The sequence below is a fragment of the Watersipora subatra genome, chromosome 2, assembly GCF_963576615.1.
Source record: "Watersipora subatra chromosome 2, tzWatSuba1.1, whole genome shotgun sequence".
Classification (NCBI taxonomy): Eukaryota; Metazoa; Bryozoa; class Gymnolaemata; order Cheilostomatida; family Watersiporidae; genus Watersipora; species Watersipora subatra.
In genome coordinates, this window is record NC_088709.1 from 29,641,346 (window position 1) to 29,713,434 (window position 72,089).

The 72,089-nt window shown below is 34.6% G+C and overlaps 1 protein-coding gene across 1 annotated transcript; it reads left to right on the forward strand.

Moving 5' to 3' along the window:
* The first annotated feature begins 16,381 nt into the window (after positions 1–16,381).
* Positions 16,382–43,917, forward strand: LOC137388113 (disintegrin and metalloproteinase domain-containing protein adm-2-like). The gene is made up of 6 exons (XM_068074625.1): positions 16,382–17,390; positions 25,540–25,635; positions 26,531–26,635; positions 27,021–27,245; positions 31,132–31,323; positions 43,595–43,917. Exons 1-6 carry the CDS (start codon positions 16,382–16,384, stop codon positions 43,915–43,917), a joined length of 1,950 nt encoding a protein of 649 aa, XP_067930726.1.
* Positions 43,918–72,089: the final 28,172 nt, after the last annotated feature.

The window sequence follows — 72,089 nt, forward strand, 5'->3', positions numbered from 1 at the left end:
CATTTAAAGTTAAGTTTTAGTATGTATTTACCACTATTTTACTGAATTTCAAGTTTTTATCACTAAGATTTTATCACTTCTCAGTTTCTGTCTTCGCTTTCACTCTAACTTTTAGTGGACCTGGTTAAAACATTTTTCAATTAAATTCAGCAAGAAAGCCGAAAGATGCTGTTTTCGTAATGAAGTGGATTTTCATTAGCAGGTTAAGAGAAGTTGTCTGACTACTGACTTGCTTGAAGGGATTGGAACTCCAATTTTGCTACTGGGTCTAAAAGAAAAATTACCATTTTACACATGAGAAGCGCTGAACTGAAAGAAATCTGTCATCGTGTCTCTTTCAGCTGTTGTAAAAATACTTTCGACAAACAACATTTTGGTGTCTTTGTTATTTGGTTGTACATAATAAGCACACTGACTGCCAAAATAAAACTCCAGCAAAAATTTTGGTGAATTTGTATGATAAAATGAGATTCGTATTTTGAGGTAAAAAATCATCTTATTAAACTTCGTAAAGTGGCAAAACGTACAGTATATCAGGTAATCGAATCTTGAGGCCGCACTGTATTATGGTTTGGTCAAGTGTTCAGCAAAACAATTAACAGTTCCCAGTGAAAGACAGAATGAATCTTAGCGATACATCGAACCAATGTTGTAACAGAAACACTGTCTTTCAACATAGTTGAAACAAACAAGATGACTCCAAGTGAACATGATACTATAGGTATGTTAGGATTACTTTTCAATACCACAACTATTGTTACAGTGTCCAAAAGGAAGAATTTTGAAAATAATTTGAGAAGTCGGCTAATAAACTTGGCTGTAGCGGATCTCCTTTCCGCTATCGTTGTGCCATTAGGAAACTCTGTCAAAGAATTCGTTACAATGCCTTTTTCAGATAATGTCCCACTGTGTAAGATAATAAAATATTTAGGTGGAACAGTGTTTTACGCGAGTCTGCTCTGTCACATGGTAATAGCCTTAGAGAGACTTGTTGCGGTATATTTTCCATTTTGAATGGCCAACTATACAAGGAGAAAGGTATTAACAGTACATATGACAATATGGATCGTCACTCTCATTTTCCAAATCACATACCTTTCCATGTACATCACTGAAGTCTAACCAAATTCTCGCAAGCCCAGAAGGATCTTTTGCTTTGCTGACTTTTACATTTCATGAGCAAACACTTTTGCTCCTGAAGTTTACTGTATCAATATTTTTCGGAACAGCCGTATTTATTTCATCAATCGTAATTCATGTGGTATACATGTTTATAGCAATAAAAATGAGGTCACGTAAGAGATTAGGTGATAAACACTTGTCAATCTACCGACCGATGAACAATTGCGTAAGTAAATTTATGCCTCTTTATGCTGTAATTCTAAATCAACTTCTAAGAAGTTACAAAAACTCTGGAATTGTCTAGAAACGTATTAATTAGTTGCGCAAAGTAAACTATTAATAATATTCAGGGTAAAGGCGCTAGGTAATAGCTTGATTAACTCAAAAACCGATTCTAAAACATTTTCTAGCTTTGCTGCCAAGAAGCTGCCACAAAAATTTAGTGTTATAGGGGCTATGAAGTTGTGATAAAATACTGTCAAGTATTAAAGTATAAAATTAACCTAGTTTGATAACAATTGCTGAGGCTGAAATCACTGTTTGTTGTAGCAACTATTTTGACAATAATTTATTCTTATTTTGTCTAATTTGTTTAAAAGGTAAAACGCAGCAACAAATAATCAAGTAATTACATACAATATTAAAACAAATACATTAAATAAAATTATTGTAAAAAATAAACGTAAAAGTCTAAATTCAGTGTCCAAAATAGATTCATAACATAATAATCAGTACAAAAGTGTCTAAAACTAATTTTTTTTTCGAAATCTCTGAACTGATGTGTGGGCTTGCCAATGTGTAAATTCAGTGGTGGAGTGAGTGATAGAGGTATGTGATGCAACATACTCTGACTTTTGCTGCATACATTTTAAACCAACTCAATTTAAATAGCTTCAATTATTTTAACTAATTTCTAATATATTATTGAAAGCTTTTTGATGTTCACTTAAAAGTTTCAATATTCAAGAGGTTTTGAATGCTATATGTAAAACCTTGCTTTGCATGACATAAAGGTTTAAACTACAAGCTTCATGACAATAAGATTTTAGTTAAAATAATGGCATGTTATAAAGAATTTTAATTTGCAAGCTTTAGTTGAATACTTTAATTAAATTTTAGACTAAAAAAATTATAGATATAGATTTCCACTGAAACCTTTAACTGTGTATTTAAAAACATATCATATCAATCATGTCGATCTTAGGTTCGGGTTTGACTGTTCAATATGTCACATGAAGTAACAATGACATTTAAAAAACCGATCCACTAGGTTTCAGTTTGTTGGTACAAGTTCTTTTGGAAATTTACCTCATAGGAGGTATAAGTATAGGGTATGATTAGGATGTAGGGCATGGTAAGAAAATTTTTGTTAGTTTTTGAAGCAATGGAAGTACATGCTGATACATGATACACAAGTCTTATAGACGCTCTCAGCAACGAATGCAAATATTCTTGTCAGTGCAATATTAAACTTTTAAATTGACATTTTCAAGCTTTGTTAACAAATTAGGTTCAGTATAAAAGAAGTACTTGTATTTGGTGAGAGACTGTATTTGTGAGTGATATTTTGTGAACGAATAGGCCTAAACAAGTGTTCACCAATATATCAACAATAAATAATTTTTAATGTGCGCCCAAAAATGGCAGACGCAAAAAATCTGAAAGTATTTCAAACGTTATCAAGCTCATATGGTAACGTTATGAAGCTCATCTACTATATAAACGGCAATCGTTGTCTGTCTGTCTATCTATCTATCTATCTATCTATCTATCTATCTATCTATCTATCTATCTATCTATCTATCTGTGTGTGTATCTGTCTGTCCGCTTTATAGAGTACCGTACTTTTCGGACTATTAGCCGCTACTTTTATATAAGGGCGTGTCTATTCTGTGGTTTTTTTCACCGCTAGGGCGCATTAACGGGAATCTCCGGTTAGTACACGCCTCTATTATAATACGTAACCTGCTATTCATCGTAGGGATGGACGATAAATACTGATATGCTAATAGTATGAGTTGTCTTCTCGATATATTGAGTCACCGATAACTCCCAAATATGAGCAGTATAAATAAATTATATGGCGGTCTTTTTTTTCGATTCGATCGTACGAATCAAACTTAATTAATATGAGTAAGTAGTAAAATTAAATTAGTATTAAATATTAGTAGGGAATTAAATAAAATTTACTACTCTTTAAATAAATTAATGAGTAGTAAATTACATCTAATTAATATTTACTGCCAACGTGTATCGGGAAGGTCATGTGAACATTTGTTTCTTGCAACCACTAGAAAAACGCTGTTCTCTATCTACTATATAAATGGCAATCGTTGTCTGTCTGTTTGATTGAGTGTCCGCCTTATAGAGCGGTCTTTCCTTTTATCGTCGTACGAATTTCGGTCGTACGAAGCGAACTGAATTAATATGTGTAGTAACAGTAAATAAATTATAGAGCGGTCTTTCTTTTTCCATTCGGTCGAACGAAGCCAACCGAACTAATATGAATACTAAATATCGTAATTTCGTAATATGGACTATTAGCCGCTACTTTTCTCTGACGATTTGAGCCAAGCGGCTTATATAAAGGTGTGGTGATTCTGTTGTTTTTCTTTCACCGCTCGGGCGCATTAACCGAAATCCCCGGTTAGCACGCTTTTTAAACAGCAAATTTTCTGCTGTGTTAAAAAGCGCCTTCCTGAGTTCTGCGGCCTATACAAAGGTGTCTATACAGCTATACAAATGTACTATTTATTAAATAAAATAAATTAACGAGTAGTTATTTACATGCAATTAATATTTACTGCCAACGTGTACCAAGAAGGTCACGTAAACGTTTGTTTCTTGGAGCCACTGGAAAAACGCATTTCTCACCTACTAAATTTCCACATCAAAAAGGTAAGTGTTTCTTATACGATGTTGTATTGTATATGAATTGCCACATCTCCACTACTTAATAACGTTGGATTTGCCGCTGTTCGTGATAGTGGGTCATGTTCATTTCCTTCAGCAGCCGAGTTACTAATTTTTTTCCAGCTACGAGTAGGCCTACTGTAACTTACTATTACAGAACTTTCACGAGTACTCCGAGGGTTGCGATACGCTATTGTGAAAAGAAAGAGAGTAGCTGCTATCGACTTACTGTCACCCTGCATCAGCCATGACCAGCTATACGTCGCCTGCTCAAAAGTAGGCACACGCCGAAAACTGTTTCTTCATACGCCCGCCAGAAAAACCAAAAATGTTGTCTATCCGCAAGTGTTGCGTTGAACTAAGGGAGAGAGAGAGGGAGAGAGAGGGAGAGAAAGGGAGAGAGAGAGAGGGGGAGAAAGGGAGAGAGAGGGAGAGGGGGGAGAGGGGGAGAGGGGGGAGAGGGAGAGAAGGGGTGAGAGAGGGAGAGAGCGAGGAGGAGAGGGGGAGAGAGAGAGGGAGAGAAAGGGAGAGAGAGGGAGAGGCGGGAGAGAGGGAGAGAGAGAGGGAGAGAGAGAGAGGGAGGGAGAGAAGGGGAGAGAGAGGGAGAGCGAGGAGGAAAGGGGGGGGGGAGAGAGAGAGGGAGAGAAAGAGGGAGAGAGAGGGGGAGAGAGAGGGGGAGAGGGAGAGAGAGAGAGGGGGAAGAGGGAGGGAGAGAGAGAGAGGGGAGAGAGGGAGAGAGAGAGGGGAGAGACGGAGAGAGGGGAAAGAGGGAGAGAGGGAGAGAAGGAGAGATGGAGAGAGGGAGATGTAACTGCATATTTGGAGTTGTTTTACAGTATGAAAGCCAACTCTCAATAAACCTTATGCTGCCCGTGAATATGTTACTGTAGGCGGGTAATGCAGCTAGTCTACTATATAAACGGCAATCGTTGTCTATCTGTCTGTCTATCTATCTGTCTGTCCGCTTTATAGAGTACCGTACTTTTCGGACTATTACCCGCTACTAGGTATCTAGAGCGCGTTAACGGAAATCGACGGTTAATACACGCCTCTATACATAACCTATTCATCGGTTATACTCAAAACACGTCACCTCCAGTTAGCGCGTGCCTCTTTACGGCGCCCAACGACATTGGTGCGTTTGAAACAGCGAAATTACTGCCGTGTTAGAAAGCGCCGTCTTGAGTTCGGCGGCCTATACAGCTATACAAATGTACTAATCATTAAATAAAATAAATTAATGAATAGTAATTTACATGCAATTAATATTTACTGCCAACGTGTACCGAGAAGGTCACCCGAACGTTGGTTTCTTGCGGCCACTGGAAAACGCAGTTCTCACCTATTACATTTCTACATAAAAAAGGTAAGTATTCCTTAATCAATGTTGTATTGTCTATGAATTGCCATACTTCCACTCATAGACCTATTAACTATACTAGACTGGGCAATGCGAAGCCACGGTGTCCTACATAAATAGCCACATTCTTCGCGACGTAACGTCAACGCTTTGTTCACTTGCAGCTGGTCAGGCAAGCGAGTCATCATTGTTTACATTGAAAGAATGAGAGAGACAGCTTTGTAGCTACATGTAATTTGACATAACTACTAAAGTACACAAGATATTGGTTTAAAATTTTAGATACAAAGCTTATACACTATGCATTTCCTACCCTGCAAATTTGTAAACATGAAGTGGAATATTTCATATGTAAAGTGCCAGTAAAAATGTATATTGATATATTCAAAAAATATTGCCAAATTATTAATGTTGCCCTATGCTATGGGCTAACATGTCAGATAGCTAGGTGTACAAACTGATTTCAAATGCATACACACTGATAAATGGTACACTGACCGCAGTTGCCATGAACATAAATGTTGGTCTTAGGTGTTATGCAAACAGCATCAGAAAAATCGTAGAAAACAAACAACAAATGGTACACTTTTCTAGACATATTGTGACAGGCTACACATGACTAAAGACGACCAGTCGGCTGAGCTTTGATCTAAGATTACTCTTGTTAGCTGCTACCTTTGTAGCCTCATGGTGAATTCTAATTCTGACATATCTGGATGTGATAGTTTTAACTAACGTAACGCTGCGCTGTGACTTGAGCATGGAAATTCCTGATGCAAATTGCTTTGTAAAACCAATGAAAGAGTCTTCGTGACTACCAGCTTGTGTATGTCTGCAGTGATTCCTTGTAAGTTGACACACTGCCATATGATCTGTTCTGAGCCTAGACATATCTTTGTGATGACAGGATGAGGTGTAAACAGACCACCTCTATCTTTTACACTGATTAGTATCACATCATCCCTGGTGCGTAAACCTGGACAGAAGGCTATAAAGCTGGAGCAATCATTGCAGTTGAGTTTTAAGCTCCGTACCACATAACCTGCTAAATAAATATCATATGTTAATATTATTATAAAAAGTATATGTATCAACCGTAAAATAAATTTACCTACATCTCACTAATTTGCTGCAGTATTATTTCAAGCCACTCTGCTACCTGTATATCTGTTCTATACACTAACAATAAGTGAAAGTAGCTAATACCAAAATACATGTACATACCTAAATCATGTACCACAATATGGGCAGTCATGCAGTTTAGCACATGCAGCAAGGCTGCAATGTGTGCCAGATCTCTTTTTTTGTAGAAAATTTGGAGGAATTGGTTGTATTTACCTACCAATGTACTCCACTATGTCCGAGACAGATTTTGATAGATCGATTTCCAGCCATTCGCTTGATTCCAAATAATCATGGAAGTTATCGTCACATTTTACATGAATTTTTCTTCGTTTAGATGAGAGAAGTAGGGAGAAGGAGCCATCTGAGCTATCACAATCAAGACAGTTAGCACTCGTGCTAGGTGTGATGTCTGTTTTCACTAGTCGAGCTTTCAGTGCAGATTTGAAGCTACAGACATCTGGATTATTGTTGAAACCTCCCTTGGCCCGAATCTTTGAGGGCAGTGTTTCTTTATGCTCCTGTCCAAGCTTGTACAGAAGTAGATACTTGGCCTCGCGAAATGTTTGAAAAATTTAATTCCATATTCCAAGGTACGAGGTACGCTTATGTAGAGGGTCGGGAATGATCTCTTCAGATTGCTTGGCGGCTGTTGGCTCTTCATAGCAAAGTGAAAGTTCCAGGACTGGCTCATCTCGGTCTGGTGGAGATGATTTAGATAGTGTTGGTCGGCATAACAGTCGGCTATGCTTTAGTTGAGTTGGTTGTAAATATTTTGGCAGAGAATCAAATACCCTTGGTACAGCAGTAGGCTTTAGTATGGCAGCCATCGTCAGACCAGGAGGTCTGCAGGATATCACTGCCGAGCGCAGAGTATTTGGAAGGCATCCAGTCCTTACGTTCCACGGCGTCTATCCACTTGTTACATATGTCTAGGTGTTTTTCTCCCGATGGAAAGGTGTGGAAACTGAGTTAACTGACTTTTGCTGAAGTATTAGAACAACCAAATGCAGAGCAAAAATTTTTACTCTTGTCCTGCAAAATAATCAGTAAATAATTGCATTCTTATGAGACCATCATAAAGTAAAAATCTTTTCGTTGGGTTTAACTACACTTCTAAATATAGCACAGCCATCACCATACTCATTTACTAGCCTATGTCTACCTGCCATGGTGATGAAAAACTTCATGAAATGGGCAACACCTTGTCTACTTCGCGGTTGGCACCTCTTTGTGCGAAGCAACTTTTAAAATATTAGTGCCAGCAATGAACTTTAAGAAAACATTTTGGAAAAAACTATTATTTGTATGCATATCTCGGAAAAATCCGCAGGATTTCTTGCTCTTCATATCTAGGTACCTCTCACAACCACACTTGAAAACAATTGGAGTAAAATTTACCTTCGAATCATTTCCAGTGCTGGTAGTTGCTCCACTCTCCATGGCTTCCTACTTAAAACTATGGCCTGGACTAGGCAAAGTGAACAAAGCAACAAAGTGAACATAAACCTATTTTCTGATGCTGTTTGCATAACACCTAAGACCCAACATTTATATTCATGGCAGACTGCAATCAGTGTACCATTTATCAGTGTGTATGCATTTGAAATCAGTTTGTACACCTAGCTATCTGACATGTTAGCCCATAGCATAGGGCAACATCGATAACTGCGATATTTTTTGAATAGATCAATATACATTTTTACTGGCACTTTACATATGAAATATTCTACTTTATGTTCACATATTTGCAGGGTAGGAAATGCATAGTGTATAAACTTTGCATCTAAAATTTTAAACCAATATCTTGTGTACTTTAGTAGTTATGTCAAATTACATGTAGCAACAAAGCTGTCTCCGCCCATTCTTTCAATGTAAACAATGATGACTCGCTTGCCTGACCAGCTGCAAGTGAACAAAGCGTTGACGTTACGTCGCGAAGAATGTGGCGATTTAAGTAGGACACAATGCTGAGCCGTGATGCATTGGATTGCCCAGTCTAGTATAGTTAATAGGTCTATGCTTCCACTACATAAACCTTTCACTTGCGTTCGTTCGTGTACAAATTTAGCTATCGGCCTACTTCCAGCCATTTTGCCGATATTGCTTAATATGTATACGATATTTTTTCAATTTCAAACTCCATCTATAACGTTTGTTTTGGTTATATATTTCAATTTGCCAACATGTTAACAAGCACTGCTATACAAAAAGTTCGTTGTGTCTATAGCCTACTTTGTGCATTTTAATTATCTGTGTAATCACAAAAATCTGAAATGGCTATAGTGTCATCAACATAAGTAGTTATTTGTTTTTTTAACTCGGACGCATTTAATGAACTCGCACAAAAAATCTTCGCTTTCAAGTTGGAAATTCTCAAACAAAGATTTAAAATTAAATTTTAGGCTAATTTTATAGAGAAATCTTAGGACAACACTATCACTACCATAAAATTCCTAAGGATCGTTGGTTATGTGATCAACGAATAATAAAATTCAGTTACTAGCAATTGCTGGGAAAGTCGCAAATATGCGTCTATGGCGGTCGACCATAGAAAACGCATGAGTCTACTTCAGTGAAAAGGTTAAAAACGTTGGATTTGCCACTGTTTGTGATAGTAAACATGTTCATTTCCTTCCGCAGCTAAGTTACTTTTACTTATTTTCCAGCTACGAGTACCACAGCTACAACAGAACTTGCACGGGTACTGCTACTGCGTTTTACCTACTAAATTTCTACATCGAAAAGGTTAGTAGGCCTACGTCTTATTCAATGTTGTATTGCCTATGAATTGCCACAGTTCCACTGCATAACCTTTTCACTTGCGTCCACGTAAAAATTTAGCTATTGGCCTACTGCCAGCCATTTTGCCGATATTGCTTCATGATATTTTTTCAATTTGAAACTCCATCTATAACGTTTGTTTTGGTTATATAGTAGATTTTGCCAACATGTTAACAAGCACTGATATGCAAAAAATTCATTGTATCTATACTTTGTGCATTTTAATTATCTGTGTAATCACAAAAATCTGAAATGGCTATAGTATCATCAACATAAGTAGTTATTTGTTTTTTAACTCGGACGCATTTAATGAACTCGCACAAAAAATCTTCGTTTTTAAGTTGGAAATTCTCAAACGAAGATTTAAAATTAAATTTTAGGCTAATTTTATAGAGAAATCTTTGGACAACACTGTCACTACTATAAAAGTCTTAAAGATCGTTGGTTATGTTATCGATGAATAATAAAATTCAGTTGCTAGCAATTGCTGGGAAAGTGGCAAAAATGTGTTTACGGCGGTCGACCATGGAAAGCGCATGAATGAGTCTACTTCAGTGAAAGGGTTGAAAACCTTGGATTTGCCACTGTTTGTGATAGTAAACATGTTCGTTTCCATCCGCAGCTGAGTTACTTTTACTTTTTTTCCAGCTACAAGTACTACAGATCTACAGCTACTACAGAACTTGCATGGGCACTCCGAGCGTTGCGATAGGCGACGGTGAGAAGAAAGCGAGCAGTGTATATTACAAAAAAAGCACACCATCTCATTCAATTTTAGAAATGCTTGAAGCAGTGCAATGCCTTCCAAAAAGCCTACTGCCCAAACGCAAGAACAGATTGATTCCCGTAGAGAAAGAGACCGAATTCGCAAAGCAGCAGCTAGACGAGCAGAAACTGCAGAGCAAACACAGCTACACCCACAACAAAGCGGAACTGCTACTGCATCTGCTAGAAGTGCAGAAACTGCAGAACAAACACAGCTACGCCTACAACGAAACAGAATAGCAGCTGCTAGAAGAGCAGAAACCGCTGAACAAACACAGGTACATCGAGAGCAGGCCAGAATAGATGCTGCAGCAGCTAGAAGTGCAGAGACTACTGAACTGACCCAGCAGCGACTCAAACGGCTCAGAGCAGCCGCTACATTGGCCAGACGTGCAGAAACCTCCAAGCAGATGCAGCGGCGACAAGAACATAATACACTAGCTACAACAGCTGCTCGGTGAGCTGAATTTTCTGAGCAGATGAAACGGCGACAACAGCGAGATGCACTAACTACAGCAGCTGCTACCAGGCGCCGTGTATGGACAGAAAACTTTGCACTTGACTACAGTCCTGCAACATAGTATAGGGCCGAATTTTTCTATGGGACGAATGTCCAAAAATGCTCCAGATGTAATGCCTTACGTTGAAAAGGCGAGAGGCCATATATGTAGTTTATATAGTAGATTTTATTGATAATAAATTTTATCAACACTACCACATTACTGCTGCAAAGTTTGTATGTACAATGTCAAAACACAGGCTATAGACGAAGAACTGTTGAGTCATGATTAGTGTTTCAAGCATGTAGAAGTCTCAATTCAATAAATGCTGGTGATAGCTAAGCAGTTCAATAGGAAAAATATTTTCTAGAATTTCTTAAAATATCTAAAACTCTTTAATACTGCCAGTTTGAAGAATGTCAGTTTGCCTAGCAATGTCAATTTCGTTATCAGTTCTGTGTACAAAATTAGGACAATTCTGATTTGAGTGGTTCGAGACTGATGCATTGTAGACTAGCTGTAAAACACATTGCATATTTCCATCGGTCTCTTTAACATTATTGACATGTAGGACTGCATATGTGTATGCAGTCAGATCAGCACAAAAATTTCAGTAGATTGCATATTTGGAGTTGTTTTACAGTATGAAAGACAACTCTCAATAGAACTATTGCTTTGCGTAAATCTGTTCCCGAACACAGGTAATGCAGCTAGTATGACATATGGGCCAGTTTCTCTACTTTTCATGAAGTTCATTATAGTAGGAGACAATTTAATGGCAAATTATGCTTATGCTGGCCACAAGTGGAATGTTTCCAGTGGTTATTTGGGTACCTCACTTTATATTTTTGCTTCTCCATTACAGCAGAATACGTCTTAAGACAAAAGTGTTGTATTAAATTGTCTTGACTAACTGTTTCTCTACATTAAATATATACTAAATCTTCTGCAAAGACTTTAGGGTAAGTATTGGTTGTCGTTGCATATTGTTTTCGACATAGAATTATAAACATTTGCACGACGGAAGTCGTGCATATGTTTTTTCTGCATATGAAATGGAAAGTTTTGCAAATTCTATTTTTGTAATAATTAGGCATGGTCAATAAAAAAACTACAATTTTACTATTATTAAACTTTTTTGCCTGTTTGAGCTATTACCATGATGATACGCTCGTGTTTGTATTAATAGATAGAGCAAGCAGTAAAAATTCCTTGGCGATGTGTGGCCGAATAACTAGGTAAAATAACAACATACCATATTATATCCTTGCATGGTAAGATTAGTTTCCATGGTGAATGATGAGCTATCATAACCAGAGTTCTTCAAAAGCCACGGTTATCAAACAAAAGGTATTATTGTTGTTTTTCTTCTGTTGGCCGCAGCCTTTGAGTGAGGTCCTTTTATAAGTTAAGCTTTCATAGAAACCAAAAATCTACCAGAGACTATCTTCAGCGCATTGATGCAACTTTTTGCTTTACTTTTCCAGTGGATTTCAAGTTCCTGCTAATAAAGAATGATGTGATATTTTGTTAACAGCGATACTAACAGCGATACAAACAGCGATAATAACAGCAATGCTAACGGCAATGCTAAGAGCGACGCTAATGGCGATGCTAACGGCGATGCTAACGTCGATGCTATCAGCGATGCTAACGTCGATACTAATGGCAATGGTAACGGCGGTGCTAACGGCGATGCTAACGGTAATTCTAACAGCGATGCTAACAGCGATGCTAACAAAGATGCTAATGGCGGACGCTAACGGTGACGCTAACAGCGACGCTAACAGCGACGCTAATGACAATGCTAATGGCGGTGCTAACGACGACGCTAACGACGATGCTAACGGCGATGCTAACGGAGATGCTAACGGTGACGCTAACGGCTATGCTAACGTCAATGCTAACAGCAATGTTAACGGCGATGCTAGCAGCTAGCTATTGTTGAAAAATTAGTATTAAAGATGGTGTCTTCTCCAATACAGCTCACACACACGCTAACAGTATTTGCATTGGCTTAATATACATGCACCTGTTTAGTACACAGTATATTTTTTGCAATTCAATATAAAACCAATAAATGTGGCACATAGAAATTAGATTCTTAGCTGATCTTAATTTTATTTAATTTTTACAATAGCCAAACCGTTATAGATGCATAGTAGAGCATGTCTTATTTTAGCAGTTTTTGTATGTTCGGTATAGCTTAAATAGAAAGTTTTTCAAATTCTGTTTTTGTAATAATTAGACAAGCAAGCTTGATGAAAACAAAACTACATTTTTATTACTATTAAACTTTCCAGACTTATGAGTTACTGCTGAAGTGATATAATAGGGCTGGTATCAACAAACAGCTCATGCAGTATAAATTCTTTAGCGGTGTGTTGCCGAACAATTAGGTAGAATAACAATGTACCCATAATATATTACTGGTAAAGTTGGTTTTTGTGATAAATCCTAAGCTATCTTATGTAATTTTTTTGAAAGCTACGAGCAGCAGACAAAAGGTAATATTATTTAATTTTCTGTTGCTTGCAGCTTTTGAATAGCACTGATTAGTCTTTAGTTTTTATCCATTGATAGAGCAGATAACTGGCTAAATAAATGTACACATAGATGTAACAAAAGGAAACAACTCCTAGCTAAATAAAAGTTGTCTGCCTTGCAGTGATTCGCAAATAATGTGTCAATGTTGTGATCCTTCCTGTGAATTTGCAAGTAAACCAACATGTGCATTTCATGATGCAAATAACTTATGGGTGCTTCTAGATTTGCTATGCTTACTGTAAAGGCATGCACATTACTTGACATCAAAAACAAATTATTGTCGAATTTGGCGTGCAGGAATCAGAATGAACCATTTTGTCCTACAAACATCCATGCAGGCTGGACTACAAGAACTGCTGAAATATTTTCCGACGCATTATGTAAACATTTTTTATGACGTTATTTTGTTCTCGAATAGAAAAACTATATACTTTAGAAATGAACACAGCCTAGAACAAATTACTTCAAGTTTCTGACATGTCTACCAACTATTTCAGGCAACTTAAATTAAGTTGGTTTTGACATAGTCTAACGCATTGGTAACTGAAACAATGCATCGGCAATGCATTGTTTACACATTGACAGTACATTGACAGTACATTGGCTACACAAGCTATGCATTTCGCTAGAATTTGGAGGCAGGCCTTTAGGTTAAGATTATTATCCACACATACCTTTGAATGGTATGGGGTCGGCATGAAAATAACTTATCTATAAAGCCCGGTACACATTGTATCACAGTTTGTCTGAGTTGTCCTTTTGGCAATTATCGGAAGAACATGTGAACATGTAGGGATGACATTATTGAGGCAAAGTCGATGTCCGGAAATCTTGCAGCTGTCAAACCTTTCTGATATTTTGCAGTGCGTTTATGCCAGTCTGCACAGTGTGCACCACTTACTATGATAGTTTATACAAGTCTTCAGACAATGACCTGTGGACAATTTATATCAAACATTTTGCGCATTTGCTGAACACATTTGTCATATGACAGGCATTTATTATTTATAGAAATCTCTGACTGCAACTTTTAATGTTGCATCAAAAGACATCAACTGAGTTATTGAGTATCACCATGTGCCCTGATGATTACTAAAGCTGCCATAGCTCATCCAAACAACACTAAAGATGTTTGAGAACCTAGCGGTACAAGTGCACCCGTATGCCTAGTTTGTAAGCACGGGGAACTGAAAAACACCAGAAGTACATACATGAGAATAATATTATTCAGAGAATGACTACCCTGAACAAAAAAACTCTGGGTGGCCATATATGTAAGCGTGTAGGTTACAGAAATTAAAGCACAGCTAAAATTAGACACCCGCAGGCTGTCACAGTTCCCACTAGTCAAGTTAGACAACAAACAATTTTAGCCGAGACAAATATTTTTATATATAGTATGTTTTCACACCTAAGCTCACATGTACTCTTGTATAGGAACTGTGTTCATTTTAAACCAAGTATAAGCTCATTGAATGGCTCGGTTACTACATGAGCTACTAGGCAGTGAATACATTTTGTTATAACCATATGGCGGAATGGCTTGAGACAACTAAGATGACCGGTGAGAAAGGACACTGTCTCTAAGATAGCAATGATTTCTAGGTCCAACATGAAATCATCTTAACCAATTAGCAGCGTTCAAATGGAAGAACTTGGTCAGAAAAGTTTGAAAAAGTAGTGTAAACATTTTATTTATTTTTAAAAGAATTTTCAAAGCTCGCGCTACTAAAGCCAAGGCTTGCGATACTTTTTTTCAAAACAGGTTTCTGCTTTATTTCATTCGCAATAATGCATGTTGATTATTTGCTCATAATTTCTTTTACATATATGATGGTTATCACATGCGTCTTTTGTACTCTTAACAGATCATTAGCTTTTCAGGCTGAAAGAGTTTGACAATTCAATTTGTGATCTAAATTATGAACAGGAAATACAAGCCAAAATTGTAAAGATGCCAGAAGTGTGTGGTAACAAAATTTTCCTATCTATGGAAAATATTTACTGGAATTCTCTTCTATTAGCTGCGGTTGCAACTTTTATTCAAAGCTTTGCTCGTCAATTTGGTGATATTATTTGTATACCTAGTTTTTCAGTACCATGTTTGATGTTTCCTATGGGATCTTGTGGTTTTTGCGGCTTCGTAACATTTTAATCAGTTGCTACTACTCTCTCTCTACTTGCTGTATATCATAAGTTTATGCTTTGCCACAAAAAGACCTAGTTATGCCACAGCTTGGAGATTGCATCCTGAGTGTTTTGTCTCCAAAACTTTGTGTAGGAGGCAATTTCGTAGATATTTTTTCCAAGTTTAGCGTTCAACATATAGCTAAAAATTGAAGTGTTCGATTATATTTGTATAAATAAAACATAATCTTAAAATTGTGTCAGTTATCCTTTAAAGTAATGCATGAATCTCTATACCTGCATGTAAAGTGATATTTTTGCTCTATTTTGTTCTAAATCTGATGCTTTCAATCCACCTAGGAGCAAGTTGAAGCTGTAATAAATATACATTATGAATGTTTGTAATTATTTCAGTTAATAGTTTTTTAAATATTAATGATGAATGTTCATTTTTGTGCAAAATATTTTAATGACCTTTTAGTTCAAACTTTCTTTATACTCAGCTCAAAAAAATATTAAAAAATTTTTTTTAGCAAAGATAAAATAAGGTTTTATGTATTTATTGTTTTTTCATGGTAAGTTTTGAGCTGTTACAAAATCTTATTATTTCAGTTCACCACAAAATTTGTAACCCCAAATAGAAACATCAAATCAAGTAAGAAGCAGGCAATATAAGCTGATAATTGTCCCTGATCAGTCAGAGATTTGCTACATGAAGTTATCATCTGCTATAGAGAAGCTACTTATAGGGCTAAAAAGATAATTAATATTTATTTTCATACTCTTCTGCTACGAAGCTACAAACTTTAAAAACTTTTAAATGTAATAATGAGATGTTGTTAGCAAAGTTATTCATTGATATCATAAATATATCACCCTTCAATAAATTGACCCTTGAAATTTTATATCCATTTTTAACTTTTATAGGTCATGATTTAAAGTGTTAATTAATTCCAATTCGAAGCTTGGCATATGAGTGCTATTAGAATATGTTACTAAAGGCAAATGTTAGCAAATTTTAATAAAACTTAAAATATGTAACAGAAAAGTTCCTGAAATTCCACAAAAAAGTAATAGTTCTTGATAAAATATTAAAATGATTGTGGAGTTGGTAATAGTTTTACTACCACTTTTGAGAGTCATGGAAGGAGCGAGTTTAAATAAGGTGGTTGCTGTCGGCAGCAACTTCTATTTGCCATTAACCAAACGAGCAGACCTTGAACACCTTAGACATACACTAGCCACTTATAAACATATATTTACACTTCGCGTTGATGGAACTGACGGCTGGTCTATGACTCTTAGCTTTCAAAGTAACCAGAATGCTCAGAAAATCTTTAAAGTGAAAAATATAATGGGAATTGGTGAGCTATTGCAAAGGAAATCAAGTAGGAGAGCTGATTCATGTCGTTTTGCAGGACTCATAGACAAATCACTTAAAGGAAGAGGTTATTTAAAATTATGTGACATTCTTGTTGTCATTGTACGCTATAGTAATTATGATGTCATAATAAGATCTACCAAAAACTCTACTGATTTTGGTTATTCTATCAAATTTACCAATTCATTCTTTAAAACTTGGCGGCCTGCCAGATCCAGAAGAAGAGAAACGAGGGCCTCAGCTCAGCAACTTCAAAACAATTTAGATTTGAATACTTACATAGAGCTCCATATAACTATAGAAAGGAAAGCATACAACGTTATGGAGTTATATGAGGGAGGCTGGAAAAAGCATCTAATATCTGCTATAGCCGTAGCTAACAGCTACTTCAATACTTTTAGAATAACTGCTCTGATTGCACATGTTGACATATGGAATGCAACCCCTCCTATAAATCTCTCCTATAACCATGCTAATGCTACAAAATCTGATTTAGAACAATTTCTCAGCGACTATTGCATATATCGAAGAGAGAACATTTTACCCGTTATTCCGCATGACGCTGGTGCAATTATTGCTGACTATCGTTCACTCAACTCAAGTAATTTAGGAAAAGCATTCATTTCTCGAATGTGTTCCAAGTCATTAAGTTGCTTGATAATCAGATCATCTGATCCTAGGGCTATGGGTCAAGTTTTAGTTCATGAACTGGGACATCTCTTGGGTCTGAACCATGAAGAACAACAAATCTCTTTAATGTATAAATATCGTAAGTTCATTCGCTCTATTTTTAGAAAGTCTTGCATGACTAGATTCGATCCAAAACCACTTTTTGTTCCCTCATGCTTTTTTAAATAGTCGAAATAGTGAATTTTTTTGTAAATGAGTTTGGTAGGTCGACAAGTCAGCGTGTTATATATACTCTTACTTATGATAACATATGCCTACACATACATTTAATTATAAACATAAACATAAAACGCAATGGCATGGTTTGTATAATTTTTATTTTGTAGTGGTTTCAATAATCATGAAACTTCTATTTGAATGCCATCATGCTTCGGAATAAAGATTTTACAGTCTACTTTTCAACTTTTTTTTATAGTGGTGGTCAAATAGAGGTTAGCGTTTTAATTTATTTCTAAAAAACTCGTCTGAAATTTTGGAAAATATATTTAACATTTTTATGGGTGAAGCGAATGTTGCCTTTGTACTTTTTTGGGCGCAGCGACATTATTAATTATGGCTGAATCAAATCTGCTAATTTACTATATTTCAACAAAAATGAATTTGGAAGCCAAGTATTTTTACCAGTTCATATCCATTGCTTGCAATTAACCTGGGATGTTATTTTAGCCTGTGCCTTCCTTTGCATAAGCTTTCAATTTTTTAAATTTCATTTTACATTTGAAGGCATTTTTTCTTTAATAACAGTGTATAAAATAATGTTGCATACAAGCTCATTGCACTCATTGATATGTTTGCTACAGTTGCAGCCAAAACTGGCTGTTCATGTGCAATAGACAAGGGAATATGAGTGCCAAGCCATAGCAAGCTAAGTTAAGACAACCACAAGGATACTATCAAATAATTTGCTACAAATCTGCAAATTCATAAGTTATATAAGAATATTCTATCAAACGATAAAAATATATATTCAAGAACAAATGACATAAATGAACCATACTTATAATACATCCGAAAACAAAAGCCAAAAATCTTGATACAAAAATATATGCATCATTTGTTTGGTCAGTTGCATTTTGATGGTTGCTTTAGGAAAGTTTAAAGTTGAAAAAATTTGTAGTTTGTAAATTGAAGGTTGAAAGTTACAAGAATAAATGTCTCATATGTTGATTAAAAATAAATTTTCTGTTAAAATTTTTTTACTGAGTGTACAGCGTCAGCATTCATCTAGTTTAGTTATTTATCCAAGTTTTCATCTTTATATGTATTTCTCAAAGTTTGTGTGTATGTGTGTAGTTCCAGCTATAGCTATTAAAATCTTGGAACAAAGAATCCGTATTGCTAAAGATTTGTTCTCAAATTTGTTCTCGGACCCTTCGGTTCACCAGTCCGACGCCTTACCAACCAGCCACTTGAGCTTGATGAATCCATTAGGCAATATATATAGGCTATATAAGAGCAACTACAAGAAGCCATGGCTCATATTAGTAAGCTTACTCAAATCATCCATTGGCAATATGCTAGGCTAATAGCAAGTTACAGGCAACTCTCATTAATTTTCATTTTTATAAGCTGATTTTTAATAACCGATCAAAGCCGGGTAGCACAGCTAACCTTCTTTATGCATATATATATTTTTTTTCAAAGTTTGTGGTATGTGTGTAATTCCAACTATAGCTATTAAAATTTTAGAATAAAGATTCCGTATGTCATGTTCTCGGACCTTTCGGTTCACCAGTTTGAGGCCTTAACAATTCAGTCACACGGGCTTGATGGATTCATTAGGCGATATATGTCGCTAGATGGAAGCAAGTACAAAAATCGATAGCTCTTATTAGTAAGCTTACTCAAATTGGGCATTGGCAAATTGCCAGGCTAATAGCAAGTGACAGGCAACTCTCATTACCTCTCATTGCTTATAAGCTGATTTTTATTACCCGGGCAATGCTGAGTTTCACAACTAGTCTTCTATATATATATATTTCTCAAAAGTTTGTGTTTGGGGGTGTGTGTAGTCTCAGCTATAGCTATTAGAATCTTGAAATTAAAATTTGTTGTGCTGTTGGATTTGAACTAACAATAAATGCATCTGCAGGTTTTTAGTCCGAACGCTCTACCACTGAGCTACATAAGGCAATTTGATTAATGACGTTATCATATTTTGTATACTGTGTTAATTATTTTAGCATTGTGCCCTGGCGTTACCATGCCCATGTTAAGAACTATTTTTTGTAAGGTTCAAATACTATATCTAGAGTTACAGCAAGTCTTTTCACGCAGACAATTATACTATTTCCGTGGGATGAGCCTCAACATTCACTCTCCGTTCAGTCAGACAAAGGCAGTACAATATCTCATTTTTACATTTGTGCCAGTATGGAGAGGTACCAGTATTGTCATATTCAACCTTTTGATAGATAGCTTATGATGGAACAGTAACCTTTTTTCATACACAGACACTTTTGTGCTAGAATTATTATTTCAGCATTCAGTTAGCCTCTAGTTGGGAATTATATCTTTTTTTTGTTTCTTGTTGACCACACAGACCCAGTCCTCATGGGTGTAGAGGGGTGGCTTTTTTGTCCTTTTGCCTCATCTCCGTCTGCACCTGATAGAGTGTGCTGTGGCCTCCAGCCTTTCAAGTAAATCCACTATGTATTTTATGTTGGGGAGAACACAGTAGGAGGGTACTGGTACTCCCACTAGCCCAAAAGGTGCAACTCTCGTTCGAGCATCATCAGATTTGCCGTTTTTCTATGGTTGAGTGCGGTGTCCACGGTACGCTCTCATCAGTGCGGAGAGCAACATGTCCCATTTTCCCTGGTCTAGGTTTAATAGTATCTCCCTGAGCAAGTCGGCCAGTTATTCATCATTGCGCTTCACCATTCCATTTACTTAAGGTGGAGTCGTAGGAAACTTTTTCACGTGCTCTGGTCCACAGTCTTGCTATCGGTTAAATTTTGAACATCGCTCCATAGTCTGTGCGAATCCATTCTGATAGGTCCTTGTAACACAATGTTCGCCCATTCATTGTACTAGCTACAACTGGTGTCATGGCTCCTGGAAGTTGCTGGTTCATACCAATATACATTTGTTATCGTTTGGTGTCATTGGCAGAAGCACCCCTCTGTCTAATGCCACTTTTGTCATAAGCAGCCAGTGCCAGGTCCAGCCTCACCAGTACCAGGTTAGATGAAAGTGACTGGTTTTCTTGCTTTTCCGCAGTAGATCAAAGTGTACGATTGTCATGCAGTTGTTTTTTGAACAGACAGCGCGTAGATAGCACATCACACGGTCTGGTTGTAAAGGGAAATCAAATCTTTTAACATACTCTGTCTGAGTGTATCCTTAGAGATAGCTAGATTTCGTGTAGTTTCCGGAGCTCCTTACAACCCAACTCTTATTGAGCTGTAGTCAGCTCATCTTTCTTTAATAATAAAACTGGCACAGAGGCAAGCCACTGGTAGAGGGCCAATGGCTACCATGTACCAAGCTCTTTAAGGAATGGTCCTCCATGGTTTGCACTTTCTAAGTTGGTCTGCCATCTCCCAGCTTAATAAACTTGCACTGCCAGCATTCGTCATACATCTGCAGGCTTGACTCATCAAAATTTCCATGACATAGTCCAGTCTAGTTTTAAGGTGTTGTGGAACTCTGCCAGGATCCACAATTATCATAGTATCTGGTTCAATGACTCTTTCTTCTTGGATAGCCAAGGGGTGTAGCATGGTCAGGCAAAGCCATAACTGCCAACTATATGGGTACTGTCAAAAGGGTTTTACAGCCTTGACTTTGATCAGCAATTCTCTAAGTGTGACACACTAGCACTTTTTTGCAAGTGTCTGAGTTTAGCTGAAGTAAGCAATCACCCTTTCTGTTTTGTTCCGTACCTGGGAAAATACTGCTTTTATCTCGCATACACTGGCTTTTTATCTAACATATACATCAGGCTCAGATCAGAATATCCAAGGGTGAGTGCCGCGAAAGTGCGCTACTTCATGTCACCAAAAACAGCCTGTCCTTCTTCCATGCCCATTTTTATTTTTTCAATCTGCTTGTGTAAAGGTTGTGCAATGGTGGCAACAAAATGTACTGACGGTTGTACTCTAGTATGGTTGAAAAACCCCGCAGCTTTTAGAGCTTTCAAGGTTGGCCATACCTGAGCCGTATGTGTTTTTTTGGAGTCAGTAGCCACTGCTCTTTTTTCATGACATGGCTCACATATTGCACTTGTGACTGGCAAAGTTTGCGCTTGGCTGGCTTGTCTTGTTTGGTCACTGTGCTAAGCCCGTGGCAGTCGGCACAAAACTAACACTTACTAAATTTCCATTCACGCCAACATCGCAGGAGTCTTTGATGAGTCTTTTATTAAGGAGATTCTGCACCTGGTGCTCTTCCTCAGCCACATTCACTAATCCGAGCCAGTTGAGTTGACTTTTAGTTTGAATTCTTCTTTTTGACGGAATCATGTGTTTCACTTTTGAAGTCCGTTAAATGGCTCTTTCTTTTTTAATAACTTGTTTTGGAAGAGGGCCTGGCCAGTCCTCTGTGGGCGACTCAGTTCTGCTTTAGCCCACCTGAGAAAATCTCAATACTAAAACCTAAACACGTCAAAAGTGGCTTCAACTTTGTTTGTTCGACTGTAGTATTTTGCTTTTTCTGTTAGTGATGCACTGAGTTATAGCAACAGGTAGATCTCTGTCTATATGAAACAGTCCACAGTGTCGGTACCTGCATAGTGAGGTGCTTGAAACTGACAAAACGAAACTGGGGTTTGAGGAACTATCATCAGATTTTCCAGCACATTGGCAAGGTGGTCTGAATCTCTTTCTGACTTTTAAGCACTCGGAGTGACTACGTCAGTATCTTCATGTTAGAAGAGCATATTTTTTAGAAGCTTAAAGGCAGGTTTTCATTTTTAAGGGCAGCTCAACCTCCATCAATCTGCAAGTTGTCTTACCTCAAGTTAATCAGTTTTCTAAGTCTGCCAAAATCACTTTTCTTCTTTTTCTTTGAGTCCTCAATGCTAAGTATCTCAATGAGGTTAATGTTCAACATAACACAAAGTCAGATGCCTGTGCTTTTTCTGAGTTTCCGAAGTGCTAGTCGAATGAATTGGTTGAGTTGGTGGGACAACCAGAATCTGTTATTCCACTGCTGCTATCAGTGTAAAGAAACTGATTTTCTTATTCAGATCAATTGGAAGTTTAGGCATTTTACTTGTTGCCACCCACTCTAAGAGCTTTGGCAAAAATAAGCGGTTGTAGCAATTATATGATATATATATTTGTAAACCAGTATATTATAACTAAGTACAACTGTAGGCCACAAACATTGCTAAATTGAGTTCAAGGATCGATGTATGTTCTTTTCATATCTTTAGCTCTGTGGTAAGCTGTGCCCCCTTCAAACTCGGCTGACCCTGCAGGGGTGAATTTACTGTGGTGTATATGGGGCAAATGAACTACCCTAAATATGGCAACAAAATAAATTTTTTTTTTAAATCCATTAAAAACTGAGTGAATTACATTTCATTTCACTGAGAACTTGCTTTGAGAGGAAATGAACAAACATGGCCTAGCAGAGCTCGTTACAGGAATCACATTTTAATAACCTCAACCTGAATTTGTTTAGCTTATAAACAAGTAAGGGTGGTTCCAATAGACATCCCCAATTGAGGCACAACATTTTTGAAAGAAGTACTACAAGCAAATAGATGTTTGCGTTGCTTACTGTAGGCCACAGTAAGGAAACTTGGAAACGTTTGGAAACTTGATTTTATTTTATTGCGCAATTGCCTGTTAACTTTTTGTTTACATGTAATCTTGATATACATAGTATAATGAACCTTAAAAAACACCAATTTAATTAGTCATATCTTATCTCAACTTTTACCTTAAAACTTGTTTGCTGCAAACAAATGATTACACTTTTTTTGGCTCAAACACACCTCAGCTTTATTCCAAGATGCCTAAATTTCAAAAGGTTCCACTAGCGTGGGCCAGACATAATAAACAAATATATATATATATATAGATACAAATGAGCATAAACATGCAGATATATGTATGTATGATATATATACTTGATCATAAACACCCTCTTTATGGCTTGCAATGCTTTCAAGTTGGTTTCATTGATCTTTTTCTGTGCCTTATTATGTCATCCTTTTCTCTAGCTTTATGTTTTTAAAGGTTGACTTGCAACAAAATTCACATTACAGCTATTTGATATCAAAAGATTCAGAGTGTCTTACTCTGCTGTATTGTATGTGCAAAATATGTGGAAATGTGATTACAAGCTTTTAAAGCTCAAAAACTAACAGTTAATCGCCGCCATCACGAAACCGCCATAGATTGGAATCAGTTTATTTCTCTGACATATGCAATCCATTTGGTTATTGTTTTGACACGTGATGTTTTAATGTGAATTAAAAGGCCAATAAAAAGCTCAATATAAAACTTTTCGTAGCACTAGTTTATGATAAACACTTCTGGTTTTACCGAAGAGCCTGTATCAAATATAGATGCTCGCTACTTTACAGTTTTGTTTCGGCTTGGTCTAATAGTCTAGTCGTAATCTGATCATGTGACCCATACTTCCTGCCAAGCTGTGTGAATAAGTTCTGCAGCATTTTTTGATTATCACAGGTGACTAACAGGCTCTTCATGTTTATCAGAGAATGATATGTACTCCTTCGAGCTAAGGTTAAAAAATTAAACGAATTTTCACCGTAGAGTATAAGATATCAGTGCTGAAAGTGACAGCATTATATAATGACGATGAAATAGACGCATAAGGACAATAGACATGATTTTTTGACTGAGTGAGGTATGTTTGTGAAAATATCTTGACAAATGAGGTTGCATCAAACTGTAAACAGAAGCACATCGCGTTCAACTGCGTCACGTTTGAGTAATTTTGAGAAGGATTCCAACCTACAGCCGTTTTCGTGATGGCTGCGATTAGCTGTTAGTTTTTGAGTTTTTAGGAGCTTGTAATCCCATTCCCACATATTTTGCACCTACAACACAACAGAGTAAGAAATGGTGAATCTTTTGATACCAAATAACTGTAAGTGAATTTTGTTGCAAGTCAACCTTCAACTGGAATATAGCATTGCCGTGAAGGATGGATTGCAGTTAAATATATCAAACTGAAATCCTGATTTTTCACATTGATATACAATCTTTTTATCTGCCAATGTTTTTCATATGCTCAATTTCTGTAGCCCCATTTGTCACTGCATTTTTTACATTTAGACATTACTGCTGCTCAAAGATGGAGCAGGCCATCTAAAAAATTTATTGAGTGGGTTCTTCCAAACAAATACATATATTCTCGTACCCCTAACTGTCTACAAAACTTACCAAGTCCTAATCTAACGTATGCAGAGTGTGGAAACTTTGTACTAGAAGGTGGTGAGTCTAAGAATAATGTGAGACTAAAAAATATATATTTGATGGCTGCCTTTAATATGTTTTTTTTTTAAATATTCACTTTGTTTGGATAATTTGATGGGTTATTAAATTTTGTGTTACTTCTTTGATAATGATATCTACTCTGATAGATAAACTTTTGCTTAGAGGTGAACCAGATGATAATGTGAGATCAAAAAAGGTTTCCTGTTGCCTGCATTGAATTTAGTTATCTAAGAGGAGTGTTTGTATTATTTTCAATCTAACTATCATATAGAGTTTAGGAAATTTTAGATGAAAAATACATAGCGGAAATGCAATTTATCTCAATATTGCTTTTGCCATTATTATCTAATCCTTAATAGCAAAACAATTAAATGTGAAATATTGACAAGATACACAATAAGTAATAAATTAATTTTTCCAAATTTTGTACGATTGTTAACATTTAGTAAATGTAATTTGAAATTTGTTCTTCTTAAATGCTTGCCATAGTTTTGTTTGAATCATGTTGGTTTTTCTTGCACATGTTTTGAGTATATATGTGTTCAGTGATTTCTGGCATATTTTGTAACATGTTATTAAAATCTTTTACAAAACTACATGTATGTAGTTCAGATTTTTTTCTTTCATTGGTAATAGAATAACATATAACTTTTAATTTTTTAAAATCTTTGCATCGCCTAATAATAGTGACATTTTATCAAGTTATAAATATATTATTTAGTAAGTTTTCAAAATAAATTAAAACACCTTTTTGATCAGTTATTTGTACTAATGTTTGGCCTCCTGATATATTAACGTGCATTTCAGATGAAGAATGTGACTGTGGGAAAAGACATACTTGTAATAGTAACTGCTGTGATCCTGACACATGCAAGCTTTACACAAATGCATCATGTGCAGCTGGTGAGTTATGAGACTTTTAATGTTGATTCCAAACCTTAAGTTGTTTAGCTGATTCCCTTGTAGAGCAGCTTCCCAGGCTAAGTGCAAATAATTAATATTCTAAAATAAACTTGATTGCAGATCAGAACCAAATAAATCTAATGCTATTGTGAGTAGCACTCTAAAATGCTGACTTGCAGTTGTAAAAGCTTAAATGAGCAACTATAGCAATGACTAAAACAAACTGCTGCAAGAAAATCATCTATGTTTTGCTTGTGAAACTAAAAAATCTTTGACTTTTTTAAGGCTATGTTATAATATGCGCTGATAGTAACATATTGCATTAATTGTATTATTTAATTAAATTACTTATTTATTTTAAAATTTGTGTTTTTAGAAAACTGTTCAAAGTATTGTTATCAACCTATGTATTGAAAGCTGTTCTTGGTAATGCTTTCAGCTGAAGCAAGACAACCTCTTCAGAACCATATATGCTAATTAACCCTTTTTATTTGAAATGAGAAGCAAGTATCCATCTGCATTCTCTATTTGACACTTTAACCAGGTTGAAACTAGAAACTATTTTAATATAAACTACCCAATAAGAATACGACACTATTGGAAAATATTTAAACAGTTTTCAAATACTGCTACCTAAATATATAAAAAGAAGACTACACGCTTCAAGAGCTATGTAATCTTCTTTAATTTCCTTAATTGCAAATTGATGTAGCACATGTCAGAGCTAAAAGCAGAATGCATAAAAATTTTCTAACATATATTTTTAATTGTCTACAAAAATTATAGCTTTTTGAAATTATGTACCAATAAAACATACAGGTTTTGAATCAAGCTTTTTTAGATTTTAGCAAGAAATTGTCACATAAAGACTTCTGATTGCTTTTGTAATTATTAGGTGAGTGTTGCAATCTTACCACATGTCAACTAAAACCTGCTTGCACTCTCTGTCGAGAAAGACGACATGAGGATTGTGACATAGAAGAGTACTGTTCAGGTGAAAGTCAGTTTTGCCCACAAGATATTTATAGATATGATGGTACTCCATGTTACAACCAAGAACATTCTCACTGCTATGATGGCTTCTGTCGCTCTCATACTTCACAATGCCAGGAACTCTGGAAAGGAAAAGCAACAAAGGCCTCTGACCAATGCTATATAACAAAAAATTGGCAAAGGCGAGGTACGTAAGACACATTTTCACAAGTATTATAATATGTTTATTCTAATGCACTTGAGTGTTGGTGTTTGACTTGAATTATAGAAAATAATTATGTTACTCTATGCAAGCAAGTAGATCTTTTTTGAAATTATCTAGTCAGCTCACCGCCGACATAGTATGGTTTACTGTTTCATGACATATCATGTTGTCCTATTGTAACATTCAGCTAATGCATATGGACACTGTGGATGGAGGTATCAAGCTTTTGGGTATCCCCGTTACCATTACAAAAAATGCAATACACTAACTGATGCGTACTGTGGGCTTCTTCACTGTGACTCCGAGCATTCAAGAAAAAAATTGACGCTCATTCAAACTCATTCTTTAGTTGGGAAAAACCGAGCTGTATTAGAATCCAGTGAGATATGTTACACCGTCCAATACAACACAGGTTGGTATAAAAATAAGCCAATGAACAAAAACATTTAGAGTAAACTAATTTGTAGATAACATAACAACAACCATTTAGAATTTTCTAAGCATTTAATGGTGCTTTCCAAATCTCAAAAAAAAACTTATTTTGGACAGTGGAAGTTTATCATTATTCACTAGAAAACAATGGAAGTAGGTTTATGTTCATAAAGAATTTCAATCAAAAGATTGTTAACAAATACGGGTGTGTTATGGTTTATAACCTGTTACAAATCAAGTGTCACACAAAAAAAAGTTTTATTGCTCCTAGTTATAGGTTAGAAGAATTATGGTAGCATAGGTTTATTAGCCATAAAGCTGATTGGTTAAATCTAGTATTACGTAATCTGCTTACACGTTATGAAATAACTATCTAAAACAGGATATTAAAAAGTAAATATTTGTTGTTAATTGTCACAGTTCAGATCCTACACTCTCACAGTAACAAATACCTCAGGTATTTTTTGATTATAATCTACTGTAAAATGTTACAATACTATTTACAGTACAGTATGGAGTTCTTAATTTTGAGACAGCCATAGTTGCTGACACACATTTAAGAGAAACTTGACAGCAACACCTTTGTTACATTAGGCTTTTATGACACCACGTAACACAACATAAACATTGAATTTTACTTAATAAACACATTTGAAAATAAGCTTTAATCTTTCAATAAACTTATCTTTGAATTTGTCTTTGTCCTAATTTTTTATTATCTGTCTCCAGCTTGGTGAATTTTGCTTCAGTTCCATTGTAACTTTCAGCAAACCTTTTTAAAATTTAGAAAGACCGAGCAACGATGTTCTCAAAAATGGCCTTTCACATACTTAGTCGTTAAATGGCCATCGTGAAGTGGCTTTTATGTGAACGGCTTCCTGTATGTCAAGAAAAACGCTTGCTCTAAATACTGTTCAAATTTTGATTTCGTCGCATGTTGGGGCACTCGTATGTCAAAATATGATTGTACAAAAGCTCTTGAATATATGCTCGATAGTCATCTGTATAGCCATCAAGGTACTTTTGCTTATACAACATAAAACAGGTTGCCTGTGACTCAGCATCTCTAAAGATATGTTTTCTATAAAACTGACAGTTTGTTTTGACTGTGCAGTTGAAGTGAACCTCACTGATGTCCTAAACTCAGCAAAACCAAGCAAGATTATAGTTTACACAAAATCCACGTTAAACTCTAACATATATGTGTATAGCCATAATTTAGTTACTACAGCCAATAGCCTCGCAAGCAAAGTAACAATGTTACATGTATGTAGCTACAATTGGAATCTCTGCTAGTACATATCTTAATATTCCTATTTAGTGCAATTTGTTTGCTTTTCTTATTCTTACACATGAGCATTGCATGCACTACTTTCTAGTGTGCATGCAAGCATCTATGCATGCAAATGTGTGTGCGTGCGATTGCATGCGGATGCGTGCGGGTCAGTGTGTGCATGCGAGTGCATGCGGGTGCGTGGGTGTGGGTGTGCGGGTGCATGCGCGTATCCCCGCTCACGGACTCGGGATTGCTTGTGTGTATCTCTTCGACCAGTCAGCTGATATATCCGCAAGCAGTTTAACAAAATGTACAAAAGTAACTCTCTATTTACACATTAAATATCAAACTTATTTGAGTTGCATACAGTATACTTGCTGATAAAATATACAGTAAACGATCCTATAACATAAATAATCCATTCTGGGAGCTTTTACTTTATAAGACCTTAACGCTATAGAAACAGCAAAATACAAGGCAATGTCTAATCCATTCTAAGATTTACCCACTTCCCAGACTCAAAAAGAGACTCAGTCTTTTGGTTTTTCAAAAAGGCAAAACTACACAACTTTTTAACTTGATGGCTGCGCAGTAACTGTAATATAATTGGTTCTTATTGAAAATTTTTTTCCTCTTTCTTTGCACTTTTATTTATTTTAAGGTCGGTGATGACAGTAATTTTATGATAAGCTAAGGAGAGCGCATGCCTTCAATGTCAACTCACTTTTTGTTATCCTTTCCTTTAGACAACCTGGTCTAATTTGTAAAGAAAAAATAACAGAAAATGTTTTTGTGTCAACAATATAGAAATATTATATATAAAAACATATCATTAGTATTCAAAGAATGTTGCTTGTCTTCCCTTCTATCCGTCGCCGTGGTTTGAGGTTAGGATGAAAAATAATTTTTGGTAAAATTAAATGTTTTGGTATTTAGCTTAATACACTGACATTCTGATGTCTGCACCAATCAATTGACTTTACGTATTTATGATAACTGAGCAGCTACTTGCTCTCTGTTCATTATCGACACACCTGCTTATCTTTCATGACAAGTTAGACTGTCAAGGTGCAAGCATATATAATAGTAACAAGTTTTTACATCAATTTTTCTCTCACAAATGCTCTCTTACTTTGAAATCTGAGAATTCAAAAAAACTAAATTCTTGTTACCTAAATTGAATAAGAGAACTTACACCAACTTGACAGTTTAAATTATATAGAATTTTTTTTACGGAGTATTAGGAAAAAACTTTACCTAAAAACAAAAGATATGTGGAATTCATGTTAGAAGAAGTTTAAATTATAGGAGTGTTTAATGTATTTTGCTAATAATGATATATTCTAAAACATTATGATGAAAAAAATTTAATTTTTCACTGTTTGAACCCTGGCTGTCCATGTCAATGTGTGTCAGTAACAAATTTGTCTAACGATCTGAAGTTTTTAAACTTTTATTAGTATGTCTTAATGTGCTCATAATACAATAAGAATGATAACATAATAATAATAAATAATAATAAATACCATGACACTTAGTAACACTAGTAAAAAAGTCCAGCAACATGGCAAATATTGCTAAATAAAAAAAGATTGTTTCCCAGTCATTTAGACTAAAACCATATAAATTCGCATGATTTTAAAGAATTGTAGTTATCTTTGCAGTAGCGTCATATTCATCGGTCAAACACTCATCATCTGTTTCATGACGCAAAACAAGCTGAGCTGAAAAATTATAGTTAGAGTTATAAAATTCCACATTTGCATCATGATCATCTATGCCCTACCAACAAACAAATCATAGCGATTATTTTTGTCAAATTGTTCCAACAAAAGTCGTTATTTTAACGTAGGAAGAAGATGAAAATATTTGAAAACTTAGAAATAGAAACAAAATTTATTGGCTAATACCCTGTGCAAGAATTGACTTCATCAGTTTACACTGTTACTTAAAAACAGCTTTTGTAAGCAGAGCCGTGTGAATGCCGGTATTGCAGTCGTTATGGTTTCTGACACACCCTGCGCAACGCTGGCCATTAGGGTTTAAAGGGTTAAGAGCCATCGATCGGTGCAGGTGTTACATCAAATGGGTTTAAAGGGTTGAAAGAGGAAAAGCAATTGGTATTACAACTAGCTATAAAATTTACTGTATATATTATAGTTAAACATTACCTAGTAAGTTTCTACTTCCATGGGAAGACAGCTAAAGAATTATATCAGTTTTGAAGTATCTTAAAAAGTTAATTGTGATGTAATGACAACAAACAACTCTTAACTTGAAACAGGCAAAAATTAACAATTTTAGAAATCTTGTATTAATAAGCTATAATGTGAGATATAGAATGTCAATAATGATCATAGAGTGTCTAATAAACTACAAAACAAGATATGATGTTTAGTGAGAAAGCAAATATGAAACAAAAAATGCAAAAAGCAAAGTTTCCAAGTTTGTAAGTTCACAAATTTTAAAGCAATATATTTAATAAAAACATAAATATTAGGTGCAAGCATTTTATAGAACTCATGAAATAAAACATCAACTCTACTAAAACATTTACTCAAGCATGTCTCTATGCACTACCATGTTTTAGAAATGTCTGATAAAGATCCAGGGCAAGTACCAACTGGTGCTAGTTGTGGCTCCAACAGAGACTACATGTGCGAAAAAGGTGAATGCAAAAAAGTGAAAACCAAGAAGTCGTGTGAACGGTGCTTTGCTAAAGAATACATATGCAACCAATTTGCTGATTGTGTTGAAGTGCCTGATGCTTTATGCATGCCTGGTAAATATACTGCTTTAGATTATTTTCCATGTTTGAATATTACGTGGACTAAAAGGTTGCGGTAAAGAAAATGCCTGAATTACTTTTTCATGATACAAGCTTTCAGAGAACTAGCGTCTCTGTGAAATAGTATTACACGATGTTTCAATTAGGCTTCAAACCAATTATGAGAAATAAGATGTCTCATTTTTATGTCTCATACATATTATGTTTAAGCATTAAACATATATTTAGTATATATAACGTATATATATATAATGTGTATATATATATGAATATATATAATATATATACATATATATACATATATATACAACATATATGTATGTACAATTTTTTATGTATCTATAAAAATATATATTAATTTATATATAAATAAATATATACATTTATTAGAAAGGTCAACCTTTTTGCTATTAAGCAGTAACAAAATAAAGGTTCCCTTTGAAGAGCATCGACTTGTTTCATTTATATTATATTCATTTTGTTACAGCTACCACTAGCAGTACCATACCATTTAATTATAACTCAACACTACTTAGCAGTGTATCAACCAACTCAAATAAAACTACAGTCACTCCAGATGCATATGAGAATGTTATCAGTGCTATCCTGGTAACAGCCTTTGTGAATTTGGTGAGTCTAAATTATCACATAAATTGTTAATCTGATATAATGTAACACTTTCATTCATATCCTAAATTTTTGCTAAATTAGTTTTATCCAATAAAATTGTTGTTCAGTAAAATTGCTTCAATAAAATTGTTGCTGTAGAATTAAACTGGTAATTATATTAGTTGCTAGCTTTAACCATTGTATACATCCATTCAATTTTTCTATTTATTTATTAATATTTCATAGTATTCTAATTCTTATCCAAGCTCCGATGAAAATTATGGTGCTAAAGAGTGATTTTGATTTTTGTTTGTCATGAATAATATACCATGGAGCAAAATCTTCAAAAACTTTTTTATTGCTGTGAATCATGTTTTTATCAGTCATGTGTGAAGCATATACATGACCTACATTACATTGGGCTCATAAAGGCACTTGTTAAAATAATATAAATTTAATTATTAATGAAAGAAACTAGTTGATGCTAAAAATTGCAATAACATAGCATTTATTGAACTTTCAAGTAGCTGAAAAAGGAAATACAGACCATTTTGCTTTTTATCATAAAACACTATTAGTATTGGTAAAATATGAATTAATTTTACTAAAACAATATTTAATTATAAATCAGACCTCAAAATTAAATAGAGCAAAAGCCTCTAGCAGCTAGTTGAAAAAAGAGTTGTTCATATTGACACTTACACTGAGGTTATAATTATTTCCTAACCTCATGATACATGTTATTCCCAAGCAAGATTATATAGTAATGAAGCATATTCAAAATTATACCATGCAAAAGTCTAGAAGAAAACTTAGCTTTTCTTGCTTGAATTACCAACACTTGTGTTGATCCATGCTTGTTAATGGTAATCGGCTTGTCCGCTAAATTATTCAAAATGTCTTGTGTAATAAATTTAACCTAATTGGCTAATCACTTTATATTAAGTAATTTTTAAAAACTGATGTCAACGTGATTTATCTAATTGGGGTTTTATTAATAATTCGAAATAAAAGAAAAATATTAAGCAGTTGTTTGCAAGAGTAAACTTATTTCTGTAGCGGTTAATGAGTCATTCTCATACTCACTGGTAGCCATTTTGAATTTTGCCATGCTGAAGTTATTACCTAAAGAAAGCTAAGTTATATCTGCTTAAAACTTTTTTGTAGTAAATTGACTAACAACTGAATTTTTGTTTTAATATACATACCTACATGTAAGTAAAAATATGTACCTTCATATATATAAATTGAAGTGTTTGTGGGTTTGTTTATAAGTCGTATGTCGGTTTATAGCAATAAAATATGCATGCGTGCAGCACTTGCTGCAGTTAGCAATGAAAAAAGCCACATCACACTAGAGTTAAACTTTAAAACTAAAAACAGACAACAAACTTTGAGCAATATATATATATAAATATATATTATTTACTTCTCACTAAACTTGACATTATTTTATTGTATTAGATTACTTCAAAATAAATTAAACAAGATAATTGCTAAACAATCTCTTTTATTATTAGTAGGTTGAATAGGTTGTCACTACAATAACCGTTTACTAGATGTGTAAATTGCCAGACGTTAGAAAAGAATCGTACTTAATCCAATCGCTGAAAATTACTGTACAGATTGTGCGCTAAGGAATGAGATTTCATTGTGAAGACAACTTGATTTAGACAAACATTTCTAACACTGAGCACCTAAACTGATGTCTGGTGTAGCAATTTTATCTATTTGCAGTTCACAATATTATTGCTCACTATCTGCATAAAGAAATATTTGCTGTATCGAAGCAGAATACATATAATGAAGAGTGCTACTAATGAGAACTATTTTCAACCACAATAGAAGGCAAAACCCGTTTTACACAAAGACTGTTAGATCTCTAAATACAAGTTCCTCAGAAAGACAAAAAATAAATATTTTCAGTTTGTTCTTGAAAACAAAATGTATGTCTAATGATTATATTTCAAGATGTTGGTCATGTCGGGTGAATAAAAAAAACTGTAACACATTATTTCAAATTCAAGATCTGCTGATAAATTGATATAAAAAAGTTATGAGTGTAAAATGTTATACTGTTCATTAAAATGAGATTTCAGTAACCCATTAGAATACAACAAACAAAAAACTTCTCTACTTCAAGGGATAAGTTAAAAGAATTAAAAAATTATGCATCAGTTCTTAGAAAAAAATTGTCAGGTCTTTTGATAATCAACGGTTTCTCATTTTGCTAAGTGTCCAAAAAACCGGTCTAGGGAACCATTAATCTTAGTAATAAAACCTATCTGTAATACAAGGTTCAAATTTTTGAAGATATTCTTGTTTAACCAAGATTCTAAAGAGCTATCTCTAAAAAACTTATTTTGACTTATAGATTTGTTTGCCACATCAGCCTTTAGCAATTCCTTTTTCATCAAAGCTGTTTAATCTGGAATAATTATTGTCTTAATTATAAGTCATAGTCTAAAACAGCTGTGTCATGAAAAACTATTCCAGTAAAGGTGAGTTAATATTGTTATTTATTTTGAGAGGGGTTTATATAGATGAGTATTAAGAAGATTTACCATAATATTTAGTCTAGTGATTTATAGAGATTTTAAATATTAATAGTTTTTATTTCAGCTTATTTCAGCCCTTCTGTATTGTAAACATATATTCCTTTTTTTACTACTTTGAGTATCCTACCCTGTTTAGCGATGTAGTAGTTCTCTAATATATACTTACTAGCTGTGCTACCTGGCGTTGCCCAAGTAATAACAAGTTTTTGGACAGAAAATTGATTTGTACATAATATATAACAACATTTCCCATTCCAACTTTCTATCTGTATGCATATCATGAGAGAAGTGTTTTGTGTAGTTGAAATAAATTAAGAGAAAAATAAAACCAACTGTAAATGTTTTAAAGCTTTGTCAAACAACAGTTACTTTCAAACTATTAGCCTGGCACAATGCCAATAGAAAATTCCAGTAAGCTAGTTAATAAGCGCTAGGCTTCTAAAGACAGCACGCCGAGACGTTGCATCAGCATTGTCAAGCTACGCTATTCTAATAATAGCTATAGCTGGAGGGATACACATACTTTCACATTTATAAATATGTATACATATACATATATATATATATACATTCTTTGAGGTGGGAAATTTTTAAAATGACTGATATTCTGCTACTAAACAAACCAAAATGAACAGGAATATAGGGAAAGTTGTATGGGTTAGCACTTGTGTAAGCCTTGCTGGTAAAAATTAAAATAATATATGAAACCATTAACAGAAGTCTGAACATTTGTTATTTATTGTAGACTGCAATGCAATTTTCCTATTTAAAAAAAAAGGCTTGTCTAAACCTCTGAACTGTGGCTTAAAAGTTGCAATGAAATCTAAATGGATTTCTGATTTTACCAAATTCTGGAAGTAAAATCGCACACATCTTTTAAAGGCCTTAAATAGTATAGGATGATGTGGGACTTTTCCACATGCTGGAGCTGACCCAGCTTGGTTATTAGTTGACTTTGGAAATGTACCCCTATATTCGTGCAAATCTGTTTCCGCAAACCTATGTAACAAAAAACTCTTTTATTCAGGACCCTAGCTACCACCAGCTCTGTCAGTTCTCATAGGGCCAGTCATAAGGCCAAAGCATTCGGCCATCATGTGAAGCAGTTGATTATTACCGATATCAATGGTTCCACTTTGGTTTCATCAGCAATGGCTGCACCAAGCCTGCTTCTATCTTCTGCCGGATGTGTCAAGCATACAGCCTCTGCCTGCTTCCGACTGTTTTTGCCCTCTGTTTGCGGCTTGGTACACATCACACCTTGTTGTCACTGAAAAATCTGGCCAGTACCAGATCATATGAAGGCTTCTGGTCGTCTTGCGCACTCAAGAATAGACCAAGACATTGCTTGCCTTACACAGTGGTTTCCTTGACAGCTAGCAAACAGACTTCACACCATTTGGCCTGGTCGTGGAGTAAATTAAAAGCTTATAGCACTCCTTTCTGCCGTATTCAAAAAATGATCAGATCTTGTGCCTTTGCCAAAGTTTTCAGTGCTCTGCACCAGTGGATCTCTGGTCAGATCTACTTCTCATGAGAGTTTTCAGTATGTAGTGGCCACAGACCCCCAGCCGGTTGCATCTGTGCCAGCTTTATGCCAATGTCACTTCAAATTTTCACATGAATTGTGTGACAAAGTTTTAATATTACCTCGGCCGGCCCTGGGCCAACTCTTCAGCTACCCAGTTGCAGAAATTCAGTAAGTTGACTTGTGAAACTGGCCATGTCGTGTTTAGTCCTAGCAAATCCTGACACTACTGCCGGGCTTACCTAGAGTATGTACAACAATTTCTGACCTTTCATGGTAAATTACTTTTTGAGGAGTTTGCTTGGAGAGTCGAATAGCTCAAACTGCCAACAGTCTTTACAGGTCTGCTGGCTCAGCAGTTGTTTCAGTGTAGATGGAAACTACACCATGATCTTCAATCATCTGGTTACAGCTCCTTCTTTTTGTGCAGTAGGAAAAGTGAAGCATGGTTGGTTTAAAGTGGATTATATAGATACAGTTAGAAGTGCTTCACGGCTTTGACCACGGCAAGTGAATCTTTTTATGTGAAAAAGTAGTTTTTCTCAGCAGGTTTTCTCAGTGTTAAAGTAGGCAATCACTTTTTTTTTAACTTTATTTTGGAGATGGGACAGTATAATTGCTTCTACTACATATTCACTCACATCTGTATCTACAATATACAGCTGATTCTAATTAGGGTGTCTTAGGACACGTGTAGAGAAGAAGCGTAAACTCGGATTCTCAAAGGCAGCCTGCTTTTATTTCTCCACACCCACTTCTCTTTTTTCCTGTCAACCTGTGCACGAACTGCGCCATAGTACCAAAGGTAGAGATGTTTTGATGAAAGTATTCTATCATGTTCCAGACACCCTGCAGCTCCCTGAATCCCATGGTTATTAGTCTTGCCTCAATAGTTACTAATCTGGAATACCCTAGTCTTCTTTGAGTTAGTAGCCACCACTTCTTTATTTACCACATGACCCAGGTAGGGCAATAATGACTGGAAGAATTTGTAATTAGCTAGCTTGAGCTTGAACCTGGCTTCCTTCAGTTGCTGAAACATATCTTATAAACATTGCGAATAAGTATCAACATTTTGTGCAATGAATATGATGTCATTCAATTAAAGGTGTAGCCTTTCCTAATGAAATACTTGCAGCACCCATTCCATCAGTTGTTAGAAAGTGAATGGCATAGATTAAATCCAAATGGCAGCACTTTCTTTTTCCATAAACCAAAACGGGCTGCAAATGCTGACTTTTCCTTAAGTACAGACATCTAAAAGCGCTTGACAGTTGTAGTCACCCACCAAATTTAGTGTACTAAGAACTTGCTTCTAAAGAGGGCTTTGAAGCTACTGTCAATCCAAAAAATGGAGTAGGCGTCCTGTTCGATGATTGCAATCAGCTATTGGTAGTTGCTGCAGAACTGCCACTTTCTATCTTTCTCCTGGACCAACACTATCAAATCTTAAAGGTGCCTGAAGCAACTTCAATTACCCTCTTGCTGAAAAGATCCTGCATCTGGCATTCTGTCTCGACTTTCCCCTTTGGTAGTAGCTGGTGGGAAGGATTACATATAAACTAGGTGGCCTCTTTCAATAAAATAATGTCCTCTACATCCAAGTGCTTCATACCCTTAAACTATACTAGCATTAAAAACACATGAGGTATGCTTATGTAGATCAGGTGTGTTATGGTTGCTTGTGTACGTATTTGTCATCACCATTGTGTTTTATTCAGTTTTTACCTACATGTGTTTGGGGCCTTCAACAGTGTATTGTTACTGTTTGTAAATATTGTGCTTAGATCTTTGGGACTCAACACCCTCGTAAGACACTAACACCCAGCAACTAACAATCAACTGTTTCTGAGTGCATAAAATTAATAAATTTCCATCTAAGTTAGTTGAAATTGACCAACAGCTGTATAAACTCAAAGCCTAATGTCTTAGTGCCAAATATTTAAGCTGAGTTTTTTTATTTGCCTAGTCTACTACACTACATTGTAGAGTCAGATTGTAAACTACTAGGTCTAAAATATAATCATCTACTAGTCTCTCAAAGAGTAATCCAGCCTTGTTAATTTTGTCCTTGTTTAACTTAATATTAAGTGTGCACACTGAATAAATTGTACACATGGCGGTATAAGTTGAAAACTTATATGTTTATCTTGTGGCAATGAATGGTATGTGAGTACAAATGTCTTGATATATTTAAACATGTAATATATACAAATGAAGAGCAGTTTATATTAAAGTTTTGCAATAACTAAATTTTACTGCTTGTTTTCCCAAAAGCAACAATGAGAGGAATATTTTGAAATCTTTAAAGTGCGTAGTGACAAAAAAGCCTTTCTATGTTTAATGCAGGTAAGTTAGTGTTTTCAACTGTTTTTGACAAAAAAAGACTATCATTGCATATGTTTTGAAATTTTTTGAAGTATAATCTATACACTTGATACACCAAATTGTAATTCTTGATATAAGAAAGACAAGTTTTTTTGCGTAAACTCAACTGCTCTAGGTCCTTGTTTAAGGACGTATACAACTAATTAGTTTTTATCATTTGGTATACAAGCACAATCATACATAAAAGTTTTACACATTACAAGTTTTGATGATTTACGGCACTCACATTACTCTAGTATTTCTATGGTAGTGACACATTTATCTTTTATAGTAGACAAGTATCATTGCTTAATAGTCAGCATATTTATTTCAGAGAAACCGTACTCGGGGTACTTACAGTATATTCAGTGAAATCAAAATCAATGCTTTTGATTTCCTCAGATTGCTTAAAAATCTAGAATAGACTGAAGGCTCTTTAAAAATGGTATCTCTATGGAAGGGATTCTGATTGTCGTATGCTCTGCTAACTTATGCTCTTCCTACTGCTGCTGATTGTCACTTAAATGAACTATTTTGGAGTTATTCTATCTTGAACTTTGGTTCTATAAGACAAAAGTAAGACTGATAATAAATTAAGATTGATCAAAAAGTGATAAAATTTAAAAATTAGAGAAGTAGTACCACTTTGAAATAAGTTCCATAGTCTTGAAGCAACTTTGAAATGAAAGCCTATTTTTTTCTACCACACCAATAATTTAAAAAATGTGAATGGGACTTTTTTGTATAACTTCAATTTAACTAATTTTCCAGTATCACTGTAAAAAACTTTTATTGAACCCATGGGGCTTTATTTTTCAACTCTTTTTTATAGTGACTGTCAATTGGAGGTGGTGTTTAAATAAAGGTTTGCGTTGTATTTTTTAAATGGCTCGTCAGAATTTCGGGAAGATATATTTAGTCCTATAACGGGTGTAGCGAATGTCACCTATATTTTGCCCTCATTTTCTGGTGGAGCAATAATGAATCTTTTGGAAGCAATAAATATGCTAACCAACCTTCAAAATGTCAATGATCTTTATATAAATATGCATGGAGAAACCAAGAACGATCTCTACCAGTTGATATATATTGCTTGCAACTAACCTATTGTGGTATTATAGCATGTGTACTGTTTTGCAATTTGTTCCAACTTTCAATTTTATTTCATTCTAATTTTGAACACATATCTTTATTTTATATTTATTATTTGCCAATGTTGCATAAAATTCCATTGAACTAATTAATATGTTTGCTTCAGTTTGTAACCAAAACTAGAACTTAAACAAGAACCTACTATAGTAGCCTGAGACAATTATCAATTATATCTATGGTGCTACTTTTAAAGTTTCTACAAAAAACAAGCTACATGTATAAGTTTGAATGTGAAAATGATAGAATTGATTATTATTGATAAAAACGAATCATTATTAATACTATTTTGTGGACACTTTTCTACTGATCCTTGGATATCAAGGGTTCATAAAGATCAAAGATTGTTTAAGTGGTGTTCAAATAGAGGTGGAGTTCAAACAGAGGTGGCATTCAATTAGAGGTGGCGTTCAATTAGAAGTTTTTGATATCCATCTTAGCGTTTAGATGACAGCAATTTATGTTACATCTATTTATACTGATACAATAATGATAATTTGTTTGTTTTAATGTTAGACAAAACTAAAAAATGTTTTTGGAAACGCAAAGATTTGTGGGCTCCAAACTGAGGTGAAGAGGTACTTTTTTGTCAAATCATAGACGTAAAATTTACGACCTCAACGATGGCAAGTATTTCTAAAAGAGAAGCAGAATCAAAGCCTTTCTAGTAGCTGAAATTTTTATAAATTTTCTTATCTTATTGTCATACTACATGTCTGAGTCTTAATTTTACAAAATTTGTAAAATATTTAATATTGATAACACATGTTCAAAGCAGATACGACAAACACCAAAAAACTATCTGTTGTATTTGTTTGAATTAGTACCGCATGAAATTGTTAGCAGTAGTTACAAAATTACACTAATTAGTTTGTGCACATAGTACATTTTATAAAAAGATGGAGCAATATACTTTTCTTTTGCACAAATAGGGACTTTGTAAATTGTTTATAACTAATAGCTATTCTCAGAAGTCATATGTTTAAATCTTATTAACACGTTTTTTATGCTGCTATATGGACAATTTTTATATAATCTTGCACAAAAATGAATGATATCTGTTTAATTATATTGCTCCCACTCTTTTTAGACTGATATTTTGAGTTGAATACAAATATTCTGTACAGTTTCTAGCTTTAAAATAGTGAGAAAACTTTTTATTCCATTGAAAGTACACAGAAATATTATACCAACACCTATCTGTTATGTTATCTGCTACTGTTAATGCAGGAAGACTGTGGTGTTTGTTAACTTTTAGCTGATAGAATATAAAATATACATATATTTTTATATACATAAAAATCTATGTAAAATATACATAAGATTTTTCTTTAGTAGTCATGCTACCTGTTTTGGTTTTCCAGCTTGACAAATGATGATGATACATAGAAAACTCTGTCATATTTACACTTCTCGCATCAAATATTAAGTGATAGATATAAAATTACACGAATGATCTTGTAAAAACCCTCTTATCTGCTAAAACCACTCATCTCACTTAAAAAAGGTTTTTCTGCTATGCAGCTGGTCAATTTTGCTGTAATAGATTTGTTTGAGCAAAATTCTGTTACGTAATATCTTTAACCATTATGTAATTTATTTTAATTAATTAGGGATTATTAATCCCTAAGTTAATCTATTGTGCATAGTTTTATCTGCAGTTCCCTTAAAACAAGTGTGAGAATTCTGCAGATAAAACTACTTATTAGCTGTTAAGCAGTTTTAGATGCAGTTGAGGGTATCTGAATTATGCAATGTCTGCTGCTTGATCTATTTTTGACTAATGCAAAGGGCTGTATTGCTTTGATTAATGTAAGTTTTGGAATATCCACTGTTGGGAGCCGATAATTTCACTACAATTACCTTCTCACATTGTATAAGGTAACTGCGGATAGAACTACTCATAATAGATTACCCTAGAGATTAATATTCTCTTTTTGATGAAATTAAATTACATAATAGTGGAAAAGATTATGTAACAGAATTTTGCTCAAACTAAACTATTAGAGCAAAATTGACCAGCAAAAGAACAAAATTTGTTTGTTCTTTTTTTTAAAGAACAAAAAGATGATATTACACAATGTTGAAACCATAACAAAATAAAAAAACAAATAATTATCTTGTCATCATTCAAGAAACCCATAATTAGCAATAGTAGTTACATGTGTAGAAAAAACTCTTGCGGTGGTGTGATAAAATGTTATTCTATTTAATTGAGGAGAGCTTAACTAGGTATTATCAATTTGAATCCATCTACTGTGAGCGTTTCTGTGAAGTTATGTAGTAGTCTTATTGCAGATTCCTTTGCACAAATTCAGCGAAGTGAAATTGTGTCAAATCCTTTTGGGTTTTACTATTTTTATAATTTACACTAGAATGGAAAAACACCGAATCTACTTGAAACATAGAAATCTGGTGATCAAAACTTCCAAAAAATTAATAAACATAATAACATCAAACAACATGTCATATTTTTTGCATCGTTCAGGATGGCATAAAAATTCTTTAACACACTTTAAAAGAAATTCAAACCTTTTATAAATCAAAGCGTTTCATAAAGTCATTATGCACTAGAACCATTTTACTACAAGCTTTTGTTTTACTAGATTCAGTTAGTTTTGGGTTCAAACAAAGCAAATGTTCTGCACATCAATTTTGTTGCTATTTGTATATTTTAAAACCGGAGTGTTAAAAAATTACCAGTTTTAGTGAACCATTGGTTTAAACATAGACTGAGTAGCCTATTATTAAAGCCAGGATGCTGCAGAATCATTAACCTTTAAGAAATTTAGCTCATATTCTCATATAAAATCTTTAGCACTCCAAGAAATTAGTCGGCTCCCTAATGATTTTGAAGTGTTCAATTTTGCTATGAAAGTTAATAATATCAAGTAATGTCCTATGTCTATTTGCTGTAAAATACTTCTAAACCATTACTAGAGATATGTTGTAAATTTTGTTACAGCAAGGGCAGAATCACTTGTTGAGTTTATTTAGTCAATGGAAACAGTTTTCCTGAACCTATTGATAAAGCTTTCAAGGTGAAATCTGTTTTTCTTTTTGACAGTTTCCTCTAGTTTCAAGTATGTCTTCAGTTATTCCAATTTTCTTAAGCTCATATTACATTTTTAAAGTGTAAAACCAGACTAACTTAAAAGCTGAACAGCTTTCTTGTTCACTTGGTTTCAAAATGGCAGATAACTCAAAATGAATGTTTCTGCCTGCTACCATTTACCCTGAAAGAGTGGTCTGCCAATGCAAAGCCTACTCACTACAATGCAGACAATCTGCAGTGGCTCACATTGAATCAGACTGTAATTTTTGTAGAATCACAATAGAGATACTACTTGTTAGCAATTACCTCTCAATTTGGTATTAATTAATATATTTATATGACATGAGTGATGGTATATCTGTGCAAGAACTTTTTTTCTGCAATCTGCTCTTGCAGCTCAAGTCTATAATCGTGCAGGTAATTTATTGTAGTTGCCATACAACATTGACTATGACACACACTGCAATAAGGAATACTAAAACAGATTATACAAACATATATCACAGTTACAGAAAATTTATAAAAGTAAAGCATATCAAAGTATTATTAAAAGTCAATAATAATTTATCTCTGCTGAAAGTATGCACGGAATTTTGATTGATTGCTTGATAGTTATGAAGAAGTTGAGTGATTACTTGCAGTGTTGTTGTTTGTGCTTGTAACTTGTGAAACAATTCTTGAAACGCAAAGTTGTATCAGCCATTGTAAATACACGTAATATAGAGAAACCTTAAAATAAAACAAACATTGTGATACAGGTAACCAAAATTATAAAAAGAGTCTGTTCTTCTCATATCACTCAAGGTTCCTATACAATTGATAAAACTTTATGCCAAGTTGTATTAGTTAGCACTTTGTATATTACTCAGTTAGCTTTAGAAACTTACATAGATATCTACATGTAGATACTCTGACATGTCCAATTACATGAATGTTTTTAATAGTTGTAAGTTCCATGAGTTTGAATGTTTAATAGATTTTGCTTGCTCTATTTTCCAGTGTACGATTTGCTAAGAAAGAAGAGTGAGCTATTTGTTTTCTCTCTTCTGACAGCCCATGTAATGAGGCATAAAGAATTCAACTTTGACAAGAAGTCACACGATGCAAATATGAACAACGAATCAGAGCTAAGTCTGAAGAGTTCACCTAGCAAATCCTTGATGATAACTGAGTTTATCTTCTTGAATAGCGGAGAAGAAGAAAGTTGTGACAGGAGTACAACAGATGTGTTGAGAGTCATCTGTATAATCGATAATGTAAGAAGAGAAGCTTTTAGTTGTAGCGGTGCGGGCTCATCCCAGTGTCAGCCAATATCCGATTAGGGAATAATAACAAATTTCTTATCTTCATTTTTGTTGTAAATAGCGACAGCTTCAACAGATAACAATTTATCTTGCAATTTTCAGGTGGATATATAATTATTTTCATTTATGAAAAATGAAATTTTTGTCGGTTGTTGACTTATTCACTTACAAAGTTTACTGAAACTTTTTTGTTTCAAATTATACTAAGTTTATTGCTAATTTGACATTTAAACTCGGAACGAGAGCCATAAAGTCATGAAGAAAATATTTTACATATTTGCAGAAGCTGAGTAAAAGAGGATTTTATAAAAAATACACTACTTGGTGTTATAATCTAAAACACTCCAAATTTACTAAAAGACAAGTTTTTACCATCCAGGCTTAGGGTAACAGAAACAAAAGCTTCATGCTGAAATTACCCAACAAAATGTTTCAATAAAGATTTTTTTTATTAAAATACACGAGTGCCATTTTTTGTTTCTTCACTTAAAAAATTGTATTAATGTTTAGTTTTTAGTATCTAGTGATAAGACTTGCAAATACAAAAGCTAAGGAAAACACTTTGACAAATCGTTATGTTACTACGCCAATAGCATGCAGAATTTTTACAGCAGGTTGAAAATAGGTTTCAATTTTATCATATTTTTATTGTAGGCTATTACTTCGCACAGAGAAAATGAAGAGCCTATTTATTTTTACTGATCAATCAAAGATGACTTTGAAGGACGATATAGAAAAAAGGGAATTGAAAAATTTCAATTTTTCACTTAGCTTGTAACTTAAACTTCAACGACTTCCCAACAATGACCATCTTAAGAGCTTTACATAAAATACAGTAAATTTCAGCTATGATTGATTGATTTGGTTGAAGGTAATAAAGTTTCATTGATGACACAAAACTACTACTTAAGTTCACTAACAAGAATTAAGTGCATAAAATTTTAAATATTTTTTACTTGGTCAGTTTTAGAATTGTCAGCTTTACGATATCAAACCACTTGAAACCCCATAGTTCGAAACAAAATGAGATAGCATCCATTTTCGCTGTGTGTAACATTGTTCAAACGAGGTTTGAGTATGAAGTAAAAGACTGTTATGATGTATATCAAATACTGTCAATAAGGTTGGTACCCAATGCACTACCACAGTGCTGTCCGATTGCCCAGGTTCTGTTTGTAAATGACGGAGCGTGTGCTGAGTCTGTCTATATGCTTTACCGGTACGACCTACGATTTCTCCCATCACACTCGACTGCCAAAGGTTTAATGTCTGTCCCAGGTTGTGTGTCGACGAGTTCACGCTGTCCCATGCTCTTCAGTATTTAAATAGAATTAACTTGTCTCACGCATAAATATACTCTATAGCAATTTACTCAAACTTATTTTACCTGCTTTGCGTGCAACAATCATTCACTTCTGTTGCTGCTCAAAGTTACTTACAGAATCTTCCTTACAAATTCTTAGAATTCTTAGCAAATAGTTTCTTTTGTAATAATCATTCTTTGGTCACCCTTAATATGGACAAACAAAGATAAGCAGCCTGATAATAGCAAGGAATGAAGTTGGAACAGTTCAGAGCTGAGGAATGACAACCCCAACAAATGAAAACAGAAAACAAATGCTAAGAATAAAGAATAAAATGAGAGAAGGTTATAGGGTTGCATACGATGATTATGATAAATAACAAAGGAAAGCAAGAACAAATTTAGTGTATGTGGAAGAAATACTATTTCAAAGAAATCAAGAAAAAAAAACAAATGCGAGCAAGGAAACAGGATATAGGTGAATAGATCCAGAAGAAAAGCACAACAAAGCACGAGACATATGACTAGGGATGAGAGTTGCACATGTCATTAACACTGTCCACAAATGGCTTGTAAGAATTTTTTGTGTGATTTGTTTGATAAATCTACCAAGGATTTTAAACCAATCACTAGCTTCCCTTATTTTGACAGATAACGGTCATTCCATCTCACCTTTTTTCAAAACTTTTTTTGCTAATATATTTCCATAGTAAAAATCTTTTTGATTTTTTACCATCACTAAGAACTTTAGAACCCAAGGCTAAAAAATTAAACTTTAATATAACCTCCAAAAAGCACAATGGAAGGGCAATATCGTAAGGATCACACAGAAGAAAAACGATGAACCTACTGCGAGGCTGTCACTTAGTTTGGTGTAAACAAAAGATAGCATCTCATATAGCCTCGGAGCATTTTGGAAAGGTTTTGGCCAGTAAAAGATTTATGTATTAGTACCTTTTAATTGCACAATGATGTGGAGAATATACTACAACCAGAGGCTAAAAACACCTCATTTTATACAACGTGACCTGAAAAAACCGTCTTCTAGCCCATCGTATACCAGGATTTTACTGTAAACCTACTTTTGGCTGGTAGATGCTTATATGATTGCATTAGCATCGCTATGCATATTTCCATTTTAACCCTCTCAGGACCAAAATTGACTATATTGTAGTAAGAAACTTATCCCAGCATACTAAACTCGAGTCAGACTGTGATGTTACGTTATGATAGACATTTTTAAAGTTTTTATAGTAAATTTGTATCATGACAATTACTTATCGGCTAACACAATTTTGATATAATCTGTACTACTATTTTAAAAGGGAATTTTGTGCTTGAAACGCATGTGCCAACTGTACGCAGGGTTCAAAATGTTCCTCTTCTATGAGAAAAACATGGATTATTAATTCTAAAAGGCTTTCTCTGCAAAAAAGTTATTTGGTTACTGATATACACTGATACAGCAGCGTAGAAGAAAAATTGAGCTCACAAGACAATGTGGAAGGTATTGAACAGCCAGAAGACAAATTGGAAGGTATTGAACAGCCGGAAAAAAATGTGGAAGGTATTGAACTGCCTGAAGAAGTTGTGAAAGGTAGTGCACAGCCAGAAGAAAATCAAGTGAAGCCAAACATAAGCAACAACTTGAATGAAACTGGCCAAGCAAACGATGTATAGATTTTGTTTAAAAAATGCTAATTTTTACTTCTACATTATTTGTTTTTGAATATATATTTGTAGCAGTGTCTACACTATTATTATACGACTTAAAAACTTACAGGCTGATAGCTCATCAATATATAAAAAATTGCTGTTTTCTAAACTAAGCTTTCAATTAATTAATGCTGATAATTATTATAATGCACTTAAAATGTCAGTTTTTTTACTGTAGCAAACATATAAATAAGTGCAATGACCTTCCTTGACACATTTTTAAATATAGTTATAAAAAAAAAACATGCTTTCAATACTAGCATAATGATTTGCATTCTACTTTCTAGTATTGTTTTATAGCAGCTGGTTTTACTGTTCATTAACGTGATTTTAAAGTCAATAAAATAAGAAAAGTAATAACCACCTTTATTAGCAAAGTATCAATCAACAAATAATCTAAGTGGACAGTTGAAAATTCATAAAATTTGATCTCCACTGAAAAATCTTGGAACACATACCGATATCTTCTCTATTATTTGAAATACTGTAAACTCACCAAAGCTTCAATTACTCAAAATAATCCAAAACGATTCAGTTTAGTTAGAAAACTTATGATTAGTTAATCCATCTTTGAAAAGCTTGTATTTAGGTAAAATAATCAGAGAATATTATGTTGTTAAATATGATAAGGGCTGATAAATTGTATTTGAAATAGAATTAGTCAAGTTCAAATATCCTAAGCATTGATTCTTTTGTAACTAATTAAAATATTTGCATAAACTTGACAGCAGGTCAATATATTACCACAGTTTTGACCAATAATTTAATAGCGTACATAAATATCTAGTTATCAATTATGCTTGTCACTCACTTAGTGCGCAATGTCGTGGCTGCCATAGCTCCTCGATTATGCCCAGAATAGTACTGACATGCATGCATTAGGCAAACTATGTATTTGTAACCTAAAGTAATCAAATACTCCATCACACCAATCACTGATGGTGCCTATTAGTTGCAGCAGCTATTATTCTACCTGCCAGTAAAGCAAAAGATCCAGATAATCCTGCATGGCATTACAAATCTTTGGACTATTAGTAAGTCAGGTGAGTAATAGAATTATTGCAAGCAACTGCATTTGATTTTGCTAATGATATGGTAGTTATGGAGATTAAATGCACCAAGGTACACAATTTTATTGATCTCACTGCTTTAATCAATAAATATTGAAGATTCAGTAGATGCTCTAATAACCTGCAAAAGTGTATGCTCCTTTAACTTATGGTTAAAACACCATAAACATGAACAACCTAATAAAACTAATCGAAAAAATAAAAAACTTGCTGACACAAACTAATAACGCTGCAGTTACTGTAGAGTATTTAAATTAAAAAGGTTTTCTCGTGATTTTGATCATGCGAAAAAGTTAATTTGGAAAATGGATTATGTTGGATTAATTGGATATGTTGCATGAACAGAGTATTTTATAATTTTTGGCTGTTCGTCTACAAACCGACTTGTTGAAAAAGTTAAACAGATGCTATAGAGCTTTTTATAGGTCTTTCAGTTCATCATTGACTGATTACATATATTTTTACTCCTCTGGTGAACCCTTCTGGAGACACGATCATGTTGATTTTGGGGTATTGTTTGTACGCCAAATATAGTATCAACCTCATTTCTCTCTTTTATAAGTGCTAATAATCAAGTGATATTACTTATCAGTAAATAGGTGATGTAAATAAATGAAAAAGGCTTAATCTGGCTCATAGACTGCAACTTGGGCATTATCAGTTTAGGTTCTCACACTATGAATAAAAAATTAAATGCTATCAATACTACTTATAGATATTTTCAACTTGCATCTTTGAAACATTAGCGGACTAGTTTTTGTGTTTATATATTTGTATTTATTTTTTATTAGTTTTTATAAATTACTAAGTGAATGCCTAGCTTGTTTAGATAATATAAAAGTTTTTGCAAAACCAAGTTGTTCCTATTTAATAAATAACAACAGTTACCTTTCTAACTTTTAAAGTTCTTATCACAAGAAAAGTGTTTTGGGCAGTTTAAATAAATTAGGAAAAAAACAACTGTAAAGGTTTTTAAACTCTGTCAAACAAAGGTAACTTTCAAATTTAATATAATGAGAAAAAATTTTGTGAAGGTCAAATAAATTTTGATATATATGATAAAAAAATTATGTAATTTATGTGCTTTAAGAAGGAAAATGAAACAACTGTAAAAGGTTTAAAATTAAATGTGAAATAATTAGCAAGTGATGGCTCAATAAAGTTTGTTTTGCTATGATTACAATGCAAAATGATATGGTAATGATACAAATAATACAAACTGAGAAAACAAAATAAAAATATTGCATGTGTTGAGTTAATAATAACAATAATTAGTGCATAGAAGTGTGTGTTTGTCTGCCCATGTGCGTTGTGTGTAAAAACGTTACTGTTGCAGCAGAAACTATCCATCAAAATTTGCAATACAAAGATAATTTTACCTCTAGATACTAGTACAAGCGTAAAAATGAGATATCAGATTATCTTTGTCTGGTACTTTTTTTACCAAATCGAGTTAGAATGTACAGGTTATTCCTGCTCAAGATAATACAATTTTTCATGTGACAAGTAACTAGCCTTTACAGATCAGGCAAACAAACGCGGGGAAAACATTTAAATTAAAACGACCATTTGAAAATTACAACTTTACAAAATAGGTAATAGCAGCAAAAAATTGACTTTCAAAAATTAAAAAAATAGCAAAAGCAAAATATAATGTTAATTAATAATAAAAAGTTCACATATAAAGTGTACAATCGATATCACAAAAAAACAAACAAACTTTTAGACCCCTATAAAATTATTATGTAGATGGAAGTTATTTTTTCATGGAATTAATCTACCCCTGCTTAAAAATCTCATTGCAAATTCCCTTTTTTGTACTAGTTTGAAATGCTTGTAGTGATAATAACACAATGATTTATCATCTTTTACTTTAAGAACTGTGTTGTAACCTTTTTGGTCAAGAGCTAGTCACTTAGTATCAGCAGGGGCTTGATGGTTAGTGCTGCAATGCTGTGCTGTTTCTGCGTGTTTCATGCTTCTCTTAATGCATGCTCGATCATTTTCTTAAAACCCTTTCAGTATAGATGAGTAGACCTCCCATGACTCGAAGGTTTTAAGTTCAAAGAAACTAAAAAAATTACAGACTTGACTGAGTATCTAAAAACAGGTAATGATATACATTAAATGTAATAACAAAGCTATTTCGGAAGCATATGATCGGCAGTTTTAGATATTTTTCATAATTACTCTTTAGCATGTTATATATAAGCATGTATTTTGTTTGTTAACAATTAACAACATGGAACTTTCATATTCACATTCAAATAACTTGTGGATATGAGTAGCAGTTAATTACGAGTTGATTACTGAAGGGTGCCACCAATTGCAATACTGTGTTTTAAAAATCAATTTGAAAATTTTTTAATTGCTTCAAATCACAGAGCTTTACTTAATTGAGACTAATTAGAAAACAGAAGCTAGTCAACCCTTATTGGTCAGTGTTTAAAGTACAACTTTCTTATTAGTGATGCCCATTTGGTCACTAACTGTTCTTTAACTACTACTGGTATGGTTTTGCGAGCCTAGCATCATAATGTCACAATACATGCACTTTGAACCTTTAACAATATGTGTCTTTTTTGTCTAATATTGAACATAACAATAATATTACATCAATATCAATTAATTCCTAATTAATTCAATGTTTAAATTTATGGTGGCAAAATAATGACCAGTTTTAGGATAAAAGTTGTCCTTGCTAATTAAGCAGCAAAAACGATATCATTGTTTGTGTGAAATGCAACGTGTAAAAGTTTTGTTCTGCCGAAAAAACTGTTTGGACACTAATATCGGCTAGAACAGCAGAAAAGAGTTGAAATCAAAATACATCATTGAAGATATTGAGCAACAAGAGAAATAGAAAGATGTTGAAAACAAAAGCAAACAATTGCTACTGGCCGAGCTAACGATTCAAACATTATTCTTTCACAAATGTTAATTTGTGTTGCTGTGAGTATTATAAGTATGGCTAATTTTTTCAGTTGTTCTTGGTGTGGTGATATATATTTGCAACATTTGCTATCATTATCAGATCAGATTATCATTGTGTGAAATACAAATTTGCAGATTTCTAGCGTATTATTTGATAGCATTCTTGTTTAATTCTTAACTCAGCTTACAATGGATCAACACTCATAACTCCTATTCTTTTACGCATAAAAAGCAACTTTCAGCTGCTAACTGAAGCAAACATATTGATGAGTGTAATCAGCTTTTTACGCAGCGTTGTTAACCCTTTCGAAGGTGAGTTTTTGAGCCTATTTCAGCTCGTCCTGGGTGAATTAATTTTTCAAAAATATGAAAATCTTGAAACTTTATTGAGATGATATTTTTTTGCTACACTATGGTTGTATGATAGGTTTGTATCATATAACAAGGCAATGTACAAACAGTTTTACACCCTTTGTGCCTATTTGAGCTATTTAAACTACCCTTACACATGTAAATTTTTAAGAAATTTGAAAAATTTGATTGTTGTTGCGATAATGTTATATTGTTGAATAATACATATTCTGTATTTATATTACAAATAAAGCATTTTACAAGTAGAACCACACTTTGTAATGCATATTAGCCACTGTTTAGACTTAGTCCATAGCACATATCCATAGTCCATACAGTCTATTTGTGGTTTATAGTCCACTAGCTGCATTACCCGTCTACAGGAATAGATTCACGTGCAGCATAAGGTTTATTGAGAGTTGTCTTTCATACTGTAAAACAACTCCAAATATGCAGTCTACTGAAATTGGTGCCCTAAATATGCACACACATATTATGATGTCAATAATGTTGGGGAAAACAATAGAAATCTACAATGTGTTTTACAGCTAGATGCGTGTAAAATCTAGTAAATATTCTAGATTCATGTGTCTAGATTCATGCATCCGTTCATACTCGTCTATGGCCTGGCCCGTCATACCCGTCCATGGCCCGTCTACCCGCCTTGGCTGACCAGTCTATACCCGCCTCGCAGTTGACTATCGCGCTTTTGCATTCGCCTCGCCATCAATCACCTCGCAATCATCCGGCCCGCATCCGCCTCGCAATCAATAGCCTCGCACTCAATCGCTTTGCAGTCAATCGCTTCGCACTCAATCGCCTCGCAATTAATCGCCTCGCACTCGCAACCAATCACCTCGCACTCGCAATAATCGCCTCGCACTCGCACTCAATCGCCTCACACTCGCAATCAATTGCCTCGCACTCGCAATCAATTGCCTCGCAATCAATTACCTCGCAATCAATCGCCTAGCACTCAATCGCTTCGCAATCAATCGCCTCGCACTCGCCAACTCATCCAGAAAGCCGCGCCTGGATACACTCGCTGCACTCGGGGCGAAAAAGGTCTTCCACGCATCCCCGAGTGACGCCACGGCCCCAAACCGCTAGCTGCATAACCCGTCCACAGGAACAGATTCATGTACAGCAAGAGGTTTATTGAAAGTTGTCTTTTATACTGTAAAACAACTCCAAATATACAGTTTACTGAATTTTTTTGCCCTGATCACACTATGCATACACATATGCAGTCATATAGGTCAATAATGTAGGGGAGAACAATGTAAATCTGCCATACGTTTTATAGCTAGTCTACAATGCATCAGTCTCAAACCACTCAAATCGGAGTTGCCCTATTTGTGTACAAAGAACTGATAATGAAATTGACATTGCTAGGCAAACTGAAGTTCTTCAAACTGGCAGTATTGAAAAGTTTTGCATCTTTTAAAAAATTATACAAAATATTTTGCTATCGCCAGCATTTATTGAATGGAGACTTCTACATTCTTAAAACACTAATCATAGCTCACCAGTTTTTCGTCTATAGCCTGTGTTTTGACATGGTATATACAAACAGTAATGAGGTTGTGTCAATAAAATTTATAAGTATAACAGCACAGACAGTATGATGTCAAGGCAGATACAGCATTAGCACTTTACGATAGTAGAACAAAGCGCCGACATGATAGCCTTTGTATGAGATACAATAAGGAAAATAAATGCATGAAAATATATATATACTGAAAAATATGTTAGAAAATGCTGCATGTGGTATAGCAGAACATGAAGGACATAAAACAATAACACAATGTTAGTTCAACGCAACACTTGCGGATAGACAACATTTTTGGCTTTTCTGTCAGGCGTATGAAGAAACAGTTTTCGGCGTGTGCCTACTTTTGAGCAGGCGACGTATAGCTGGTCATGGCTGATGCAGGGTGACAGTAAGTCGATAGCAGCTGCTCTCTTTCTTTTCACAATAGCGTATCGCAACCCTCGGAGTACTCGTGAAAGTTCTGTAATAGTAAGTTACAGTAGGCCTAAGCGTAGCTGGAAAAAAATTAGTAACTCGGCTGCTGAAGGAAATGAACATGACCCACTATCACGAACAGCGGCAAATCCAACGTTATTAAGTAGTAGAGATGTGGCAATTCATAGACAATACAACATTGTATAAGAAACACTTACCTTTTTGATGTGGAAATTTAGTAGGTGAGAAATGCGTTTTTCCAGTGGCTCTAAGAAACAAACGTTTACGTGACCTTCTCGGTACACGTTGGCAGTAAATATTAATTGCATGTAAATAACTACTCGATAATTTATTTTATTTAATGAATAGTACATTTGTATAGCTGTATAGACACCTTTGTATAGGCCGCAGAACTCAGGAAGGTGCTTTTTAACACGGCAGAAGATTTGCTGTTTAAAAAGCGTGCTAACCGAGGATTTCGGTTAATGCGCCCGAGCGGTGAAAGAAAAACAACAGAATCGCCACACCTTTATATAAGCCGCTTGGCTCAAATCGTCAGAGAAAAGTAGCGGCTATTAAGTCCATATTACGAAATTACGATATTACCATATTACGATATTTAGTACTCATACTAATTCGGTTGGCTTCGTTCGACCGAATGGAAAAAGAAAGACCGCTCTATAATTTATTTACTGTTACTACACATATTAATTCAGTTTGCTTTGTACAACCGAAATTCGTACGACGATAAAAGGAAAAGCCGCTCTATAAGGTGGACAATCAATCAGCTGCATTACCCGTGTTCGGGAACAGATTTACGTAAAGCAATAGTTTTATTGAGAGTTGTCTTTCATACCGTAAAACAACTCCAAATATGCAATCTACTGAAATTTTTGTGCTGATCTGACTGCATACACATATGCAGTTGTACATGTCAATAATGTTGGAGAGCCCATTGGAGATATGCAATGTGTTTTACAGCTAGTCTACAATGCATCAGTCTCGAACTACTCAAATCGGCATTGTCCTAATTTTGTACACAGAACTGCTAATGAAATTGACATTGCTAGGCAAACTGACGCTGTTCAAACTGGCAGTATGGAAAAGTTTTACATATTTTAAGAAATTCTAGAAAATATTTTGCTGTTGCACTGCTTAGCTATCGCCAGCTTTTATTGAATTGAGACTTCTGCATGCTTGAAACACTAATCATGACTCACCAGTTCTTCGTCTATAGCCTGTGTTTTGACATGGTATAATATACAAACTGTGCAGCAGTAATGCGGTTGTTGATAAAATTTATAATCAATAAAATCTACTATATAAACTACATATATGGCATCTCGCCTTTTCAACGTAAGGCGTTACATCTGGAGCATTTTTGGACATTCGTCCCATAAAAAAAATTCAACCCTATACTGTGTTGCATGACTGTAGTCAAGCGCGAAGTTTTCTGTCCATACACGACGCCTGGTAGCAGCTGCTGTAGTTAGTGCACCTCGCTGTTGTCGCCGTTTCATCCGCTCCGAAAATTCAGCTCGGTGAGCAGCTGTTGTAGCTAGTGCATCATGTTCTTGTCGCCGCTGCATCCGCTCGGAGGTTTCTGCACGTCTGGCCAATGTAGCGGCTGCTCTGAGCCGTTTGAGTTACTGCTGGGGTCGGTCTAGTAGTCTCTTCACTTCTAGCGGCTGCAGCATCTATTCTGGCCTGCTCTCGATGTACCCGTGTTTGTTCGGCGGTTTCTGCTCTTCTAGCAGCTGCAGCAGCAGTTCCGTTTCGTTGTGGGCGTAGCTGCGTTTGCTCTGCAGTTTCTGCTCGTCTTGCTGCTGCTTCGCAAATTTGATCTCTCTCTACGGGAATCAATCTGTTTTTGCGTTTGGGCAATAGGCTTTTTGGAAGGCATTGTACTGCTTCAAGCATTTCTAACATTGAATGAGATGGTGTGCTTTTTGTAATATACGCTGCTCGCTTTCTTCTCACCGCTGCCTATTGCCAGGCTCGGAGTGCCCGTGCAAGTTCTGTAGTTTCAGTAGATATCGTAGCTGGAAAAAAAGTAAAATTAACTCAGCTGCGGAAGGAAATGAACATGTTTATTATCACAAACAGTGGCAAATCCAACGTTTTCAACCCTTTCACTGCAGTAGACTCCCTCATGCGTTTTCTATGGTCGACCGCCATAGACACATTTTTGCGACTTTCCCAGCAATTGCTAGTAACTGAATTTTATTATTCGTTGATAACATAACCAACAATTTTTAAAACTTGTATGAAGTGACAGTGTTGTCCAAAGATTTCTCTATAAAATTAGCCTAAAATTTAATTTTAAATCATTGTTTGAGAATTTCCAACTTAACCACTTCGGGTGCATGCACCGCTATCGCGGCTTCGAGTATATTCTTTTCAAGTTCCTTAGCCAGTTTTTAGGCTTTGCATAGTTGCATTACTCATCCATCTATATTTAGAGCCTGCTTACGGTTACACTCTATCTACAAAGCTAAGCATGACCTTCAGACATGTTTGCAGACATCGGACTGGTCAAACAGCTATGGTCAAATGAAAGAATTTCGAGTAATTTGGGTTCAAAGTTCAACATCTCGATCAGTTAGTAACAAAGCGTAGTAGTTAGTAGTTGATGCGTATAGGCTTCAATTCAGCGATAGAAATGGCAGACTTCCAGTAGAGTGGTGACGAAGATAAATTAACAGCTATGGAAGAGACTGTAGATTGCATTGTATACACAGTATGTTTTAATTGTTTGTTATTATATATAGTTTTATACATTTTCATGCTACCCTTATTAGTCAAAAATGTTCGTAGAACACGAATTTTAATAAAACCGCTATTTCATGCTACTTTCAATATTTATTATTTTTAATTTTTGAAATAAAGATAATACGATCAGATACAGAATTTTCTTTGCTTTCCAAAAGTATAGGTGTTCTATGTAAAAATGTGAGTGCTTCTACGGTTAAAATGACTTTTGTTGACCCATGTCATAATGTGTAGAGCATCATGATTTAGTTGTACCTGAACGCGAAATTGGATTATGCAATTGTACCCGAAGTGGTTAAAAACAACCATTTTTGTGTGAGTTTTGAAAATGCCATCGAGTTAGAAAACAATTACTTATGTTGATGACATAGCTGATTCAGATTTTTGTGATTACACATATAATTAAAATAGCAATAGCAGTAATAACAATAACATAGTAAATAGCAATAACATACAACAATACTAACCTTTTCGATGTAGAAATTTAGTAGGTGAAACGCAGTAGCAGTACCCGTGCAAGTTCTGTAGTAGCTGTAGTACTCGTAGCTGGAAAAGAATAAAAGTAACTCAGAACGAAGTGAACATGTTTACTATCACAAACAGTGGCAAATCCAACGTTTCCAACCCTTTCACTGAAGTAGACTCATTTATGCGTTTTCTATGGTCGACCGCCGTAGACACATTTTGCAATTTTACCAGCAATTGCTAGTAACTGAATTTTATTATTCGTTGATAACATAACCAACGGTCTTTAAGACTTTTATAGTAGTGACAGTGTTGTCCAAAGATTTCTCTATAAAATTAGCCTAAAATTTAATTTTAAATCTTCGTTCGAGAATTTCTAACTTAGCAACGAAGATTTTTTGTGCGAGTTCATTAAATGCGTCCGAGTTAAAAAACAAATAACTACTTATGTTGATGACACATGACAGATAATTAAAATGCACAAAATATAGATACAACGATTTTTTGTATAGCAGTGCTTGTTACCATGTTGGCAAAATGAAATATATAACCAAAACAAACAGTATAGATGGAGTTTGAATTTGAAAAAATATCGTATACATTGTATTAAGCAATATCGGCAAAATGGCTGGCAGTAGGCCGATAGCTAAATTTGTACACGGACGCAAGTGAAAGGTTTATGTAGTGGAAGTGTGGCAATTCATAGACAATACAACATTGATTAAGAAATATCTACCTTTTTTATGTAGAAATGTAGTAGGTGAGAACTGCGTTTTCCCGTGACCGCAAGAAATCAACGTTCGCGTGACCTTCTCATTACACGTTGGCAGTAAATATTAATCGCATGTAAATTACTATTCATTAATTTATTTTATTTAATGATTAGTACATTTGTATAGCTGTATAGGCTGCCGAACTCAGAACGGTGCTTTTTCACACGGCCGCAATTTTGTTCCGAACGCACCAATGCCGTTGGGCGCCGTAAAGAGGCGCGCTAACCAGATATGACGTGCTCTGTGTAAAACTATGAATAGGTTATGTATAGAGGCATGTAGTAACCAAAGACTCCCAGTAATGCGCCCTAGATACCTAGTAGCGGGTAATAGTCGGAAAAGTACGGTACTCTATAAGGCGGACAATCAAACTCATACACACACACGCACGCACGCACACACACACAACGATTGCTGTTTATATAGTAGATATTGTCTAATTGTGATAAGTGACAACAGAAGCATCGTCATCACTAGACTCATCACTTATATCAAAATCCATTAGAATGACATCAGAAAAATTTGAGTCATTGTCTGTGTCATCAACTATAGAATCTGCCAAAACAAACTGGGCCTTTCGAGTTGATCTAGCAGGTCGTTGGGAAGATGAAGCCATGATTATAAAATGTGTTTTGTGTTCTCAAAAGATCAATGCTTGGATCTCACTAAGTAAAAAAGGCACAAAGAAAGGGCATCGACAACGATCATAAAGCATAAAAATCATTTCGGGGGAAAAAGGCTTAGTATCGTACTGAGTAAAAAAACATATCGATATTGATAACGATTGCCCAAAACGAGTTGATATGAAAAGATACATGTCTAAAATGTAGTTATTCAAGTCGTCACATGTGTTCTTTTACTTTAAAAGTATTTAATTTGATAGAAAAATGAACACAGACCAGTAGTAAGTCTTAATACGTAGTGCGTACGATATCGACATTAATGTCGCACTACCCACTAGGATCGATATCGCAAAATGACATTAATGTCGCACCATCTGTAAAAGGGTTAAATATAATTATAAAATAAAAACATGCCTTCAAATTTAGGATGAAATCAAAGATTTTAAGCTCTAACATATTTTGGTGCAATGCACAGGCTATAAGATCATTGTAGGTCACTGCAGGGAATAAATATGAATTAGTAGATATATTTATTGGTTTGCCAATGTATATTTATTTAGAGATCTACAAGAAGTTAGAGGTAAGTTAGCAGATTTTTCCAATCTTATACGATTAAACTTTGCTCCACCCAGTAGAGAGTGCAAAACATAAGGAACATTTGCTTCGCCAGTTAATGAGTTAAATTTATTTTTCCAGAATTTTATGAGCTATTTGAAAAATACAACGCTAGCCTCTATTTGAACGCTACCTCTATGTGACCGATACTATAGCAAAAAGATTAAAAAATAGATCGTCATGGCATCCAAATCAAGTTTTTTTGTAACTGTTCTTGTGTGCAACGTAATTGGGAGTTGTCACTTCCACATGTGTTTATTTACTGTTTAACATCAATGGCTTTTAGTTTCTTTCGATTTTTTCTATCAACTACCAATAGCTCCCTTTAGATTCTAAAATCACCAAGTTCATTCAATAATATTTGACAACTAATCAATTCTCATCAAATTAAGATATGCAGCTATTGAAATTACAATGCTTTTTTAATACACAGCAACTAGTAATACAGCTAGCACTACTTAATACAATAATTAATGAGTCAAGACAGTATAAGTGTTTGGCATCAATACAATGAGTTAATAGGTGTTATAGTTAATATCCTAAACTGTTTAAACATTTCTGAACAAAAAAGCAACTCAATCAAGCGCCTATTGTGTGTTAATAAGTAATATTTTCAGTGCAAACAGGTACCTGTTTATAGATAGTTACTGCTCAATACTGACTTGCTAAGAAGGCAGATAGAAGGCTAAACAATAGTAAAATAGTCAACTGTTTTGTCTCCATGTTGAAAACTTTTTGTATTCATAGCCATTTCATAGCTGAGATGAATCGATATCTTTACCTTCCATGCTGACGCTTATACTCTCTTTATAGGTTTATCTCCATTTTGGTCAATTAATGAAGGGTAATTATATTAAGACATAACTCAGAAAACAATGCTGAGACTACATATTCATTAGAAAATTTGGTTACTAGCTTCTTTGACTTTCACGTATCTACATGTATGGCTGTTATGAACTAACTAAATGTAGCAAGGTATTGTGATTTTACTCCTTGCCTTTTGAACAGGGTAAAACTTCATTGAAATGAGTTGTTGTTTGCATTTCTTTAATATATTTAACTTTGATTTTTATTTTAATGCACATTTATATTTATGGTACCTTGCTAAGAGTAAATATGTATAGTGATAGATACGGAGTAAATGCAGTATTACATTTTGCTGTTGAGGGTTTGCAGGTCCTGCAGTTGATATGATAACTTAAACGTGGCAAAAGTGTTTTCCGATCTAATATTGCTTTTCCAATCTTTGATACAAAAAATATATCTGATTAATTCACAAAAATCACTAAATATGTATCACTACAATAGACCACGTAATATAAAACTACACAGCTACTAGCTAAAGACCATGTAATATAATACTCCGTAGCTACTAGTACTAGAGATCATGTAATATAATACTACACAGTTACTACTAGTACTAGAGATCATGTAATATAATACTCCGTAGCTACTAGTACTAGAGATCATGTAATATAATACTACACAGTTAACACTACTAAAGACCATGTAATATAGGTAATACTACATAGCTACTACTACTAGAGACCATGTAATATAATACTACATAGCTACTACTACTAGAAACAGTGTAATACAATCTTAAATAGCTACTACACAAAGAGAAAAAAATGATTGAAATTTGATTTCGCCAGGCTTAAGATTTAATAATATGTTGATAATGATCTAAAAATCACTGTTACTCATAACACAGACCCATACTGATTGAATAATGATTTGATAATAATAATTAATGACAAATTAGTCAAGAGCTGGAGTAAATAGTAAGTCTATCCCACATTCAACTGATAACTCAAACTTCAATCACAACTGATCATTCTTAAATCCGTGAAGCAAAATGAAAAAATCAATCATATGACACTGAAGATTGATTTGATAATGATCACTAATTAATTGTTGACAGCCGGGACTATCAAAATTCAATCACATACTTCCTCATGAATCTGTTTTAAATCATTGTTGAAATGAATCAAATTTGAGACAGTTGCCATTTAATATTGATTCTACAATCCACAGCAGTTTAGACCAAGAGTTGTTCCCACTTAAATTTGATTACGCATATCTCCACATGTTCTTCTATTACTACTAGTACTACTGCAAGTACTACAATGGTGCTGCTACTACTACTACACAATGAAATTCTATCCCTCAATAATAAATGAATCAACCTTTTTCTGGTCCACCTCTTGTCGGTACTCATTTTGTTATGTGTCAGAGTTAGCCAGGGTCTTTGGGTGGGTGAGCCAGACCCTGGCCATGTCACAGAGATCCCCCACCACAGCTATACCTCTGAATCTTTTAATTTTAATGTCAAATAGTGTGGTAGCCAAGTCCCAGCCAAGCTACAGTTAGGATGAACCGGCGCACAAAACATCCACTCAATGCCCAGCAATGAGCACGCCGGACACCCTGCAGTAAGTAAGCGCGTTCTGGCTCTGGGCTGCATCTTCCTGTTAGCAAATGGGATTTTTGAGATTGAATAGTATAAAAATGGTGCATAACGGCCCTTGAGTAGGGGGGGAGGGGTTGAATTTTTAACCTAATTAACCCTCATCTCCACTCCATGCCTAGATTTGGTCGAGGCCATGTTTTTGCGTTTTGAATTTCATACTCCTAGAGATTCATTTTCATATTAGATAATTTTTAGTGAGCATCCGGTGTGAATCATTCTAACTTGTCTTGTCTCAAACTACCGCTCTTTCGACCCGCTGACCCTGCAACACCTAATTTTACCCAAAGCAAAAATGCTCATTTCTGTGATTGTTGATGGAATGGCCTGTTTCATCAATATCTCAGTGTAAGCTTTTAGTATCTTGGTCTATCATTAAGAAACGAGTTAAACACAAATAACAAAGGTGACTCCTAATAAAATCAGGAAACAGATACAAACAGGTCTTCAAACACCCTTTGACCACCAACGTAGAAATGCAAATGCATAATTGGGTGTCCAGGTCTTTGCTTACGAACCAATTGTCAATAGCTATAAAACCCAGACAAGGTTTACAAAACCTGCACTATTCATTCATGCAATGGTTGATATCTTGTTTACTTTGGGTTTATTTATGGTAGTCATACACAATTCAAAGTAGGAGCTGTGTTGCCTTTAGTGAAAAATTATCAGTGAGCAGATAAATCATAATATCACCTATGATTAGACTGAACATTGCATATGTAATACTGAGCAGTAGTTGCTATTGTGTTACAAACTTGATATCACAGCAATTTATTTTCCACTCACCCAAGCACACCTCTACTTCATGCCTGAATAACAGATTTTTTATTGTGAGGACAACTTATTTTGGCCTATCTGATAGTATGGTGACAAACAAGAGTGGCAATCATTCTGCTTGGAGACCTGGAGCATCGCTAAGTACCCAAATTTAGCACTTCACTTGCAACAATGATTCAAGTTGATGTAGAGGGACAGGTCATGAAACTTTTTAAGTGCCACTGGACTGAGTTCTCTTATGAGCAAATGAAAATGAGAAAATTTGTTGAACACAATGAGATTGAAATCTTACAATTAGTTTTGTTGTTGTAGGCATTCTATGAAACAGAATATCATTTCCAAAAAAATAAATGTTTATAGCAGGGCTGTAGGCATGGTACCCGCTGTTGGTGGAGTCAGGCCAATTTTTAGTATAGCCAAACATTGAGAAACACATAAGAAATCATAATAGACGCAATGAAGTGGATCGGGCCAGGCAACTTTATTACTAATGATGCCTACGGCCTGGGTGATAACATGATTGCTGATTTATTATCCAATGAAATTGCTCTTTCATGTTTATTCACTGGTAACCCCTACTGGGTTTTATTGTTATAGCCGAGATGCTATAGATTATTATCTGTGAAATGTTATTATGCATGTACAGTAGTGACCCTGCCATGTTATAACAGTTCAGTTGTAATCACAACCTCATTCATAATTTCGAGACCTTATTAATGCGGCTTTTCAACTTGCTTTAAAATTTGGCTGGAATACAATCATAGCTTAATAATATTCACACATTGATATGAAGGCTGTGTGTCATATCATTGCCCGTGAGCTTTCTACAAGTTATGCCTGTATCACAGAGGGTCGGGCAACCAGTATTACTTCATGAAAATTTTAATGGAAATATCATGAAATATGATAAAGAAAGTTACAAAAGACAAACCTGATGGGAAAAGTAACAGTTTTGGACAGCTATTACCAATTGATTAGCGCCTATCAGGTATATACCATTGACATTATTTGGTTATATCAATTCAAAGGACTAGACTAGTGCTCTGACTTATGCAGTGATAACATTTTTATAATTTTGTAAAAACATAGACACTGGCCAACATAGTTCATTATATGCAGCGAGCTCGGCTAACGATGAAGTCATGATATATAGCCTGGGCAAGCCCACACAAATAGGGGTGTTTGTTGTTGTGTTGTATGCAACAACCACCTCCACCTAATAAAAAACTCGTAGTGGCTTGCCCAGGCTGGAAGATATCAAATTCAAACATGGTTATCTGCTAGTTTTCAGATTGTTTTAAATCATAAAGTTTGGTGGTATAATAAATGGATTATGTAACCACGATGCTGCCCTATTACAAGAATAATCATGCTTAGATTTGCAGCAGCCTTTATCCATTCTGCTCAAGCAAAGAAATCACCTACCCTAGCTGAGTGATTGAGCAAAACCAGACTATTTCCTCCTCCTCCCAAAAGGATTATGTCGATTCTGTGGCAGCAAGGCTGTTTGAAAACGGTACTGTGGGGAGAGTCCGAGAGGGGTGCTGAGTGCCCTCTCGGTGGGGGTATGGCTCCGTGGGTTCTCCCCTGGGAAATTTTTTTAGTATAACTAGTTAAAATGGTGCAAATCTAGCACACTTGGCTCCTGATGGGGCTCATTTTCTAGCAGCAAGCTTGACATTGTAAACCAGTTTTCTAAATATAAAACTGTTTATTGAGATTGTTTTTGACAAAGCTTATTTAAAATATTATGTGAATGAAAGCTGCTAAAGGGGTTGGCCACAGCTAGCATGAGATAGAATTATTACCGGGTACAATGCTAAACGGTGTAGGAGACAAGTAGTCTCTTATGAAATAATTTAATTAAGTAATATCGTAAAGTTAAAAAGTAAAATTAATAGAGCACCATGTTAAAAATAATGCTCTTATACTGTAGTCTACACCACTGAGCAAGTAGTAGATTTAAGTTTGAGCTATGCATGTTACATGCATAGCTCAAACATAAATTAATTTCTATGAACAAAATGTTTTGTACATAAGCATTAATTTACATATATACTACTACAAAAAATACGACCATGTTCAATTGTCTCTGTATGAAATGCTTAGAAGCATTCATTTTGCTAAAGTCCAACGCTATAAAGTTGCCGTGTGAGCTACCATAACGATTGTTTTTTTTTGTATATTCCAAGTATAATAAAAGTACAAAAAGTTTACATCATTTCTATCATCTGAATTATTTTTATTCTGATCAGACAAAAAATCAATAACGATCGCAGGATCAAATAACTTTTTATTTTACCATTTTTAAATTCGAGCCTATGTTGATTGGGTTTTTCAATTTTTATTTGTTTCCAAGGAGGCACGACTTTTTAGCTTTTAGCACAAAGCAACACCTCTAAGATAATTGTTTCATATTGTAATTCATCGACTAATATCTTGTTGATGATATTTAAAACTTACTAGCATTCATATACTTCGTTTAACGTTACTAGACGATAGCTTTATAAACGTCTACCAAAAGCGACATAAAGTTTGTTTCTCCATGCAACTGATAAACGACATTAAAATGATAAACGATAAACGACACCCTTTCTCCAGCCCAAGGGTTGAAGTCAAGCAAAAATGACGTGAATTCCGGAATTTGAGCCTCAAAAAATGGTGCTGCCAAGGCAGTAACCGCAGTATAGAAGGATACGGCCCTGCATGGCAGTTTAGTTGAATGAGCTAAGAAATGTAATGCATTGTATTTTGAACCGCATCAGGCTGGGGTTAGTTCATGAAATTATCTGTTCCCTAATTGGAACTGGACAGAAGAGTTGGATTTGAACTTGGTAATGGAAACTAACAGTCAATAAATAATAAGTACTGGACATCCTTCCTTGCTGAGATCTGGGCATTGCCCCTTTGATTGATTCATATGAACAATTTATACATTTGGAGAATTATAAATATATTCATTCTTCAGTTTGTTCAAACCTAGCTAGATATTATCTCAAGAAAGATTTTCAACATGACATTGTTGAGTTCAATGAACTAAGGTTTCTTTGCACAACTTTGCGGAAATCGTGTGTAGCCAAACACTGTTTTTGGCCCAAGACTGCTTTGGTCTGATCGCTGGGGTAATGAAATACCGGAAAAAAATACACAACCAAGTAAATTTTTGAGAATTGGGTGATTGCATTAAGCTTGTGCCTAAAAAATTTAAAATGGTAAAATACGAAATTTCCTCTAGCAACTTATCTAAGAAAGCTTATAGGAAGCTTATTTGTTATAGAATTCCAAAAGCCAAATTAAACTCGCTAAAAAATGGTAGTATGTAAATATGTGAATCTGTATTCACACTGTTGTTTTGATTTCATTTTATGAAACAGGTTTGAGCTTCACCCGATACTCAACCATAATATGTTTAGCTTGGATGTCAACAGTCTAGTAATATAAGGGCCAAGACTGGGATCTCATTAACAAATCCAGACCACCATATCATCAACTTAGCTGCACAGACTACAGCAAGTCATATCTCATGTTCTACCTGCAACACAAAATTGAGCTGTCATTTACAAAGCTGTTTATTAATGAGCTTATGCAGAAGCAATGAAAGCTCTTCAGGCATGCTTTCTATCTAATGAATCCAATGAAATAGCTGGCCAAGGACTGACATGATCAACTTGCAATAGTTGTTTTAAGTTTTCTATTAAACCTTGGACTGTTGTAGTAAGGAAATAGCTATGATCAGAATAGTGTTGAGTTTAAAATCTGGAATAATTGAATAATCGTCTCATTGCATGTTATTGGTCTACTCTGGAATGTCAACAGCATAATTATTATAGACTTATTTGATATTGAAAAAATTCATTTGAAGCAATTGAAATTTCACAAGCATGACTAAGTTGTGTACATATTAATAATTAGAGCTTTGTATATACTTTCCTTGATAAACATAGAATTGTGTTGTGAAGCTCTTGGACTAAATAGTTGTAAATGTAAAACCAGGTAAAATTATAGTATCACATCTTTTTACATTTGCAGAAAATTGGAATGAGCTACAATAAAGGAATGTTGAAAACGGGGCAATCAGCCAAACATCGTTCTTGTAGGTAGTTTTATATATAATTGATAACAATGGTAAAAACCCTCTGTCTAATATTATTGGTTGTATTGTTTTATTTATTATTTAGTTTTATTGTTAGCCTAAGCCCAGTCTCAGGTTAGTTGCAGTTGACATATTTTTATATACATGCTAGATGGTAAACTCGTTGGCTGTTATCCTACACCCTTCCTAATTCAGCGAGCCCAATAATATCTACTAGCCAATGCCCTAAAACCTCTGTTGGATTGCACATAAACTGCTATCTTCCACAATCTAATACTACAATTATTTAATACTATATGATTGCTTATTTATAGCGTGGTTATACCTTGTCTCATTATTAACAGATGCTATGAGTTACATACCTTAACTCAATGATGGGATTTATGTTGTATATGAAACAATGACGCTGTGAGTTATTGGGAAGGCTTGCTTTCAGTATGGGCCAGCGCGACAACTAGAGTGACCTGGTAATATTACAACCACAGCTGAGAAGAATATTTTTATAGACAAGCATTTAACTATAATTATCGGTCACTTTGTTCTTTTAGCTATCAGGATGTTTCTCTGAGCACTGTACACTATGATACCAATCAGTCTTATTTCTAATATTCTGTAATGTGCTTTTGCAGTAGAAACAGGTAGTTGAAACCACCCCTTGATCGACAGCGAAACTCATGATGCTTTGAAATGAGTATGATTTAAATGTAAATTTATATATGGCTTGGCGCTTCAATTATGGTGGCCTTTTGAAGGGAGTGGTTTTTGGTAGAGCTTATTGTATGTCAGGTTTTGAGGCGACTGAAGCCATTCTCCCATTATCAATTAAAACAAAAATAAAGTTTCAGCTAATCATACAAAATTATTGGGCAATGCAGTCACAGTTGTTTAACCAATGCTTCATGGATATCATTAATGGCCAATTGATGTTTGTCACTAGTATGACTGTATTTCACCAGAGATACAATAGCTAAGAAAACTTACCATCTTGTTAAAATTTAAGAATAAACTTGACTCTGAAATCCTCCAATTGTAGCATGTAGCTAATGTATCCAAACTGCTGCAATCTAAGCTTGAGGCTGTACGAATAACAAAATTTTATCGCCTTAATATTTGAATGATGGCTTCAAACAACCCGTTCGATGGCCATTGTCTGACTCAAATCTCCTAATTCCACTTTCCTAATTCAACAAACAAAATGTAGTTTGTGGTGTCGAATATAAGTGAATAGTATAGTATTAGTTGAGCCATCTGTAAGCTTTCTACTAGAGCTAAAGGATGAAATACTAGATTAAATTACTACATACACTACATACATTACACTTATTTTGGATTTTTTGCCTTGCCTGATATCGATAAAATACACTTAATACCAGCAAAACCTTTGGTTGAGAGCAATGATCTGGCAATTGTTTTCACTTAATCTGATACATAAAACCTTTAGTGTATTTTATTTTACTGATTGAAGATTTATTTTTCCTATTAAGTTGCATCATCATTTGTAGTACTCAGAAAATCTGTAATCCCACGACCACACGAGCGGAGCGGAAGTGTGGGAGTTTTTATGATAAATGCATGTGCACACAACTTACGAAAATTATTCATCAACAATGAAACGAACCCTCGTCAAGAAATTTCATCAAAAAATTTAAGCATCGGAATGTAAAGTCGTTAAAATATAATAACGATACAAAACACATTTAAACCTATTTAAATATGTTACCAAGTCTTTGTAAACCGTCGGTATTATTTTGAAATTTACCCATCTGATCGGATTATACACAAATAGACAGATTAATTTGAACGAAAATTGCCACAAAAAGCTTGAAAAGCTCGGTTTAATAAAAGTTAAGACCGTAAATTGAAACGCCAATAAAGCCGTGCGACCGATTGTAGAACTATTTAGCAGTGCGCATTTTACGAGAAAACCGTGCTCATTTCATCAGTCTATGGCATTTTTTACTTGTATTCGAGTTTATTCGAAGGTTTCTGTAATAAACGTAGACCGTTTGAGACGTAAACCGATTTACAGGTACGAAATTGTGGTACACAGTTTATCAGCCTGTGTTTTTTGTCCAATCACCGAAGGTTTCATTATTTGAAACGTTAGCCGAAATTCTTTACAACTTATGTACAAGCTAGGGCCGAACTACAACGCCCCTTCATGACGAGAACATTTTTTATTTTGCTACATTTTTATACGCGTTAATGCTCCTACCCGCTTTCTGTTAAAGATCGCTTATCAAAACCATTCTACATTCAATGCAACCAACTTTCAAACTGTGTATAGTACACAGTAGCTTGCCATTTTACTTCTAATTTTGCATTTCAGAGTTATAATAAACATATTTTTTTATTGTTGTTGAATTACATACATTACAGTAAATTAGGCCTACAGCTTTATAACACTTTTATAACAGCTTTTATTTTGCTGCAGTTTGCAGAAATCTTCGAGACGCATGAACGCTCATAGGTTTTCTATTATTGCTGTATTACTATATTAACAATATTGGTTATTTTAATAATATCAGTGCATTTTACTTATAATATTGACCAACATTGCATTTCTCCTATTGCAAGGGAGAGATATAAACGTGTAATATTTTACTTTCATTGTTGTTGTTTGTCATGACCAAACACTTTTTAAATAAATTTTCTAAAAACCTATATAAATACCACAACTTCTCGATATTGCTACCTATGACGTTTTGAAATGTAAACAAAATTGTGTATTGGTTTTCTATTATTACTATATTAATAAAATTGATTATTCTAAGAATATCCGTGCATTTTACTTCTAATATTGGCCAATATTGCATTTCTCCTGTTGCAGAGGGAAAATATAAACATCTTTTCCATTCATTATTGCTTATTGTTGTATATAATAACACCCACACCCAGTACATTACAGCTACCATTGCAGTTATCCTATTGCACTGCAGAGCCATTTGATTGCTAATATTGCATTTCTCAACCATCAGTACCCTTTATTTTTTTGCCAATATCTCTGGCCATCTCTTTGGTCGCGGGCTGTATGACAGTGGAATTTCTAGTCTGTATGATTATTTGACTTTTGTAAGTGTTGCTTAAAGCATGGAGTTGAGGTGGTTATATGTGAGCCAAGGGGGTGGCCATGGTTTGCCATGAGCTGAAATTTATACACAGTATCATATAGATGTCGGTTTCGCTGCTTATTGGTGCTATGTATACACAAAATTTGATTTACGTGGTAATAAGGAAAAGCCATGATAGTAATGCATTCCTGACACCGCACATCTTCGCTACTGTTGCAACATCTATCTGATACTCAACCCAACTGAAATGATTAATGTATCCATAATACAATATTCAGTATAAGATAAGCTATTTGTTTTCAAGTCAAACCAAATAGCTACATTACACATATTGCGTGGTGGGGTAGAGGCATGGCTCTTTCCCTCTCCAAGAGAGCCTACCTAGACTAACTCATATCCATTATGTCTTTGTTTTTACTTATGTTGCCATCTTGGGGTTTTTAAAATTCTCTGTATTCCTAGCTTAAAAATACAAACTAAAATCATTGCATTCCATGGTTAACTATTATTCACAGTATTTTTGGTCAATACATGTACAACAAATTGGCCATGTTTTGCTTTACAGCTATAAATGCCCAATATCTATGATGATGATAAGCAGCTCAGGAGCTGGGCAGCCTATTCATCGCATTGACCAATGAAAACGAGGGAGGTATTTTCAAATCATCCTTGTAGAATTAAAGCTGGCAATGGTCATTTAGCACTTGATACTGTTAAAGCGATCACCTAGTAGGATACACAACACAATGGACAACTATTCAGATAATTACCAAATATATCGTAGTGACGACATGGACAATATTGAAGCAAGTAACCATGAAGAGCTTGTGTCATCTGTGCCATCACACTTTCTGCAGTCATTTGGATAATCAATTGTGAAAGCCTGCCATGGTGAGTTTGTATAACATACAACATGGCACTATTTAGCCAAAAAATTATCATAAATGTCATACTAATATTTCTGTCACTAAGCAATGTAAAATTCCTGAGAACTACATCATTTGATATCAAAAAAATTATTGAACACACGCATACCCCTTGGAGCAAAAGTAATGGTGGCTGTATTGAGATTTTTAAGACTATTCACAATTCCAAATCTTTTATAATTTAATATATATTAGCTGTCGTTTAAAACATATAATATAATATTTAACCTCACAGAAACAACAGAACCACTATGAAGAAATTGCTCACATATTCAACCAAAATATATCATTTAATTTTTTATATCAATTTTAGACCAAGACGTTGATGAAGATATTTTTATAGAACTGATGGAACACCAGCTGGCCAACCTTCAGCCTAACATACATGTAATCTCAAAAACTCAAACTCTTCTTATTAGGAAACAGAAGGAGTTAAAACGAGTAAGTTGAAAAACATTAATTCAAATTGTAAGAGTATGTTGAGTAAATCAATATTCCCCATTGAGTTAGATAACTCCGAATAAATAACGCAGAGTTAGATAACTCCTAATCATCTACCCTACCTACCCACATAACTATATTACTAGTTGTAGCCAGAGCTATTAGTTATGACTTGTATTATTATCATCACCCAGACCTTAACACAGAGTTAGATAGCTCCTAATCATTAACACAGAGCTAGATAACTCCTAATCATTTACCCTACCTACCCACATAACGATATTACTAGTTGTAGCCAGAGCTCTTAGTTATGAATTGTATTATTATTATCACTCAATCCTTAACACAGAGTTAGGTAACTCCTAATCATAAATCTTACCTACCCACATCACTATATTGCTAGTTTTAGCATATTTACATGAGCTATTAGTTATGAACTGTGTTATTACCTTCATGATTTTTACCTTTGTACCAATTTTTACCAATTTACCTTTGTGATTTTATAGGTGACAAGCTTGATGATGAAAAGCAATGTGTTTTGAGGGGCAAGTCGACAGCCACCAGCTTGTTTATGGAGAGACTTTTGCAAAGTACCTTGGATGAAACCAGCAGAGAAGCCATTGTATTGACAAATGAACAGGAATGCATCTACCTGGTTTTGCCAACAGGAGCAGTGTTCCTGATGGCAACTGAGGTAGATGCATGTCTGGCCTATGTTAAGTGTTTGTTTGTGTTTAACCAGAGGTACCACATCCAAGCCCATTCATCAGTTGGGGTTCTGGTGGAACGTCTGTTACGGCTGCTCTCATCATTGATGACAACAACCTCTGCATTGCAGATGAGACTTCTTCAAATGATGGGGATAGTCAAGTAACAGCTTCTCTAGAACTCCAACTGATGGTATCGTGGCTGGTATCGCTAGTACTCAATTAAAATAGTTTCTCTTTTATATTTGTAAGCATTTACATGTAAATACTTCATTGCAAAACAGTTCATTTTTAACCTTTTTATTCATATTATAGCTTTAATGTTATCATAATATATTTTGCTTATACAAATATTTAACCTCCGTATTTCATGAAAATGAAAATAAGAAGTTCATAGTAATCAGTTCACTCAAGTGTGTAATTGTCTTCTCCTGGTATAAAATTACAATTTTATTGTGATTTAAAAATGACAGTACCATGAGTGAACAGGGAGCATCCATAGCAGCACAGCACTAAATAACAGAATGATTTAGTTTTGGTTGTTTCCACAAAAAACATCCCTGTACAACAACTCAACTATCGATCATAATATGATTGAAGAAGCCCTAGTATACTTGTACCCCAGCTCAACAATCAATCATAATATGATTGAAGAAGCCCTAGCATACCTGTACATTAGCTCAACTATCAATCATATTATGATTGAAGAAGCACTAGCATACCTGTACAAAAGCTAAACTTTCAATCATTATATGATTGAACAAGCACTAGCACACCTGTACAAAAGCTCAACCATCATTCATAATATGATTGAAAAGGCACTAGCAAAGCTGTACAAAAGCTCAGCTATCAATCATAATATGATTTAATAGCTATAGTATGCGTTGGCATAGGTAAATCATTATTAAATGCAAATTAAATCAATTTTGAGTACAGTTTTGTCACCCTGAATTTAGATTTATTAATGATTTAAAATTCAATCAAAATTTCTCTCTGTGTACTACTAGAGACCATGTAATATAATACTACATAGCTACATGTACTACTACTAGAGACCATGTAATACAATACTACATAACTACTACTAGTGATCATGTAAAGCAGTTCAACA

Bases quoted from the DNA above. Each gene is read 5' to 3' on its own strand.
- LOC137388113 (XM_068074625.1), top strand. From the start codon at position 16,382: ATGGAAGGAGCGAGTTTAAATAAGGTGGTTGCTGTCGGCAGCAACTTC. The intron at 17,391-25,539 runs GTAAGTTCATTC...CGTGCATTTCAG, and splicing joins CTCTTTAATGTATAAATATC to ATGAAGAATGTGACTGTGGG. The intron at 26,636-27,020 runs GTCAGTTTTGCC...TGTAACATTCAG, and splicing joins AGAGTACTGTTCAGGTGAAA to CTAATGCATATGGACACTGT.